The sequence below is a fragment of the Haliotis cracherodii genome, unplaced genomic scaffold, assembly GCF_022045235.1.
Source record: "Haliotis cracherodii isolate W230 unplaced genomic scaffold, xgHalCrac1.p SCAF_1, whole genome shotgun sequence".
Taxonomy (NCBI): Eukaryota; Metazoa; Mollusca; class Gastropoda; order Lepetellida; family Haliotidae; genus Haliotis; species Haliotis cracherodii.
In genome coordinates this window covers 20,636,560-20,702,514 of record NW_027266264.1, presented here as the reverse complement: position 1 = coordinate 20,702,514, position 65,955 = coordinate 20,636,560, and the positions used below count along the sequence as shown (strand labels likewise).

The 65,955-nt window shown below is 39.4% G+C and overlaps 1 protein-coding gene across 8 annotated transcripts; it reads right to left on the bottom strand.

The window, feature by feature from the left end:
* Positions 1 to 20,383: 20,383 nt before the first annotated feature.
* On the bottom strand, positions 20,384 to 65,177 carry LOC139474318 (transcription factor GATA-4-like). 8 transcript variants are annotated; one of them, XM_071257295.1, is made up of 6 exons: positions 64,820 to 65,177; positions 36,996 to 38,056; positions 25,256 to 25,461; positions 23,705 to 23,830; positions 23,256 to 23,358; positions 20,384 to 22,039 (listed from the first exon to the last, which is right to left on the bottom strand). In XM_071257295.1, exons 2-6 carry the CDS (start codon positions 37,780 to 37,782, stop codon positions 21,699 to 21,701), a joined length of 1,563 nt encoding a protein of 520 aa, XP_071113396.1. In that variant the 5' UTR covers positions 37,783 to 38,056; positions 64,820 to 65,177; the 3' UTR covers positions 20,384 to 21,698. The 8 variants fall into 8 exon arrangements, with proteins under 8 accessions (XP_071113396.1, XP_071113403.1, XP_071113388.1 ...); XM_071257302.1 differs by lacking the exon at positions 64,820 to 65,177 and adding an exon at positions 64,327 to 64,379; XM_071257287.1 differs by lacking the exon at positions 64,820 to 65,177 and adding an exon at positions 38,953 to 39,203.
* Between the last annotated feature and the right edge of the window lie 778 nt (positions 65,178 to 65,955).

The window sequence follows — 65,955 nt, the reverse complement described above, 5'->3', positions numbered from 1 at the left end:
ACTCATAGAAGAATCTTTAATCATGAGCTCTCGGGACATTATCGACTGTATATATACACGACCAGGAATAAGTTAGACGGAGTATTCTTGAAACTGTTTGTAGTCTGTAGACTAACATCTAGTCTCTGAAATAAACATAATATCGTACAGAAAAAACAGTTGTTTAGTTATCTTAATAGAAATATAATAAAAGGGAGCCCAGTGACTCTCTTCATTTTCAGATACTGCGGTTATCTAGACTTGCCAAACATTATAGACCTGCATGGGCTGTATTTGATATATATTTGTATCAGGGTCTGTAGGACAGACTAGTGGTAACTAATGTCCTGATGTGATGTTTGTGATTGGGGTTATACAAGATCAAAGTCGTTGAGAGAAATTTTGATGCAAAAAACTACGTGAGGAAGTTTTGATTTGAATGCATTTTGAAAATCCTGCTTTTTTTTATTAAGAAGAACATAGTTTCGTTTCTTGCTTTTATTAATTCACGAATTTATAAAGTAAACTAGTTTAGTAGCACATGTTGTCTGGTTGGCTTTGCAGGAAATAAAGCGACAAACGCTTTCCATATTCATAATATCTGCGAAAAACAGAGTCCATTGTACGATTCCGACTACATCTTGAGCATGTGTTTATGAATCACTATCAAACAGTGATGATACCAATAAAGTCATGTATGTACATGTGGAGAATTTGGTTCAAATCGAAAACAATTTCTACATGCAATGAACATAATCTCAGAAATACGATTAGGATCCGAATGAAAGAGTCCATGGTTAAGTCAGTGGGTGATGTTGTCACTGGTATATTGCCCCAACTGAAAAAAGGATATAGAATTGGAATTCGCATTCTGTCCCATCCACCTGTTACCCATGGTTTGGCTGCCCCACATGAAAGGTGTGTAGTTGTTCCTACTGAGAAGACCTAAACAACAACCATTATATGTAATCATTACTAGACATTAATGCAAAAATGATCAAGGACATATCCACAGACTTTAAGCACATCTGGGCACGAATGGCCAAATCGCCTAAGGTGGTGCAGTTCGCTTTATCATACCTCCATGTCAGAATGATGAGATCTGATTGGTGAACTGATCTTGATAAAATCCTGTGTTTCGCGCTTGGAGGGTAATAAATTTCTCAGCAGGGGAATAAATCTCTTATACCCCGCCACGAACAATACAGGCTGCACGTGGATTCTGAGATGCAGAATAAGTCCCTTATACCCAGCTTCGAAGCAAACAGCCGCACGCATTATTCAAGTCAATGGAATTAATGTGAAATAGCACAAGTTAACCTCATCTCAATCGCTGTTTTCTGTCAATTTTGAATTTGTGTTAATTCTTTTTTAATGTCACATTTAAACATGTCGGTAAGATACATTCGTTGTAGCAGGATCACTCGGGGTACATGGGGTCTTATGCGTCCCTCGTTAAATTTTATACCACTGGTCTCCTTACGTGTGCCAGAAACTCATGTTCGTTTCAGTTGTAAACGTCTAATACTTGCATCAAGTCGGGTTTTCCTCAAGCTGACACGCCGTGGTTAAGCACTAACTCACTCACCCTATTATTATTATTATTATTATTATTATTATTATTATTATTATTATTATTATTATTATTATTATTATCATTATTATTATTATTATAGAAATGACATTAAACATGTTATTTTCACCGTAACCATTGACAACTTTACTTAACATACATACAGGACAAGGATTGTACATGTGATACAAATATATAGAAACAAAGCAAACCATTATGTACATCGCTTAACGCTATTTTAATGAAGACATAGAATTAAAACATTCCAGAAATATTTCGTGAGTTAAGTCTTATTTCCTGACATAATTACTGCCTCTCTCAATGTTAGCGAATGTTTATAACTACAAACTGCCTTTATAGTTCCTGTAGCTTCATTTGAAACTGTTGCTGGCTCGCCAAGATAACATATTTGTAAGAGAATTGTCCTCTCCTTGATAATAAGCCTTTGACGAACATGTGTGATTGAGTTTGCGATATGCCTCGCTGTGTAAACTTTGAGAACGAGGCAGTGTTGATCACAGCGATTCCGTAGCCACGAGGTCTTGCTGGCATGTATTTATTACTTACATTGAATTTTAGACACGTTTAAGCAATTTAAAACCATATCGGAAAAAGCCATTCCCGGCGTTTTTCCCAAGCACAAGGATTCTATGTGTGGGACAGACTTGATTGGGGTGATACGGCAAGGTTGTGGGCTATTCCTAGGCTGCAACGGGTCTTGCAGTATACACCATGACATGCTCTTAGCATTTAATACTGACTTTTTACATGTAGGTCTAAACAAAAGAGTAAGATATGGGAGCGAAGTCAAAACACTTGCTATTTATTTCTATAAGCAAATGCATGAATGACATTGATAGCGACAATCTTGGGTGTTTTTTTGTGCGGTTCTATAAACTGTGTACTACTAAGCAATATAAAAAAAGATCGTTAAAGCATTATATATTACATAATTAAAACAAACATGACTCGTTTTATGTCAGCCTACTGTCGATACTGAATGAATAAATAAACACATTTATACTGTTATCTGTGGTAAAATAGTTGTGAGGTAAGGCAGAAAAAAACGATGTCAAAGTGTCATTTGTTTTTCACAACATCCTGTGTTGAGAGTGACGATGCCATGTTTCATGCTTGAGTGGGTAGGTGTGACAGGAATAAAGTTCCGAAGTTCCAGTGATTGGAACGATGGAATGTTTGCTGCGCATCTTGGTGAGTGTGACTGGAATAATGACGTGTCCTTTAGCTTCAGGCACTGTGAAGAAGCCAGACTTGATGCCAGACTGGGTGACTGTGACTAAAATATTGACGGGTTCCTTAGTTTCGGAAACTATGAAAAAGCAATGCTTGATGCCAGACTGGGTGAGCGTGACTGGAATATTGACGAGTTTCTTAGTTTCAGACACTGTGAAGAAGCCATGCTTGATGCCAGACTGGGTGAGCGTGACTAAAATATTGACGTGTCCCTTACTTTCAGACACTGTGAAGAAGCCAGACTTGATGCCAGACTGGGTGACTGTGACTAAAATATTGACGGGTTCCTTAGTTTCGGAAACTATGAAAAAGCAATGCTTGATGCCAGACTGGGTGAGCGTGACTGGAATATTGACGAGTTTCTTGGTTTCAGACACTGTGAAGAAGCCAGACTTGATGCCAGACTGGATGAGCGTGACTGGAATATTGACGAGTTTCTTAGTTTCAGATACTGTGAAGAAGCCATGCTTGATGCCAGACTTGATGACTGTGACTAAAATATTGAGGTGTCCCTTAGTTTCAGACACTGTGGGGACGCCATGTTTGATGCCAGACTTGGTAACTGTGACTAAACAACATGACGTGTTCCAGTGTTTCAGGCATGATCAATGAGCCATGTTTGATGCTTGACGGGGTGAGTGTGACTAAAATAATGACATGCTTCAGATACTGTTGGGTGCCACTGACATGCGTGACTGGGTGAGCCTGACGCATCACAATAAGAAACAACAACCATACTCTACACAAACGATATGTCGCTAGAGATCATTACGGAAGAAAAGTGTTCACATTTTGGATATTTTGGACAACAAAATATAAAATCAGGCACACTTCCACTGAGTTTTCGTATGAGTTGTATCGGTACTGTTCAGTCTGAGCTGATCCTGCTGCCGTGTAAGTTCAATCATTAACAACCAATTTCGGATATAGTGCCACAAAATATATTTTTCTTCGAAAAAGACACTGATGGCACAGCCGCAGCATCCAGCGTTGTAAGTCTGTATATCGGTCCAAATGGCTCAAAGTGACTGAATCTTTTGAATTAACTGAATGTTGAAAGTGACCGGTAGCATCACTCTTTGACCAAACATCTCGAGCCTCAGCGAGGTCATGAGTATCCAACCAAAATGAGTGACACCAGCTTAACCTTGTACGACGCCAGTGTCACGTATGGATGTAATATCTCACAACCTGTCTCTTCACACCATGGAGAAAATGGAGAAAACAAAAGTTTGCATCCAACGATTTGGACCATACACAGTGCTTACAGTTTTTTTTGTGTTACAGTGCACCATTACTGTTTCTGAATGCAGATAGGCGTGTATAATTCATCTTCTTTTCTGAAGAGGTGATGATACCCATCACAAATACAACGTGCACAACACCAGTCAGCATCAATTCCGTCTTTACCATAATGGAGCGCCACACAGTGAGAAGCATCCACCACACACATTGCTCTCCTTATCAAACCAAAATCAGATCTACAAAGTGAAATATGTGCAGGTAACAGACTGAATCCTCTATGATGTGTTCAGTGATGACGGTAGAGCACCCACTGCAAACGTGGTCTGTGAAATGAACGCATCAACGATGAACTGGATTGACTTTTTCAACCGACACAGCTTGGAGATATTTTCGGCTACGCAGTGAGTGAGTTAGTTGTGTTTAAAGCCGCTTTGATCAGTATGTCAGTTAAATCACGGCGTATCAGTTTGATGTGGGAGGAAAGTCCAAATTGACACGGACGCTGGACATTTACTGAAAAAAAAGAAAAAATAATCACAATAAATATAAGATTCAAACCCATGATCATATAACATTCTGAATAATTCAAAATATCTAGATTAGAAGATGTGGTAGTTTCTCTGCGATGTGGAAAAGGGAAAAGGCCAATAGAAATATTACAATAGGACAGCATCAACACTATTGGCCTCCAAATATAAACATGTCAGTTAACTTCAGTACGTCAGTACTTCTCTACAATTTGTCACTCCTTGTATTTATCAAAGCGAAATGAAAACGAACCATATTCAGAAAATCCTTCATATAATGTGACTACGCTGTATGGTTATTATTGAATTTATCATGAAGTTGGGAACTACTATTTTCTGATTGGTCAATCAAATCACATTAACCACCTCTGGTCGAAACAGTCAACTTGACGGTCGCATCAGAGTGTATTTCACAGAGAATTGAAATAAGGCGCTTTTCTGGAGCCGACTGAGATGTCATATGTTCGGTGTGACGTAATGATAGTGACGTGAAATGTAGAACTAAACCTTGAGGCTGGCTAAAATTTCTTCACGAATGCCCACTTCACGATGGCTTAATAAATGGCTTAAATAAATACGTTTCCCATGTCGTCGTGCACATGATTAAGTTTAGATTATGAACATGTTTGGATTTTAAACACAATGCTAAACATGTTTAGGCCTCTAAACGCGAAGCTACTGTAGATGTGGGTATGCATGGGATCTTAGCCTCTTTCGTGTGACAAGTGTTAGACAAAACACCCAAAACTTCCGTTCAGTGCTAAACATGTCCCGAATTTAATTAATACTGAAACACTTTTTCTAGTGTTTCTGAAGATAAACCATCGACCCGTCAGAGATGACATGACATGCTTGAAGAGATTATTGTTGTGATGGACCTCTTTGGTTGCAAGCAGCCTAAAAGAAACATACACAGTTTGCATTGTGTTTCCACATGAAATGACACATATTGTGTTTGACATACTATCTGCCCAGAATAACGTTATTCTCAATGTACTTATGTTTCTGTGAAAGCGTATATTTACATATTTTTTTTTTATAAATATAAATAATTGGTATGCATATATTTAGTGCTAGATTTTGTATCTGGCCACGTGCGATTGTTTTTAGCAAACCCGTAATCCTAAACGTCTTTAAGCGAGAGGGACCAAAGGTGCAGTGGGCCACGCTCGCGAAGCAACAATCTTGTAAAACATCTCCAACACAGACCTCCTACATACATACACACTGGTGTTGGTCAAAGCCATATACATGTCTGTGATAGTGAATGCACTAATTGGCATTAATCTGTAAGCTGGTTAACCTTCGATACTTTTACAAGAATCTCGACTCCACTCTCGTTATATTTTAGTGTTGGGTCTTATAGACGGGTTGGGAGTTTACTGTTATGCGTGACACCCTGACCAATCAGACACCATTGCTGTGACCTCTGACCTCTGGGGGACCAGATGACTTGTAGAACGACTCACACAATGGAATCACAAAGTAACAATGGCATTCTCGGCCGCGATTAATTACCCAGGTTGTGAGGGACTCTTAAAGGGCTAGAAAGGTTGGAGGTGCTGGCATGAGTTATGTCCCTTTGTAGACCCTCGCTCGCCACGCGTTGTCTGTTATGATACTATTAACGTTAGGAATTAAATATCACTAAAAAAGGGAAAAGTGTTGTCACATGAATATCACATAATTTACCCAACACACAAAGTCAGTATTAAAGGGGAAATGTATTTTCATCCGAGGATAAGGTAAACTTGAGATTAATTCATCATCTATCTCCGCACCCTAACCTGAGAAATCATCCCCGTGTCCTGTTCTAGCCTGTCCCGACACTTCCTCTCATCCTTCGTGAGTCAGATAAAGTAAACAATTAGCTGTGGCTATAGACAATAATCCCCAAATCCTTGTTGCAATTATAGAGAGATCTGGAAAAACATTCCTTGTCCTGGGCTCGATCTCTTAAGAAAAAAATCTCTCGAGCTTATCAGCTTCATGTCGGTGGAAGGTCAAAATACACATCCATCTCAGTTGTCCCCCTTTTTCTCTCGTGTATAATGGTTTGATTTCGTATAAGATGAAGCAACGCATCAACCATCTTGTTATATTCGTGTCAAGGTGGCGGGTTAAGGTGTACATAGGGGACACTGTGCCGGGTATCTGTATCCAGCTGGGTGGTTGGGCTGCACATATGACCGCTAGGGGGCGCGATAAGATACGTCATGTAAAACTGATGACACTGACACTAAGCAAAGGGTCAAAGGTTCTTTCCAGAAATTATAAAACTTAACGGTTATTCAGGTTACTATTTCACTGTTTTCGCACTTCGATCACATTTAATCAAATCTTCTCACATTTGATCAAATCGTGTCACTTTTAATCAGTATTTCACATTTGGTCACAAATCTTCTCACATTTGATCAAATCGTCTCCCTTTTAGGCATTTCACATTTGGACTCAAACACATTTGATCAAATCTTCCCACATTTGATCTCGGTTTACCATCTCACATTTGATCAAAACAACTAATTTGATCACGATGAGTGACATTACGCAGCAAAGACGTTCCGCAAAAAAAGGTCAGTGAAACAATCTCGCAAGAGCCTGTTGTACAAGTCGGCCAATGTGCATTGATCCTTAGTAAATCAAGTACTAAAAAAAAACAGCAAAAGAATCTTTGTATTCGTAACCAGTCTGATACTACAGCCTCAACCGCTCCCCCCCCCCCCCCCCCCGCTCATTTTCAGCCTAGTTTCTCATACTACCCCTCCCTCCGTTCCCTCCGTCACCCGTGGTGGAGCGCTGGTGACCCCTCAAGCCAGGGTGATTAACGTGTCCGTACAATACAGCGTGTCTGCTTCACCCAGCAACCCCCCTCTACACACCAATGTGTTATCAACAACTACCTGCGCCGGTCACTCGGGACTGACCACCTCGCCCCGGGGGAGCGGGATCAATCACATGCCCCAGTCCCCAAGCACTCACCTCCCAGGATGGGGCGGGGTTCACACGGGTCGCCGTAGTTACAGACAGAACAATCACATCCTCCTCCTTCTTTACAATTACCATCCCGGTTTTAATAACTAAAATATACTTGGAATTTAATAGATATAAAACTATATCATTTTGTAAGATTGGCTGTTGCAGAGGATTTCACAATTTACATCAGGTAGACAGTATCATTCATTAAAAAAACCATTTTGGATAAATCAAATAAATCAATACGAACTATTAAATCTGTTGAAGATATATTAAATTAAACTATGTGAAAAAAATTTATTTGTATTGAATTTCAAAACCCACATTAGCCCCCCCCCCCCCCCCCCCCCCCCCCCCACACACACACACAATTGAAAATATCGTAAGTTAGCAATAGTATGTCCAAAATATTAACTGTAAAGGCGCTTAGATAGCACTTAAAGAATACTTCTCTATGGATTCATTTTTAAAAATATAATTTGATTTAAAAGTTTTAAAATTAAAAATGAATTCTGATAAAATAAAACTGATGATGGGTATCTTAGACATTTCTTCTTTGAAAATCGATTAACTTGCCTTTTTTTTCGGCATAAATTTACATTCAAACATGGCCGGGGTCATGTGGTTATCCCACTCTTCAATTTTGAACCAATTTATTTTTACACAAAATTACCTAGCCACAAATGATTTTTTTCAAATTTAATAACAATTCTTTCAATTTTCTATTACATAAAAATCAACTCAGTATACTTTCGTTTGCCCCTTTTCGTTTTATTACATAAAAATCAACTCAGTATACTTTCGTTTGCCCCTTTTCGTTTTATTACATAAAAATCAACTCAGTATACTTTCGTTTGCCCCTGATAACCGAATGACTATTATCAAAAAAATAAACGCCTTTCACACCTAGCAGGGGTCATGTGGTTATCCCACTCTTCAATTTTGAACCAATTTATTTTTACAGAAAATTATCCAGCCACAAATGATTTTTGTCAAATTTAATAACAATTCTTTCAATTTCCTATTACATAAAAATCAACTCAGCATACTTTCGTTTGCCCCTGATAACCGAATGACTATTATCAAAAAAATAGACGTAACGTACAGTTGGTAAGGTAGCACAGACTAGTATGAAATGTTCGTTCAAACCGTAGGTGGTAACGAACGCGTTTGGTTCAGCATTTGCTTCCATATTTATATTATATAGGTTAAACAAAGCAAAAGTATAAATAAAACCTGGACCCAAACGGGCCACAGTTTAACGCAAATAAAGTCTATATTCAGAAATTGAAATAAGGAAAGTTGGTTCTAAAACTGCGAGCACTGTTTCATTACAAAAGTCATGTGTGTGTCGTAGATTATAAACAAACGCTAATTCCAACATTGTGCATGTCAAATACCCAAGATACCAGCTTCAGTACTGTGACACGGTCTCGTTTAGATAACATGAATTACAAATTTAAATCAAATGAATAAATGTCATATTCATTAACACCAAACTTCAGAGGGCAAGTGAAACATTACGAGGTGGAAATTTCAGGTAGTTTTATAAGCCGTCAACATGCATGACACTTTTATGGAAAAAATACATGCATTGTAACAGCGAGTTTAGATATGGCCTGTTGTGCAGGGGAGATAATCAACATTTTAATACCCTATATCCCTTTTCTCTGATACCCTTTCCTGCCCTAAGAGATTGAAGGGGGACTCCTATCTCCACCGTCACTCGTCTCAGGTCGAGGGAGATCGGTAATGCTGCCACGGTAATTGAGGAAACAGGGGGATCCCTCCAATAAAGAAATGATTTTGATATAAAGCCACCGTTTTAAAGATAACTGCATGTCTAAGCTCATTATTTCTATGAAATGTCACGAGAACGAACGGGAATACAGTAAGGTGGAATTAACCGATACAAATTTTAAAGGGCGTCACCGTAAGTGATATCTTCACAGATCACATCAAATTTGCAAGGTTTAATATTAATTAGACATTTAATAACTGCTTCACGAACTGAAACGATAAATATAAAAAAAAACATACCTACATGAACTTCGAAAATAGAAAACAAATTCTCACCATGTACAACCCCATGTGGTCCTATTTTATGTCCTAGGTGATTGGAATATTAATAATGTATTGCTTGTCTCTGCAGTGTTTTCACAGACAGTTTTAAAGACAAGTGGAATTAATAACGAAGGGAACACTTCATTCATTTTCCCATGGAGCATAGGTTACAAAAGGTAGATATAGTTACATCTCTATCTCCATAGGTTCGGGAATATTTGTCTAAAAAGTTAAAGCTGAAATTGTAATGAGAAAATAATTTGTTAAATGCTGGACTTCCTCGTAGATAATTTATATATGAAATATGGTGACAGGACATTCAGGCGAGAAATAGGCATCCCCATGGACACCAGTTGTGCTTCCCTTCTTGCTGATTTGTTCTCTATATTATGAATTGGATGTTCTGCTCGGATTTTCTGCTCGAAAGTAAGGACATTTGGCCAAGAGGTTTAATTTATGCTTCAAGTATTTGGATGATCTGATATCGTTTAGTTATGGTTAGATAGCCACTTCCTCACCTGAACTAGAAATAAAATGAGCCCAGGGAAACCGCTTCATCTGTTTCATATCTAGATTTATGCACACAGATTCCAAGTGACAAAACACTTTCCAAAAAGACTGAATGACTAGAGAGATGACTTCAACTTTCCTTCGGTCAACTTTTCCATTATGTCGAGCAATATTTCAGCAGGTCCACATCTTGGTGTCTTTATTTTACAACTTGCGTCTACATTTTACAAAATATTTCCACAAATATTTCACAGAGCGCCATACGTCTCTTGCTCCAAAGCTGTTTGATCATCATCCATGAACTAAGTAAGACTTTCAAAAAGTGCAGGCCATTTCCAAATTTGATGCATCAGTAACCAAAATTATGTGTGTCCCGTGTCTTTTTCATGTGAAAAATTGACTTGCCTTCGCATGTGTTTATGATGGGTGTCACCGGTGGAGCAGGATACACTCACCTTTTCGCGAACACCTGGTATCATCATTAATTGGTAGTGATTTGTGAACACACGATCTACGAAACCCTTTCCATATTCATAAGCTATCTCCGCTAAAAGTCGATTGTACGATTCCGACTATATCATGAGCACATACTTATGATAAACGCATGTTTAGCATAAACACGGAATCGTGCAATGGGCTCTGCGTTTAGCAGAGATTACACACGATCATGGTCACACGATTGTCGGTTTTATTTAACGTTAATACCTACGAGGCTGCACTTGTAACCACTGATCGTCGGACCAGGGTGTCAAATGCAATGATGGAAGTTTTGAAACGCCAACCTCACGTCAATCACACCAAATACATATATACTTTTGTTGGACATTTCTATCGGTTTTTCGTAAGTTGTAAATGCTTTATTGTGTGCATTATAGCAATCCCTGATCACCCATGTATGCAATGAAGTCTCTCTGGCGCCCACATGGACACGGGTTCAAATACAGAATATGAACAGGACACACATGAATTCGATATGTAGCACATAAGTGTCTCAAGTTACGGTCAGAAGATAGGATATGTTACTATGAGATTGTGTCACATGTGTGATATGAGATAAGATGATATGTTAACGGGGCATAATATCATATGTTAATGTGAGATATGACGTTAAGATGAGATATTATGATGAGTTAATGTGAGATACGATGTGTAATGATGAGATAGTATAATTTGTTAATATAACATAGGGCGATATAATGAACGAATTAGTACCATTTATGTTAAGAGCATCACTAGCGTGTAAAAACATTTGGGAGACGATTAGTGTGCCATACATCAACCGACTATTTTGATTTTATTTAGTCTTCGCAGTGAAACTAATCAACAGCTGAAGGATGATGTCAAGCGACGACTTCCCCAAAAGAGAACTTGCTGTTATTATCTTAACAAGACATTCATGAAGGAGAATGATATGTTTAAGATGAGGTAGATTGATAGGTCAAAATGAAGAGGAATGAAATGTCAAAATGAGATAGAATGATATGTTAAAAGAGATAGTATGATAGTTTAGAATTAAGTAGGATGCTTTGTTGAAGAGAAAGGAACTGAAACAAGACGATTATAAACACATTAACACAACATCAACATGTTCGGAGAACAAATATTTTTTATCATGTTTTTATTCAAAAAGTTAAAGTGACAGAGGGAGGAAGGACAATAAATGTATCATGGTCGTCAACAACACAATTGGTCCCTTTATATACTATTGATATACCAACTATGCATAAATGCTAATTATAGGCTTGATATCAATACACTTTTACTTGACAATGGAGGGTTTTATCATTCATTAACCCACGTTGATCATCATGGAACACCGTTTTTCATGACCAATGACGAGCTACACTTGCACGAAGTTGCAGGTGCGCGCTGTCAGTTTGATATGTTCTTGTTCGGTATTAAGATGTTGATAGTTTTTTATGATAACTATTGATTCGCTGATTATGCAAATGGTTGTATTGTTAAATATTTAGTTGGGTTTGAAAAACCTCAAGGTCCAGCGTTGAAAGCATGCTCCCATATTGTCAGACTTATGAAGCTAAAAATGAATTGTACCCTGCCAGTCAACATTTTGCTCGCTTACTGTATTGTTATAGCAACCATGCTCTTTCTTTGTTATAACAGTGAACATAAAGACCGAACTCTCCAGGCACTGAGTTTTGTAATCGTTTTTCATATTTTAGGGATTTTAATTATTTCTTAGTGAATTAACATTTTTTTCAGAGGCTGTCTCTTTATCCTGCTATTCCAGTGAGAAAAAACTTATTCAAATAATGGCTTGAAAACGTTGCCTGCCCAAACACTGATATTTATTTCTTAGATACAGAATATCTAGGAAGGTATTTTTTTAGAACGCGTTTCCATCCTTAAATATACCCAACATAATAGTGCGTTCAGTGATGCGATCATGGTTAAATATAACATTAGTATTTTTCTTCTTCTATTTTTACGGTCGCATTATTTGCAGCGCAGATACAACATAAGTTACTTTATAATCACCAACAAGCAGAGTGAGTGGGTTGACGTGGAATTAACCGAGAGACATGGTGTTATTGTTCAAGTATTTTCAATGCTTTTAATGAACATATTGGAGTTAACTGGTGAGAGAATGCGTCCTTGTCTTATCCCAAACCGGAAAACTAAATGCTTTTGATCGTTCTGATGATGTGTTTACCTTGTGTGAATTAAGGGAGAACAAAAATGGAATTATATCTTATCTTTACCAAGATCCCTGGGAATGGTAATTTAGATCAAATTAATTTCCTATCCACAGTACCCATCGAACTTTTCTTATCCACAAAACATATAATGACATAGTTGTAATTCAGTGTTAGCAAAGAGTAGATGTATGTTCTACATGATATACAAGTTTGTCTAATAAAGCAGAGACGTGTATCGAAACAGACCAGATGCTATAACATGATTACAGACGTGACAATTTCCAGTTCAATGTACTCAATGGAAGGTATAGTCATATATATTTATATATTGTAGACCTCAACTTGACCTTGCGTCTAAACATTCCCAGAAAAGTGAACCGAAGGCCTTTGAAGGTGACCGGCACCCGTCCATCTAGACGTGTCCGAGAATGTCGCCAAACGTGGGATCCCCACATCGCCTTGTCGCGAGCTGCAGTAAATATTTTGACTTTCTGGCAGATGAAGGATTCCAAAAGGAGGGTAAGGGCAAAAGAGCACGTGCTTTTCACGACCTATGACCTTTGACATTTTTATGAGTCTCGGTGTGAGTTTTCTCCCCCTTGTTAATTAGCCCAGGGTATTGCTGTCCACTTTTATGACCATCGCCGTTTTTATTGGAAGGAGTTATTCTCTAATTGGCATATGCTTCTTGTCACCCGCCAGAAATCAGGGATGCAGACGTATTCCCACTGGCGTTACGTCAAATCACTGAAATAGTGCTGCGTTTTAAAATGTTTGTCTTTTTTCTTATCAGTTTCACGTCGACATTAACATCGACACGTCTTTTGAAGTGTTCCTCCTCTTCCTAAAAGTGACCGAAGTGTGTTAAAAGTAACCATACAAGAGAGAGAGTATAAAGCAAACGAGATGTGTCAGCACCATACCTGTGGTCAACGTTAAAGACCTGCATCACTTCGGGCTTTCCTCCAACACCAAGCTGTCACGCCGATATATCTGAAATACTGTTGAGATCGGCGTTAAATCCAAGCCACTCACTTCCTTTGGATTAACTGGAAATATAATACAACAACTCCTGCCTAGGGTGCAGACTCTCTGTCAATACCGCATCTACAGTTAGTACCTGGCTTTTGATACAATGATCAAAGAAATCTCGTATTGTAACCCTTTTTGATCAGGTGCATCTGACTGAAGCCGAATGATATCTGATCGTTGTCTGGACGTCTGCATAGGAAAACAGACCCTGCTCTGATTTCCGATCCCATAACAAAGGTATTTCTCTCACAGCGGACCGCGATCCTGAAATGTACAAAAACAGGAATCATGAGATGTTGAATACGGATTTATTAGGTTTGGGCATATAAAACAATATCACCCGTCGATTGCACATACAATCAAAGAAACGTTTGTCAAAGATCTGTGGCAGACTTTGGAATAAACAAATAATCACTGGCTTTTATCTTCCTTTTTACCCCCATAGGTTTGGCGCTGGGCTCAGCGTGGAAAAGTCTCTCTTTTGTATTAACCGTTATCTGCCATCCGGGTTTCTAAATAAACACAGTTTGACATATTTGACATGAAAGTGTGAAAACTAATGCTTGTGCCCACGGTGGGACTATTTTCCGCGGCGTCAGGTAACAAAACGGCACTGTGTGATATCATAAACAGAAAGTAGTACCAGAATAAGCCCGGATTTGTTTTCCTACACGCAAGATCATGTCATGTGTCAAACGGCACGATAATATTTTGATTTGCGGTCCACGGTCGCAGACAATGGTCTAACCCTTGAAGGAATTCTAGTGGAACAGGGACTTCATTCATCCTATGTGGTGTATACAGGGGCCCTTGACTGGATATCAGTTGGAGAATATACACGATAGAGCGCTCTAATGCCCATCATGCGTGGAAACGTGATAATCTCATTATTTTGTTAATTTTAGGGATAAAGACAGATCAGGCGACAAAATACACCCCTTCTTGGGTGTGGTTTACTATAGTTGTCACTTATATTCCGTTTAGAAAAACATTTTTAGAACGAAAATAAATCCTTGTGTAATTGGTTTGTAAAATAATCCCGCAACATTTTATACACATGTTTGTGGGCGCTGGTTGTGTGTGACGTCAAGGCATGTTTAGATGAATGCACATGAAGTTGATATTGACTTAATCATCTTTCGAACAAATTACCTATATTTCGCACAAATAAGACATACATTAAAATATGCATTCCGAAGTGTCAAAATGGAACATAAACTCGTTATGTGTGTATGTGTGTTTGTGTGCGTATACGTGCGTGCGTGCGTGCGTGCGTGCGTGCGTGTGTGTGTGTGTGTGTGTGTGTGTGTGTGTGTGTGTGTGTGTGTGCGTTCCAAAATCGAAAAATGTTTTTATTATGCTGTTAAACCTCTTACCCTGTGGACTGCAGCAAAGAGTGAATAAAGTTCAGTTCAGTGTACATTAGCGCAAAAGTCTTAAAAGTCGTTAATAACCGCCTTCACAACCACAACCCCAACAGCGCAAACCAGAAGAAACAAAAGCGTATAAACTAAACGAAACAAATAAAGATACAAGGTACGTATATGATGAATACAAATTGATCCATTTAAAATAAATGAATAAATTAATACGATTTAGTACAAACGGGCGCATAATCTTGCTCGTTTGGCTCGACTGCAAGACGTTGGTAACTTGCCACCACGTGAGACATTCGTTTGGTTGTTGTACAGGAGAGTTGTTGTTAACATGGCGCACTTGTATATCAGATGAATTGTCAGCCCATATAGTCTTTGATCACGCGCATGCGTGCTAAATATCACGCACGTGCAGATCGACCTCATCCAGTAACCATTCACATCACATCACAACCTTCCTTCAGGGTAGAGGTTGATCGTAAATTTGGGAGTGTAGCTTCTAAACGAAACGAAATATTGGCATTAAACACGGCCATGTGAGCCAAAATGGAACGAAAACGAGGGTAGATAATGAGATAAAATTTGATAGCGGTTGTGTACAAGGGTTCCAACATGGCGGAGGATCAGACGACATCCAAATCTTGATAAGACTACGATCTCGAGCTGTAAATAACGGTGGTCTTGATCGGAATAACCTAGCAAGTACCGTTAACTCACGTTTAATGCCACGAGAAGTCCCAGGCTGATATATTCATGTCCAGCGCGGCTGCATCATTAGGTGTAACTCGCCGGCATTGAAGGCTTTTTACGACTTCAAACGAAAAGAAGTAAGACGATCTCGTGCATGCAAGATGATCTCGCGAGATTTGACTCACCACGCTGCTTACGTGTGAGTTTTTGTTCTACAAATTACAATAAAGCAAACAGCACCCACTGTGAGGCATGTTGACGGGAGAGAAATATCCGCGGTGGATTTTAAACTTTGAAAATTGAAACAAAAAAAAGCATGTCTAAAATTTGTTTTCATTTCCGGTAAATGAAGTGCATACTAGATCCTATCAAATCTGTACAAACACATTGCTGTAGAAAGGAAAACATGTTTTTTCTACAACCACATAGTTTTATAATGGACTACATTGCCAAATAACGGTAAACACTGTTTGTGCACCGTCTAGACCATAAGTACAGTAATGAGCATTAAGAGTAAGGATTAACAGGGAAGGTGTTGTCTCCCCTTTCTTGCAGGGTCCATGGGAAATGTTTGGTAAACACGTCCCTGGTATCATCAAATACCAAATTCGTTCACGAACACTTTATTAGCAGTAGACGTGATCATGTAGGTAGAGTTAAATTTGAGAGACGACCATGCCGCGAAGTAGTAAGCCTTCAAATGAGAGGCCCGTTACATAAATTCGTTTATGCTTAAGACAAATGACAATGATACCTGCATTTTTTTAAATAAATTTTTTAATATCTTATTCTTGTGCATTGTGTTTGCAGACAGTGTATAGTAATTGAATGGTCAACATTTTCTGACATTGTGTAAATAGACTTCAAACAAAGACATAACTTTGTTTGAAATCTATTTACACAATGTCAGAAAATGTTATTTACATTAATTTATCATTGTGTCCCCTCGTGGGGATCCAGAGTGACAATAAGTTCCCAGCAATCTGTGCTTGTCGTAACAGGCGACGAAGTGATCAGGTGGACACGCTGGATGACTAGTCTGATCTTGTATCATCGTACCCCGACAACGTGTGGCCCAGCTCAATATATCAGTCACTGGTTTGACCGGTCCATTGGTTATTTACCAAAAGCCATTACAACTGGAATCTTAGTGGGCAATAAACAAAATTAAAACAAACCAACAAATGCTAGTGTGTTTTTTGTCGGTTGGTACACAGTCTATTAAAGCTCTTATCCTGAGCTATATTCCAGTGGTTAGCAACTGTTTTATCACCAGTCCGTGAGTCTGTTTTCCAGACCAGTCACCAACTGCAACATACCATACTAAGCTGAAGACAATGTATGTAGAGACACAACGTACACAACCACTTCAAACACAAAGCAACACACTATTCTATCTTTCACCCACGTACATGAGGTTCACCAAAGTAGAGAGACTCTGCAGTTTAAGTTTGAAACAGTTTACTAAAATATTCATCTGCTTAATCGTACCGCATTTTGCTGTGCAGAGTTGTGGCCCTTAGTTGTGCCAGAAAGCTATGATTGTGAATTCATCTCATGTGTTTCGCCATGATTATGTTTCTGGTATCATACACGAGCTCCTGGGTTTTCCCAAAGTTGTACATGTCTAATGTCCTCCAAGGCAGAAATGACTTCACCATCATTTGCATAATGCCTGCAAGACATATCTTTCTTCAGGTGTGGAAAGAGGTGGAAATCTGGCGGATGTCCAATGAGTTCTAAGTCACAGTTATACTTTGCAGCCAAGGCCTGTGCACAGGTGCATTGTCCTGTGAGAACAACACACCTTATGTCTGTTGTCCACGTCATATAGTCTAGATATTCTTACGCGGTTGCCTAAGCCGATTTGCATAATGTTGGACACTAGTGGTCTGCCTTTCTGGAGGTAGTCCACCAGTAGGATTGCCCGAAAACCGAAGCCATCGCTTTGCCAGCAGATGGAACACGATTTGGACCTTCTTCTTCTTCTTATTCGGAGAATGTAGATGTTTCCATTTCATTGACTGGTGTTTAGTCTCTGGCTGATAGTGGTCAACCAGGCCTCATCCATTGTTACAAGTCGATCAACAAAATCAGTTGGATCTGCTTCAAAGCGACGAGAGATGGTGACCCTAGAGCGTTTCTGATCAGGAACCCAGCAAGCTGAAATTTTCGTTATGGCAAGATCTTTCGGCAATGCGGGAGAATGAGGAAGTGCCCGTGGGGCTGAATGAGGAAGTACGATCTATAGGTCTATCCGTAATGAGGATGGATGAGGAAAAATACGCGGGTGGATGACAGACGACATAATTGGTCTATCCGTAATGCGGGTAGATGAGGAAGTACTACACATAATGTATATCCCTAGCACGGGTGGATGAGGGAGTACCACACGTTAGGTCTATCCCTAACACGGGTGGATGAGGGAGTACTACACATCAGGTCTATAATTTACACGGGTGGATGAGGGAGAACTACACATGAGGTCTATCCCTAACACGGGTGGATGAGGAAGTACTATACATTAGGTCTATCCCTAACACTGGTGGATGAGGGAGTACCACGAATTTGGAGCTATCCCCAACATGGGTAGATGAGGAAGTACTACACATTAGGTCTATCCCTAACACGGGCTGATGAGGAAGTACTATACATTAGGTCTTTCCCTAACACGGGTGGATGAGGAAGTACTATACATTAGGTCTATCCCTAACACGGTTGGATGAGGAAGTACTACACATTAGGTCTATCCCTAACACGGGTGGATGAGGTGGTGCTACACATTAGGTCTATCCCTAACACGGGTGGATGAGGAATTACTACACATTAGGTCTATCCCTAACACGGGTGGATGAGGAAGTACTACACATTAGGTCTATCCCTAACACGGGTGGATGAGGAAGTACTACACATTAGGTCTATCCCTAACACGGGTGGATGAGGTAGTACTACACATTAGGTCTATACCTAACACGGATGGATGAGGAAGTAAATTAGGTCTATCAATAACACAGTTGGATGAGGAAGTACTACACGTTAGGTCTATCCCTAACACGGGTGGATGAGGGAGTACTTCACATAAGTTCTATCCCTAACACGGGTGGATGAGGGAGTACTACACATTAGGTCTATCCCTAACACTGGTAGATGAGGAAGTACTACACGTTAGGTCTTTCCCTAACACGGGTGGATGAGGAAGTACTATACATTAGGTCTATCCCTAACACGGTTGGATGAGGAAGTACTACACATTAGGTCTATCCCTAACACGGGTGGATGAGGTGGTGCTACACATTAGGTCTATCCTTAACATGGGTGGATGAGGGAGTACTACACATTAGGTATATCCCTAACACGGGTGGATGAGGAATTACTACACATTAGGTCTATCCCTAACACGGGTGGATGAGGAAGTACTACACATTAGGTCTATCCCTAACACGGGTGGATGAGGTAGTACTACACATTAGGTCTATACCTAACACGGATGGATGAGGAAGTAAATTAGGTCTATCAATAACACAGTTGGATGAGGAAGTACTACACGTTAGGTCTATCCCTAACACGGGTGGATGAGGGAGTACTTCACATAAGTTCTATCCCTAACACGGGTGGATGAGGGAGTACTACACATTAGGTCTATCCCTAACACTGGTAGATGAGGAAGTACTACACGTTAGGTCTATCCCTAACACGGGTGGATGAGGGAGTACTACACATAAGTTCTATCCCTAACACGGGTGTATGGGGGAGTACTACATCTTTACATAGCACGGATGAATAAAGAAGGTATGGGTGAACGAGTGAGGAAGTATTTTACATCAAGTCTATCCGTGAAGCATGGCTGGCTGAGGAAGTGCCACACATAAGGCATAACCGTTACCGTTAAGTATCGCCTGTGGATACATGTATGTAGGCAGTCTCGTAACACGGGTGGGGTGAGGATGTTCTTTACACGTAAATGTACCTGTAACATGGCTGTGAATCCTCTTAACTATGTGTTATGTTAACTTTATATTTAACACATTTAATACACTAATAATTGTTTATTATCTCGTTACATGCTGCTTATTCAGATTATATAGCATCAGCAGTTCAAAATATTTTTCAGTCCACGATTAAACCTTTTTCTCATCTGTAACAACTGTAACATGTTTCTCTTCACGAAGATTTCATTATATGTTCATGAATTGGCATTTTGCGAATATGTCGATTATTTGGAGTGATCAATCTGGAGTTACCTGATTTTAAGTGTTTGCACAGTTACATTCATTGAAATGTGTTTCCCTTCCCACATTTATTGAAGAGGAAGATGGGCGAACCATTACTTGGGAGGTTTTCACCCCCCACTGGGAGCACCCTGGCTAGCACCCTGAGTAGAGTTAAAAGGAAGGTAGGGTATTCCCCTATGTGGGCTGTGAAATATGGGAAGGAACACCTACATAACTCCAGGATTGTGGTATGGGTACCCGTGACTGCGCAAGATAAAACAAACAAAGATTTAGGAAACCACAACGGTTTATTTTATGGGTGAAATGTACATATATAGCAGATGTGTTACTCGTGAACTCAATAAATATATGATGACGATCGCAAAATATACATGATCGTTTGTCTGCTGTAACAACGGCCACCAGATGGAGGGACATGGTAGTAATACTGTCTCGCTTGTACTAGTTCCCGCTGTCTGATGCTCTAAAGCATGTGCAACGCACGGTTGCAGTTTGAGAGTATTCGCAAAAACGGTCGGGAACCAGTTTATCGACGCCATCATTGTAGCGTTATGTGATGGGTCAACATACACCCACATGTACGGTAAATATGGCAAGTCATAGCTAAAATGCTTTTAATGATTAACTTTAAGATATATTTACCCTTTTGAAAACAAAACGGTGTGATGGCGGACAAATTAAAGAGCGTTTTGTGGTATGAAAGCCCGTTTTGAATAATACAATGAAACAGGCATAAGTGGTTGACATCTGAGAACATTGGTTGGCATATCTTAATATTTGGTTGACATTCTGCTTTCGTCACAACCAGGGTTTACATCGTAAACAACATGTGGTATGGTAAGGCACTGACCTAGGGCATAATTACATTGGAAGATTGGCACATATTTTCGTATGATTGCAAACAAACAAATATCAAAAAAAGAGCACTAATAAATCAACTAACGATTAAAAGATAAAAGTCAGTGACAAAATAACTTTGATTGGCACAAACGACTTATTGGGTGTGGCTCGGAACAATCTATACAAATCACAGATGTACATATTTGGCCGTCGAGACCAGCAACACGATTCTATTTGCGACTAGAGGATTGACTAGACTAGATCCAATAACAAACAAAAGCACTAGCTACAAAATATGGCATAATATTTAACAATATTCTAAACTTATATTACAATATAGTGATCAGGCATCGCCATCTTCCTCTATAGCGGCGGTTTGAGGTAGTACAAGAAACACAAAATGCTTTCTTCTCATTGCTGGTAATGTCTTTGTGGTCGTCATGGCAATCGTTTTAGTTGCCATGGTAACCAAGCATCAATACTGATAACATAATTCAAACCTTCGTTGAAAACGTTCTCGTATTATCAGCTGCAATAGCGGTAATACTGTATTCCATAGTTTGTGTTAATGTCAGAATTCTTTAACCAAGGCCGGTGAAACATTTGTCCTATGCGAATGAAAGAACGTCGATCGTCTATCGCAACACATCAAGGAGACTCTTCGGTGAGACAGTCTCAGGCCCGGCCTTCCGTCCTTCATACGGACGTTACTGGATTAAGGCAAAAACAGATCACCATAGTTTTTAGTTGGCACCAACGGACACAGTATTTAGAGACGCGTCGGACCCGTGTAAATTGAGGGTACTGCCGCCGTGAGGGTGACTTGATTCGTTGTCGAGGGAGACAGGGACTGCTTTAGGGGGTGACGGCGCCACCGTGCCGTAATGACCCGGTGACGTCAGCGAGACGGGGCTGCTGAGCGATGTGTTCGATTCTGACTGACTTGGACTAAGTGATGTCAGAGTACCGTTTGGTACAAGGAGATTTGACATTGATCCATTCATTCCGTTAGGTGGCGTTGGTGAGTGGGTGTTCTGGTTGCCATGCATAGACTGAGCAGAAGGTGAGCTGGCAGGTTTAACATCTGGAACAAAATCAATAGAATTAGATATGGCAATGAAAAACAGCATACAATATTCAAGTGAAACGGTCGGATCAAGAAAAGTCATTAACCCCAAGTGATAAAACAATATTAACTTATATTACTATATCATTTGCACATGACCTGCTTCTTAAACTATTACACGCGGAGAAAATTGGTACACGCATCCTTGGTGGTTTAAAAGACGGAGCCGAGTCAGTTGATGATGAATACAGTTGAAGGGTAGACATGAGAATATCGGACTCTCCATGGGGTTGAGCTAATGCCGCTGCTTTGTCTTGAACCCGAGTGTACATATCGCTACGGGATCTCCAAATATTTACACCTAACCTTTCAGGGCTGTTGCCTCATAACGCCTGGCAACGATGGCCATCAGAAAATGCCACTCAGAAAATCAAATCGCAACGGTATGGTATCCATGTTGTGTAGCGTTCAAGAGAAACTGTGCAGCTAATTTGGAACATCTACTGTTTGAATATGTTTTTTATCTATTGTTTTCAGAATGATAGTTTTTTTTTAAGTACCTAGAGTCTGAAACAATCGGAAGACACATGTGTTACTTCGTCATCAATGTAACGAATAACATCTATTCGCGTGTCTATATAAGTTCATATGGGGCTTTTTCATGAATTCATTTATGACACCTTAAACATATATTAAAACGTTTCAATCGTGCGTGTTGTAGAATAAGTAATAAATCATCCTAAACGAACACGTGCCAAGTCGATTAAATTAGTGATTAAGTAGACGAGTCTGAGCAAAGAAAGTAAATAAACAGAAACAAGAAAAAAATGTCCTTCAAATGAAAATAAATATCACATTCCGGTTCATAAAAAGGTCTGTCTTTTCGATTCCGTTTCAGCCAGACGCTTTAGAAAAAAGACTGAAAATAGACGCCTCCCAGCGGCAGACTACAGGTCTCCTTCTCAGCAGGGTTAATGGGGTCAATTTACATAGAATAACCCACACACAGAGGGTTAAATCCTGGTTTGCTGGGACAATTGGCTATCTTGAGTCACAGGGGCAAGTCGCGCTGGTGTTTCCATTAGATGGGAGAGAGGCGACACCAGGATATAAAGGGAGTGCTCATATTGAGCAATAGCATGTCACAATAACTTCATTCCTTAGAACATGTAGAGGGTTGTACGATAAACAGGCCCGAAATAACGGATGTATCATTTATAGGAAGAGCGTTTACCTGATGGTTCGGACTTTATGGGTGTCTTCGTCTTGGCAAGGTTCTTGGGTTTCCTTTTCCGGGTTTGAATCCCGTCTTTCTTCATAGCTAGTGGTCTGTTTACCTGGGGACATTAGATACATTATATTCAATATGGTGGCTATCTACTGAGTCAGCTTAATGCATCAGGGCCCACATACACAAAGCGATCTTAGCACTACGACTATCGTAAGTCAATCTTAGAATATGCCAGTAATAATCGTTGTCGCGCTTGGATTGTCCTGTGCAAATGGACATGTTCATAAGGTCAATACAAAGGTTAGTTACCGATTGTGAGAATAATTTCTATTTTTTATATCCGAGTATTTGCAACGTTTCAAGTCCAGATGAAAGGTAAATTGTCGTCAGTTTCCGTGTTAGTAACAAGACAATAATTGAGTGTGAAAAAGTAGACTAGGTCAACTACTCACCCCGTGTAGTTTATAGTAGAGACCACAGGCGTTGCAGACGGGCTCTCCTTCGTTGTTCCGCCTCCACAGTGTCGTTGTAGTGGTGTGACAGTTGGCACAGGAGAGGCCGACTCGTCTAGATGCCGACTGAAAGAAGAAGTAGAGTTCTAGAACATGTAAAAGTCTTTATGCCGAGATTTCTATTGGATATGGAAAGGGTTTAGTCGCTTTACTTCATACGGAGATTTAACACCGTATGTTTCATTTTAGAGTATTGGAACTGTTCACTTGACAACACCTTCTCACAGTCAACTTAGGCCTTGGAATGGCATGCCATATTTCATTTAATGTTATTGTTTTAGGTTTATTTCACATCAACATTACAAAGGTTAGGGTTCATGGCTGTGTGGTTCTGTAACACTAATTGCCACACCCTCAGTCCCCTTTCCCCTACGACTGAATGAGGAACGCGAACCTCACAGGCATGGAACGAAATACTCCCCGCATGCGCTACACGCTGTGAGCACATGAGGCGCCACACCAGGGGTCGGTCTGACCTCTGCGAGTGATCTCCCTTTATCATGCCATCTGGTTTATCTCAAAAGACGGATTCTTCTTCATTTAACAGTAATGTCTTCTTTTCGCCGATAGACCCGCGTCGTGTTTTGACAATAACCGCTTTGGGATCGGTGTTTTAGGGTCGGGCCAAGTGATATAGAACATACGGAGAGTTGGAAGGGGAGGCTTGTTAGCAAAATATTGAGGATTCCATAGTGGAATTACGGCTAAATATTTGTAAATGGACAGTTTGAGACGCGAGGCCTATAACGATTGCTTATAAAACCTAAACAAAACGCTGAATTATACCTTGCCGTCTCAAAGTGCAAGTTAGCAAAAATAAACGTTGCGAAAAGAGTTCTTTATCGGTGTGCGCGTGAATGAATTTATTGCCTTATTCCGCGGAATAAACGCCCAGTGTTTGGAGAGTCCCTCAGGTCCTAAGATGAATGAGCTTGCCAAATTGTGATTTAAATCTCAAGGGTAAAAATAGCCATTATAGTTTCGTCTCGTGCTGAGTTTACGAAATCGGATCCGAATATTGAAAGGAAAAAAAATCAAGATGGCAATAAATAAATACAACCGCTTCATTTAGTGCACCTGTAAAACGGATTAATTTCTACATCATTAACTTTAGTTATGTCAAAAAGGACATTTTCATCTGTTGGTTCCCATATACATCACATGTCTGTACAATGATGATGTTAATTCATCACTGAGCCATTGTTTCATTTTCACTGTTATAGTGATATCATCCTCAGATAACGAAAGAATAGGATAAATTTACTGGAAACTTGCTTATAAATATCTTTGGTAAATGATACCAGTAGGAATGCACTTTTACTGAAAGTAACTAACAGTGCTATATAAACTCTGCTGAAATGAATAAAATCACTATAGTGTGTTTTCATGATTTTAAAAAAAACTTTGGTTTTTTATCTTTATGTGAATCAGTTATGAACATATCAGGAAAGAATAAGAACAGCATGAAAAAACGGTATTTGTCCAACTCACTTCTAATTTACCTACCAGACGGCGCTGGGGTTTAATCAGGGGGCGGTTGATGCCATTCATCTTATGGTACAGTCCGCATGCATTGCACAGGTAATGGCCTGTTCCATCCCGCCGCCAAAGGGGTGTTGAGATCGCTCCACAGTTGACACATTCTCGGCCCTCCAGATCAGCAAAATAGTCCTGGCCATCTGCAAATGGAAATTCACCTATTTGAGAGGAAGGGGGTCCCCTCCTGTCACGAACATCGTTGCATATTACAATATTTTTAGACATCATTAAGTACAAAGTAATATATTTTGTTACTACAATTTCAGGTAAGAGTTGAATGCGGTGACGGGATAGCTGTATATTTGCATATTACGTCAATAATACTGTATAATTTCTATTGACAATCAAGAAAAGACGGATAAAGATGTTTTTGAAATGATGATCCGAGCGAGTTACGTTTGACCTAAATGACCAAAGTGCTCTCCCTTTGAAGGAGAGTGACCTCCCTTTAAGCTGACCACATCCTGTTTATGGACTCCGCTGCTGAATCAACGAACGTTTGCTTTCATGTTTATCACGTGATGACTGCCGGTCGGAGGTATCGCTTGTGACCTATTTCATCCACATCCTACACTCCTCTGTCAACATTCACTTCGGCCATACGGACAGTGTCCAAAGTAGGTCAGTGCCTTATCTAGGATATCACAATAACACATTTATAATTGTCACTATCTCTGCCCTGGCATTTGTAGAGGGAGGTGTGTGGACATATCCGATATATTATGGTGAAAAACTGGTTATGCCTGACGTTGAATACACAAGTGAGTGGGTGGTTGAGTAATAAAGGGTCTTGGTCAACTATCAACTATGGGTAAGTAAGTGAGTAGGCTTTACACCAAGTTTAGCAAATCTCAACGGCAATGTCACCAGCAATGTGCGTCCCACATTGCTCCCATATTGGACATTGAACCGTGTCTGCGGCGTGACGAACAAACGATTTCACCACAAGTCTTCCCCAAACCATAGATTCTACTTCATTTAGCTAATACAAATGTAGTTAAAATTAAAAAAAACCACCGTAGATATAGCAGACAATAACACCGGGGAACATTTGCAATCTTTAGCAAACTAATGTAAATTAGTTTAATTGCTTTATGTTTTTTTCGATCTGTGTGGTTTTCCAAATGCAAATGTTCTAAAACAGTAAATGGGAAGTCAGTGCAATAAATATTATCTAATATTGGCAAATAAAACAGATGCCATGCCACTTCAATAGAACCTATCTAATTCTCTTTAACTTTATTGGCAATGACCCGACCACTAACATATTTATGAACAATACAGTATCTTAAAATCATATGAATAAGACGCATAGCATATTTATGAGAATACATCCTGTACCACTGAACAAAGCACACAGCATCTTTCCAGGACTTTGAGCTGCAGAAGGAACCTAGTAGATGAGAGGGATACCAGACAGTGTTGCGGCTCGTCACAAACTGTATACACCAGTATATTCACGCCCTCTCATAAAACAAGTAACAAAATTTAACGAACGGGCCGCTTACAGACTTGTCGACAGATATGAAACATGCACATGAAACTCCCCCGTAAAGTAAAAAAGAACCGGAAGTGAACGACAAGAAGCAGACGACACTTTGCTCGACTGTGGACGTACTGAGTCGTCTGGTTGAGACGAAAGTCCTAAGATCAAAGTATATTCCAAAATGGTGTTTTGACAGAAACCTGCTTTCAACGTCATGCTATAGGATTCAAAGTTTGCTGAAAAATGGTAACACTGAGAATTTGTTGACACTGGTTTGTATAAACTGCCAGACACTATTCCAGCTGACGCGCGTTAACAAACCTGAACGATGTCTGAAGTCTACTTTCATCCTCAAGGAGACAAGGGAACACACGACATAACACATATTAACATGAACATACGATTACACACTGGTCTCATAATCATTTGAGATAAATGGGTTGTGAATATTTTGTTAGAGTAGATGAATTACTTGTCATCACAACGATGTTTTGTCTAGTTGATGCTTTCGGTAAGAATGTTAAATAACGTGTTTGCAATGAAAATTTATTCGGTACCTTAGTCAAGATAATATGGCCATTCTTGAAAGAACGAATTTTTTACGCCTTTGGGGGCTCTTGAACTGTTGCCAAGGGGATTGTTCTGGTTTATTTAGTCGCAGTATTAAAACCCGCAGTGGCTAATTGTAGACGTGTACAGCAAATGATGCAACCAAAATCGCTCGCCATAATTTTAACCTATGACCCAAACTCTCTCGTGAACGTCCATCATTATACTCCCAATTAGCGCGTGATAAGCTTGAACTCTCGCGATCTCTCGTGCGCGAGACGGCGCCAGAAAACGACATAGGGACACACAGGATTGCCCTTACCACGACAGTTTATGTTTGAAATAATAATTCTCGAGCTATAGTCTCATTCACCAGGCATGTCCTTACATGATGCGGAGGGAGGTATCAGCACTAATGGCGCAAATTACACGTTTATGGCAGGCCAACCGGGACACAATTCACTCAAACTGGCAAAACCCTTAAACTGGAAAGTGTCTGGTCGGGGGATATAATAAATAAGGTTTTGTCAGAGTTTGAAGTATGAACGTAGACGGAGGGCAACTGGCACCCCAACAGGAGGTGAGACCTGTACCCAGTTAATGTGCCAACATAGCAGGAATAATGTGTGAAATTTATAGGAAGTCTCGCGGCATCTCGTGAGAAACAAGAACACAGTGGGATGTGTCAGGTATTATTTATCGTCTGCTTGATGACGTCACACCAGGGTGCATTCTGGGAGGCGTAGTTTAATGTGCCGGGAGACGTAAACGTTTTAATACTGGTGTTTATACAACTGTGTAAATCCATCTCTCATAAGCTGATGTTTACATAATATAACCGTCATAGTTTCTTGAAGTAATGCAATTATTTACATAGTTTGATGTCATAATATTGTGGATTTATTTCTTGCTCTGACACATCTGCGATTGATGACCGTTCATGAGAAAATGTTTGACTTCGAAAAAACGTTAAACTGTAATCAAACTTCATTTAAAAGCGAAATAAAAAATATAACAAGTTCTACAAATATCTAAAGAAAACCACGATGCAACTTAACGTTCAAGTTCACTAGCTTACACAAATAGTGACGAAAGACCCCTCAGTTTACCACTGAATCAAGCAGTGCAACTGTCAAACAGACATCTCAACCTGTCGCTCTATTTATGTCACGATTCCTGCTCAATATGTTTCATAATAGGTACGAAAACAATTTCGTTAAAAGTGTTCACACATGCTAGGCTTTAATACACCTTTAGCAATATTCCAGCGATATCACGGCGGGGAAACATGAAATGCAATACGGCCCTTGGGAATCGAACCACATTTTGTGTGTGTAAGCGACGCTTTAAACACTGGACTACCCAACATGGTTTTGAATACTGAATAGGACATGGCACATTATCTAAGTTAACTTTGAAGTAACGGTGGAACTCATCATATTCATAATACGCGTGTTGGGTGGGGTAGTGTTGAGGGTGGGGGTGGTGTTATGTCTGTCATCACAGAGGGCAACGATGTGTTTGGTCCATGCTCGCGCGTGCATGTTCTGCGTGTGATTAAAACAAAGATACAGTTATAGCCTCCCTATTTGAATCAATCATATCACTCAGGTGAATACATGCTTTATGTATGAATTACAAGCATGCAACTGAAATAGCCCCGTGCCATGACTCTGTCAGCACTCGTGGACCTGGATAAGAGATTTATTGTGAGTTTATTTATCTTCTAAGTTTGTTTTAAATCCTGTGTAAACTCACACTTTACGTAATCTGTCGAGGATATCGATATTCGATCCGCTGAGACTACGGCGCGTGACGGGAAGGGTGGAGCACTCACACACAACACTGTCGACAACGACCGGGGATTTGGAGTTTGCTCTTGCTCTTTCAAGATATCTCCTTTTAAACATTAACCCACCACATGCATTTTCTTATGCATATATCATATTATATTATATTATATTATATTATATTATATTATATTATATTATATTATATTATATTATATTATATTATATTATATTATATTATATTATATTATATTATATTATATTATATTATATTATTCCAACCCATATATCCACGACCACCCTACCCTGCCTTCTATGCAAGACCACATACCCTCATATATACTATCACCAATCCTCATATGTACAAGACCAGCCCATCCGTAAACACACGACCACCCACCCATGTATACACAGCCATCATACCAAAAGACGTTAAAAGATGGTACTTGTTGTACCCTGCCTGACGGTTGGTATTAAGGGGCCAAAACCAGGACCGGTATACTGTGTCTGAATGCACTTTGCTATATAGGTGCAATAATATCGGACGCGACATTAAACCCCAATTCACCTCATCTTGATATACCCGTCCACCCCGACATTATATACTAGTATACAATAAGTCAATCTATATATACACCAGGCAACCCTTATATACACGATCAGACCATTTTCATATCACTCCAATATATGCAATATAGTGTACATCTACAACAGAGTCTTATCAGAGTACTTACAAGTCACGTCAGTCTACAGACACCTTCTGGGTCTGGTGATGAAGTTCTTCATCACCTAACGTGCAGTGTCTGGTGTTTCAACAACCCAGTTGACCAGTTGTTTCAATAGTGTGTATGATATAAACTTTAACCACAGGAAATTACTTTAATCCCTATTAGTTACACAGGAGCTTCATAAGATTCAAATAGCCACAATTTTCCAGGGTAACACAATTCGTGTAAGACATCGACCCGGTTCTGTGAAGACGATCTGCCAGAGGGACCCCCACGCGGCGATCACGCTCAGACTACGCCTAATTAACCCCAATCAACACATGGTTCCCTGCAAAATTTGGAATCAAAATCATCCGTGAAATGAAACCGCAACAGACACCTTAACTTCTTAAATTGGCGCGGTATTTGATCCTGAACGCAACCCAAGTCATCTGTTGAAGCCGCCCCTGTTGTAGAGGTGGAGATGGTGTGGCGCCCGAGACGTGAGCTGGAGCACTGTCAAGTATTTCAAACTCTCACTCTCATACCAGCCTACCGACAGACAGAAACACGTGGAAAAACTGCAGTGGGGGCATTTTTTAGCTGTGAGTGAGTAAGAAGTGAAAACTGCTTCATCTTCCGTGTCACATCTTCTCTTGGCGAATGTGTGACATGTCAGAAAGACAGGTGTCGAGAATAAGAAGAGAAGTGTATTTCATACTTCAGGGCTAATTAAAAAATGTGATGACATGATGCAAGAACCAAGGAATGAAACTATTTATCTCATTCTATCGTCTTAGCAGGCGCTACTAGTAAATACAGGCATGTTTGCAGCGTTGCGTATGTTTCTGAGCATATTCATATGCAAATGAATGTGCGTCTGAACTGTCGCACTCGTATTCGTACGTGTGCATGCAATATTGAATGGTAGCATAGTGCATGGCTCTCAATGTATACCTGTATGTGTGTATATGTATATAAATGTATAGTAATGCCTGTAAGTAATTGGGTAATCATGACTTATATGTTATATGTAATCTGGAACATGTTCCACAAAGCGATCTTAGTGCTAAGTTGGTCGTAACTCCCATACTTTATCATAGGATTACGATCAACGTAGCACTAAGATCGCTTTGTGGAATAGGACCCTGGTGTGTATGTCTGACTGATCTTGTTTCACATAAATGCGTGAATGGAATATACATCTGTAATGCGGTTTAATTATGTTTTAATGTTTTGTTTTAATTTAGTTTTAACTTTGTGTTATGTCAAATTAAGTGCTAGTTTACAATATTTTACTGTAGTATTTTAATGAGAATTGACGTCTCATAGGCTGTTCACCCATTGCACTGAAACCCGAAGCAATTGTTTTTGAAAGCACTTGACATCTCGATAAATTAATGTTCTTCTTCATCAAAATTCTCGGAGACAATTCACCAAATATGCGTATATTGAAAGAATAGGTTTATATGTTCCATGTTCAAAATTTCCAGTAGGTTTTGGGACGTTTCTGTGTTAGATAAATGCGTATTTCAAAATTGTTTCAAAAATCATTGTTGTCACTGAATCGTTTGAGATGGTACTAGAGTTAGATATACTGAGCGATACATTTGTTGTCGCCGCCTAAGGATCAGCCTTATTTGACATCATTTCTCATTAGGACAATATTTATCAGCTTGAGAAAACAATAAAACCCCAGCGTGATGTACGAGAGCCGTGAATCACGTCGATTCCGAAATAAGGGATAGGTCGAGACCAGTAATAGCCATTTTCATGTATGCAATGTAACTCTACAAATCCACAACAATAAATCCAGCCCCTGGAACAATAAATAAGCCCGGTGAATAGGACTATGTTGACCACAACCGCACCACGACGTTGTGAGGATATCAATCCGCGATCTATCAGGGAGAAGTTATTGTATGAAAATGTAAACGCCTGATGGCGGAGACAATAGCTCCTACCCGAACGCTATTGTAAATGACGCGAGCGAACACACCGGAAAGATATATGTAACGGAATGAGCATGGGTATTTACATACTGGACAGCAGCAATATAAGGAGGACATAATTTACAACAATTATTTCTTGGGGTATCGGGGGACGTACGGCCACTTCAGCTTGCGTAGCAACCCTCAAGTCGCGTTAGCTTGGCCCTTGTCCCTCTCAAAATGGAAGTCGAGCGCGGGGGCTCTACAAAATATTGACTTATCGTCCTGAACACACAAAGGCAGTAAAAAGTAACGCGGGTAGCTAGTAACTGAGGTATTCTACTCTCATCTGGAGTCTTAATCGGGTAGAAAATGTGGCCAAGCGATGTAAGCGGCCGGAGCGAGATCTCGCGAGGTTTGAGAGCTAACGTCCGTTCCTTATCCTACTACGTCGCTAGCGTTTTAAATCTTGAAATATTATCCTAGCTAAGATTGAGTTTGTATAACTAATACAGGAGTCGCCGTTATCAGAAAATTGCCGATGACACGAAGATACGCAACACCTCGGAATGATAGAGGCTTGATGATTGAATGGCGAATTTGAAACATGGGAGTCTCATCCGACCTGTGGGATAAAGGGATTAACAGTGGTGACCCATACAGAGCTACAGACATACTCCAGATAGGGAAAGTTGTCTTAAGGAATTGCCCCCCATACGTAATAGTGGTTGTTATCGGCATAAACAAGTCTAGTTGACCTAACAAATGCATGACGCCTGCTTCTCAACAGGGGTGCTTCTCTCTGACTATAAACACGATTATAGAATATCACACTACAAAACCATTCATGTTGAATATCGCCGAGAACATTAAATATTGCTGATAGATGCATGATGTTGCTCCACAACTGGTGTCGCCGAAGTTATTCGTTTTGTGCTGTAATCTTGAAACATAATTTTAAAAAATATTGACAAATATCCGAAGTTGCTGAGTTGGGAAGATGAAATGTGAATTATATAATGATGCTTGAAGGCAACCTACACAATTCACTGCAGATTACTGCTATCGTAGGCGTCGGTCCAGGTAATTTAGATTGAATAAGTTTAATAATTTCCTCGGTTGTTTTGTTAAATTTGCATTTGATTATCAATTTTCTTTAACATTAGTTCCTGAATGACTTAAAAAAAATTACAGTTCAAGTAAGGATTAAGTCCATATGAAAAGTATATACAAGATTTTTGATTTAATCCTATTTGTTTGTAGTTGTCAACGTCGTTGGATTACAGGAATTCTTGTGAAGAGGAAAGGAGTATTACCAACATCATGTTAATGCTATCAGCTGAAATTAACATTAATCCCCGAGTTTACAGTTAGAAATTATCGAAGAAATTCAGTATTCTTAACAACTAATTAAATCTCAAACCTCGGCAGATGATTGAGGAATTGGCCGAAACGTTGACCCGATGTTTGACGGACTTTACTGAGGCATGGGCGGGGATGACCGGAGAACGCCGAGACGTGATTGTTTATTCTGCTAAGTGACGGCGTAATTGGCCCCGGTAATTGACGTGTCACCACAAAGCATCGCCGTGTCAATTAGTAACGAAGTGTTAATTACTGTAAACATGCTAAATGAAGACACGCTCGTTCGACATGGTGCTTTGTGGGTTTATCAAATTTATGATCTTTTTACAGTGCTAAACAAACAGTTTTATCTTAATTTGTTGTTAAATATGCTAATGACGGATTTGACACTTTCAAAATGGACGTTACGGAATGGCTTACGAACATTATTTCCAAGAATTAACAGAACTTGACGCATTACAGTTTGAGAAATGATGAGTTTCAGCACATGTTGCCGGGGGTCATGTTCCTACAATCGAATCCGTTGTTTCGAACTCCTGGAGACCCGAGAAATAGTTCGACTTATCCTTTAAATAATGTCTTTCACAAACCTCTGCTAAATTGTTAACGACATTAAATAATAAAACGGAGATTCGTTCAAGGATGAATATTATTCAATAAATTCTGTAAATTTCGGAAATTATTTTCATGTCGATGCTTTAAATTTAATATAAGCGGCGTGATACCATCTTACATAATTGCACCGAAAACGACCGAATATTGACAACGTTTAACGACAAATTTTAAGAGGGTACCGCTCCCATAAATAGAGTTATGAAGTTTTCCAGCTCTGTTTGTTCCAATCATCACTGCCGGTTTGAAACTTTGACCCTATATCCAATACAATAAAGTTGTTAATAAACAACAGACGCTCGTCTGGACAGAAGTACTGTATTTGAGGATCAGAGTTTGAAAGCTACTTGCCCTCCTGTCACTTCATGTCAATGGTTATTGCATAAGAAGAGAGGGAATACTTCTCAATATCACACGGCCATGACGATATCACTTATATATACGACCTAGCTCCTTCATAATGCAATAAAGTTTATGTTTCTGAGTATCGACCAACGTTTCAAATAATCACATGTTTAAAGGTTTTTAGAATTTTTTTTGGAAATGTCTTATTTGGATGAAGCTTGATGTAGATTCAGATTATATGTCATATTGTGATATATTAAATATACAAGCTAACATGATCATGAAAGCACCTGGGTGATGGATGGGATAAAAAAAAGGACAAAACTCATGGTTTATCCCATTACAACGGGTGCCAATTAAAGTACAATTTGTGTTCATCGTCAAGGCAAGGTGGTCAAAATGCTATGACACATTGACAAAAACTAAAAATGTGACTCTCATGTAACTTTATACATAAAATCAAGTTTGAGTTGTGAATAATATATTTTAAAATAATAAACCATGATAAAAGCGTCAAAATAATATCATATCTGGAACTGACTCAATGATTTCGTCCCTTTATATTTAAATGGAGCTCTTCGAATGAAAAGAAACTTGCAGACGAAAATATTCTTAAACACAGTGACAAATTAATCCTCTTTTGCGTTATGGTTTCAAGACAAGAATGTTTAAAAAATAGACAGGTATAAATTAATTCCTTCAACACAATTTTCAATATAGTACACATCCGTATTTATTCAACATGTCCTTCGAGATTAAGCGATTAATTCTACACGACACCATAAACAATCCTTCTTATTTGAAACATAACTGAGTATAAGCGTTTGTGACTTCATTGGTGTTATTAATACGCTACAAAATGACCCTTATACTTAGTCAGGGGAAACCAAAGAGCACACATATTGTTTTAATTTTCCGAGCACAATTATTCTTTGTAACGGCGAGCCGGTGTAGGGTTACATGTGAGTATGGGGCAAGACATTTGAGAGTAACGACTCTGATTCTCACCAAGATGGACAAATTTCTCTGAAATTTACACTGGTTTAATTAACACCAGAGCGGGGGATGTATGGGAGAGGGAAAGAGAGTCCCGGGGATAAGTTACACAGCGTGTTGGTTCTCTGAGGGATTGCGTTTCACGTCAATTATAAACTAAATTGTGCAAGTCTCTAATAACCTGTAAAACTGACCTTTGGATAGCAAGACTATTTACCCCAACACTAATTAAGTTTGAAATGGAATAGGCGTTACAAAAGCCTCATTCACCAAGTTGTGTGTGTGTGTAATATCTATTTGTAAATAACATTTCCCAGTTTGAAACGTAACGAAAACATTATCACGCTTATTTTAATTTCCAAAGCAACATCGCAGATATAGGGAAAATATATGCTGACTGTAAACATTATAACTCCTTTTAACACATTTATTCGTTAAATATATCAATGGTCAAGATTTGGAAATTATCATTTTGCCTTGTTTTTATGGTTAGTGCTGAAAAGCAATAATTATCATACTCATCATCACCATGAAAGATTTATCAAGAAAGGAGGACTTGGTGTATTTATATCCGCTTCTCTATTTTTTCAGGTTAATTTTAAAACTTGTGACTTTCAAATAGATATAATATTTTGGTTTTTATATGTTCAAGGAACACCCCATAAGGAGATATCCGCGCTGGCCCGTGCTAACGAGCGCGTCGAATGACAAGTAAAATATATACATGCCTTGCAGATAAAACTGGTGTCATATTTCAATCCAGCTGCTCGTTTTATCTTTCATTTATAATAATTTACTCAAATTGTGAGTACAGGAGCCTCGCGTTTATAATTTATCATATTTATTGATGTTTAGATAAGATTACTGGTTTCAATACCGGAATACAATGTTAGCTGTGCTATTGTATCAAACACAATGTACAAACCTGTGGTGTTATACATCCTATGGAAAAGGATGTAATGAAATGTAAATCATCAACATTCTTGAAGAATTATACATTGTATTAAACCTATGGAACCATTGGCGATGACAATATCCTTTTAACTTTTCATAAATCTTATTTTTTTGGCAAAAAATCGTTTCGACATGTGCAATAAATTCAACTCTTTCTTTTTGTAATGTTTTGCTTTCTCTCTCCGGTGCAGTGAATATTTCACAAATATTCTGTAATCACAAACCAAGGCTGGCTTGATATTCGCGACATTTCGCCCCCCGGGATATTTACTTCGTTTCAAAATCACCCATGGGGCCACTAGATCCTGCTTTGATTGGAAATGCAGCTGACTTTGAGAAACAAACGAGATTGGCTTTCAATTGAGGTTAAAGGGTCTTGAAAACTTTGCCTAAAGACGTTCAACGAAGTCCAAACTTTTTGCGTTGCTATGAAGACATTATTGTTGAACGTTTTCGTAACGGAAGACATTGTAACAAGCCTTAAATAGAATTTGAAAAGCCCAACTGACAGCTGCAATCTTTAGACTTAGTTATGAAAAAAGTAAGGATTTGGACAAATGTTGAGAACAGCAATGATGACTAACGCGGCGAAATTCACTAATTGAACGAACCGTCTTACGAATGTATTCTCAAAATCGACACTATTAATTGATATATTTTACTTCACCCGTATATAACTCCTTTTCATTGTCCATAATCCTTTTGAAATCTTATAAACAAATCCATTAAAATGCTATTCAAAGCATGAATATGAAATTCAAGTTATAAATAATCGATAGAGGGTCGCATCAACCAGTGATTTCAGAGATATACACTGACACAGGTAGGTGTGGTTGCTACTACAAGGTCCATGGTTATGATAAATGGTATTTGGGAAAACTATTTCATAGCCTCTACCAATTAAGGCTTTTTAAAGACATTGTATACATTGACAAAGGATAAATAAAATGGACTAACCGTAGAACTCACCGGGTCCCACTCGTCTAAATCCTTGCTGCAGTGCCATGTTGTTGAATGTATTCCACGGAGACAGCTCGGGACTCATGTAGGTAGGGTAGGGATTCAGGCCGCTGGGTCGGGAAAGGGGGTTGCCGAAACTACTGTCTGTCCTCCCCGTGGGGGTAGAGATGGGTGAATTGGCTGATGGACTGAAGGCAAATCTTGGCGACACCTGGGGGTGTGTATTGGCAGTGCTATATGCCATACCGTCCGCTTGCATGCCCCACATGGCAGGTGAGTTGGGGGAGGTTGCTACTTGTCCCGTCCCGTTACTGTACCCCATGGGGGGTAGGACTGCTCGGGTGGTGGGGACATACACGGGGCTGGTGCTGGACTGGAGGTAGGAGTTGGGTGGGTTTTCGTGGGGGTACGGCGGGGCCGACGTTTGCATGGCCATCGAGTGCATGGAGTTCTGGAACATGGCGGCTTGTTGGCGACTGACGACGTTGGGGTCGTGGGATGTGACGCTGGTCGTGCCAGGGGCAGGACGGTCGAGGTAGTTGAAGAATACTTCTACGTCTTCACTAGGGAGAAGTGGCCCGCCGGATCCTTGGTAACTGCCGAGGGTGAGGCCAGGCTGCATACCCCGGACACCGAGGGTTCCGTGAGCCGGGCTGTGGGGGGTCGGGGGAGAGATGCCGGAGGGGTGACGAGCGTCGGTACTATCTACAGGTGAATGTTCTTGAGGTTCCTGCTTGACCGTGGGGTAGGAGGGGGGTACCCAGGGAGACTCAATCTGTGCCATGTAACTCCATGCGCGTGTCCCGGGGGCAGGGGTGGAATTCGAGGAAGACAGTTCGTCACACCAGCTCCACAGTGCAGTCAACAAATGTGAACCTCGATGATCTCACGACAAATATGGCGCTCAAATCCAAACAGTCATAAACAACTTGAGTGTACCTGATAAACCTAGCGCGAACCGTGCAGAAGACAACTGATTCCTCGAGTCACCAGTCCCTCAGTATATACCCAGGTAGATGAGGTGAGTAGATGTAAAGGCACTGTCTTCGCAGGGTTACCTGTAATTAAAAGAAAAGCGGTGAACATCAAAGAAAAACAAAGAGGTGAACACCATGTTTTCATAACTTCCGTCTTAGGACGAATGAAGACAGTCAGGTAAACAATAATCGCAATAAATACTAAGCCAAAGGGGCTTTACCTACTGCTCAGCCGATGTGTATCCTACCATTGACAACATCAAAGAGTAATGACGGGCAATGATTGGTACTTGATCGTACTTGACCATTGAAACACTGCATTAATTACTGAACACACACTGATTAAGACGCATCAACCGTAAAACACACTGGCGGTGAATCCAGAGAGGTGTCCGTTTTAATCCGCCTCTACCGAAATGATCCGGACATCCTATAAATCACGAAAACATCCCCCGCCATTCATATGGGTGTGTCGAGGGGGTTTGACATCGTTCCAGCCTTGTTTCTGCATATCCCCAATGTACAGCAACACAGACGCTCCACGTGTATGTACGTCCAAACACAAGATCGCGCACACGAGAGAAGAGTTCCATCAGAACTTCTTCCGAAATATTTTGAAATGTTATCCACAAGCCAAATAAATTACGGAGTAACAATAACATATTGAGAGAGCGCGCCTCGACTGGCGCAACACCGTAAAGCCAGCATTTTCATACCCACCTCCTATTATCTGTAGCAAAACACTGGAACTTATTGCGATAATATAACGATATGATAAGCTCGATGTAAAATGAAATCCCGACTAGCGGCTTGGCTGAGGACTGGTTCCCGTATCTCGGGTGGAGATACCGACGTTAAACAACACGCTGGTAATTAACTAGTCTCTGATAATGAAACACCCTCTCCTTGACGAGACCTGCCCCTTTCGCAGACCAACTTTGTAACTAGATTTCAATAACAGATTTTTCTCTCCTCACCAATTTTTTTATCGTCTTCCTTCGTCAAGGTTCGTTTGCATCCTCCGCAAGTTTTGTTAACAATCGCATCACAACCTCCTTCAACGTTCGTCTCTATTCCTCTTCGTCATTAAACCTTCAAAATATTTGCCATAAGAACGGACTGTCCCATTTCCTGAACAGGGGCGATGAATATAGATGTATAACGTGATTATTCCAAATACAACTTCAAGTTAGCATATCTGTACCAGATAGAAGTATTTGAAAGTAACAGATGCAAACACGAATTGATAAGTGAACTTTGTCCAAGGATTGATATATAAATGTCGACCACACTCCCGCCCATCCCCCTTATCGAGAAAGTAGGCCGGCCCATATGGAATGCGGCCTCTGATTTGGTGCGCGTATTATCAGATAGCCCAACCCCTAACGCCAGTCAAACGTCACGGTCGGGCCTGGTGTGTAGGCGACTGCGCAAGCACAATACACACTCTACTGTGATACCAGAATGTTTGATATAAAAAGATTGATGACTGTTTTTCTGTTCGTAAATTTCAAGAATCAAAGATATCAGTAATCCAACGTGATACACCGCTGATGATGTTAAGCTTCTTCGAAAATAGAAGCAAATATAAGAAACATTCTCACTGACTATTCCTCATTTGTCTACAAATCGTCTTCTGACCGACACGCACACCAAGTATCAATACTTATTAATCTTCATCTTTATAAACATACAATATTCTAGATTGGCGTGAACCTATTGGAAAGCACCATGACGATGCAATCTACCCGTAAGCTGAAAATGACGTTTTTGTGGTATATTTTCGCCGTATTCCCGGAGATCCCCTGGATGTCTATCAACATGTCCTACCCCTACAACACACCAGCGTAATCCATGGAGCTTGTTTATGATGTTACAACCTCATTGGGTCATAAATATCCTCCATATTAGATAATCAAGTTCCTGATTACATTTATGGTATTGGGCAAACGAAGATTAGGGGCTATCCCGCCTTTCCATGTGGAGCACAACCCACAAAGGTTTATTGAATATGTCACAAAGACACAAAAATGATACCAATTTAACACGGACAAGTCTTTTTGTACCGATTAATGCTGCAGCAAAAACTTCAAGAAACATTTGAAGCACTAGAATCTACGCAGAAACGCCGCTTCAATTGTAAATAAAAGCGACAAAAACCCTTCATATGGTCATAAGAAATCTCTGCTGAAAGCAGATTCCATTGTACTATTCCGACTGTGTCATTAGTATTTGTGATATGATCATCCATACGTACTATCCATGATCCTCCCTATCTTGTCGGCAGCAACATTTTGATTATCTTTAAAATATAATTATATTTACTGCGTTCAACTGCGAGTGGGTTATGGTGAAATAAAGAACTTGAACTTGATTTTATCAGAATTCAGAAGTACACAGACGCTTTGGTTTCGTGTTTGCGCAATGTCTTGAAGATAGTCACTTCGATTTCAGTTTGATGAAACACCGTTGGTACAGATTCGCTTTATAATTCCCTGTCGTGATGTTTGGAGGCTGTGACATTCATTCTGCGCATGTTGTACATTTTCCACAGGTGTTGTACATCATTTACATGTAGAAGGAAATGCTAGAAATGTTTTTTTTTCATTAATTCATTTAGAAACAAATTCAAGAAAAAGCCATCAGCTGTGTCATACACAATTAGCTTTATCAACAGATGTTCTTAAACTCATACTTTTACATATAATTTGATAAACGTCTCGAGACTAAAGAATAACATTGAGCGCAGATTAACTATGTTATTGTTTCACAATCATCTAGGCAAATGGTTAGAGAAAAACCCATATAAAAAAAATGAGATGTTCATAAAATGTTTTTCTTTAACTTTCTTGCATTGCCTGTTTTGTGGATCTTGACTTTCGTCAAAATATACAAAGTTTGAAAATGAGATAAAAAATCAATTTGTGCACGTGCATATTACAAGCGCGTGGGTCGGAGATAAACGGCGTCAGCACGACGTTTACAAATATTATGATGTGTGTGCTACAACATTGATGCAATATTTGTGACGTTGTCAGATGCAGGGTCTGATGCAGCATGAAGCAGGAAGCGGGTCTCATTAACATCCCCGATAACGCAGATACGAACCGCGGAATACAGATCCAAAGAGATTCCTGGACATAATATTCACAACTGCCTTCACACACGTAAATATTTGAACCTGCTTGTCGACTAATGCCGGTAACATTAATTGCGAATGGAAACTAAAGCTGCGCGCGCATGATGACATTGCCATTCGTGTGTTTGTGAGATATCTTTCTGTTGTAGGTGATAGCAAAATAAACTATCAACTCCTTCCTCCATTAAGCGATATACATTTTCTAGTTTGTTGAAGATTATAACTGCAGATAAATTTATCAGATAATTCTGTTAAAATTTCCTTATAAACATCCGGACTGGTGTTTTTTGTGTTCTTATTTTACAGATTTTAATTTTAAAAGTTGGTGTAGCTCAAAAGGGGGAGGGGTGTAGCGTTACTATTCAGCGCTATGTTTATTATGTATATATCATATTATGGCGATGTGTTGTGTAGCTCTATAGCCCATATTCACAAACGTAATACATATATCATGAAGTGTTGCTGTATCTCAATACTGGATATGTACATTTATGTAAGAAATATTATGTTTTGGATAAAACTTTCTCAGTAAAATACAAATTCTAGTACTTCCGTGTCTGAGTGGGTTAAATCGCTGACTTTATGTGCAGACGATTAGTGTGGGTTCGAATCCCTATGGAACTCAGCCCCAAAAGGTATAGAATTTGTATTTTACAAAAGATATCATTTGTTAAATTTGACCACTTTCTAAAAGGCATTATGTATTCCTATAAAACATTAAGGGTTTTCTCTATCTAAATACTGAATATATATCATGAAAAGTATTGCTGTCGTTATCTACACTAGATCTTATATATCAATGGGATGAACCTGTTTTGTCTGAAAAGAAGTATCAACCTGTTCCTTTTGTATCTCTGTGTTTATCATGAGGCACCAACACATGAAGGTACCAATTGAACCACTGCAACTGACACACCCAGACACCAATAATAACCAATGTTCGTACATTAAATTGGACAGGAATGCTGAAATATAGCAAGACGCTTCTAAATGGCTTTTGATTGCAGGGGGGCTCTCGTGGCATAACGGAAAGTCCGACTTTCTCCTGCTTCTCCGACCAGCAATCAACACCTTTGAATTCCTGGTCGTTAGTAGATCAGAGATAACTGATGCAGCGATAAATAATCTCCTAGCACTAAGTCTCTTTGGTTAGAGTTTCTTTCGACCACAATAAACTGGTTCGAATTTTTTTTAGAGAAACGTAAATAATACGTCGCCACTTTGCCATAAACCAGATTAATCAGACATATGCATGTCAAAACAAGGTTCGTCGGTTATAGAAATATGTTATGCGTCGAAACATAAAACCAAAAAAAGGTTTGCGGACGTGGTGTTGCGAGTGTCAGGCAGGAGAGGTATACGAAATGACCCTTACTGCCCATCCCCGGGTATCGGGGCAAGTCGGCATCTATGATGCCTGTAGACGCCACCCAGGGCTTCAGTCTGATGGCGGTCTCTGGGTGATAGGAGAAAGGCCCTGGTCCCTGGAGACTATCACGGCACAGAGATATGACGGCGTTTCCATTCTCTGACTATCAAATATTGTGATCAGGATTGAAATAAGTCATGTCGCGAGTGGTCAAATCGCCCCACTTGACCCAAGCCTGGGAACAATGGCCGCGAGGGGAGTAGATTTATAGCGCTGACCACCAACTAAGAAAGCAAACCACCATAGTCCAGCCCACGCCACGGGTTGTAAATCAGTTGTCTCCTTCAGATTCGCGGTGCTGGTGGAAATGGTGGCTCTGACGACAGATCTGATGGTGAACCATGGTCCGGGCCGTGCTGTCATATACCTCTGCCCTAAACGTGAATGTTTTGGCGTTAAGAGATCGTGCAGGGGTGTCGAATAAATAAACAGAATAAAGTCTGGATTCGCGAACTAAGAGTGAGAACATCAAATGTTAATATTTCTGAAACCCTTCCTGGACTAAGAGAGTCATCAAAGCAGCAACGCAATCGATCACAAATATTTCACAACACCAATCCATCTAGGTGTAAGTAAGGACTTACATAGAGTCCTTATCACACACAATTCCACCCATCTACGCATATTGCTAAAAGAAATATATGATCCCAAACCCCTGAAACATATTTTCCATATGTGGCCTCGACATCATAAACATAAAACTTGGAGGACCATTAATCATGATGAGGACACAATGCGGTTATAGAATACACCAAGTTGATATGTTTCTTTCTGTGGGTTTCACGTTTTTATTTATTACCAAAATGTCTGCAAACTGCTTTGTGGGAATTCCTTCCATTACTGTGGCGGCATTTATGACTGCGAGCATACCAGGGGTACATGACTCTCATTCCACAAACGGTGGTCCGCCATCAATTACAGACGCCAGACTCAAAGAGACAGTCATTGTCGCACAGCCAATGACAGACAGGCTCTGAACATTTTTCAGCCAATCAGATTCACAGTTAAAAGTCACCATTCCGAATCCAAAGATAACTTTATTTTACATGGAGAGAAAAGAAAACAGTCATGTAAAATAAGGAATGCACATACATATTCTATTTCTGAACTTAATGCCTCAAAATAGAACTAATTATTTATAAACCATCATGTATAAGGTTTGATTAGTATTAATCTGATCTTGAGCAACGACTCATATGCACTTCTTCTTCCGCCACGTTCGTAAACGTAAGACTATATTTGCTTGCACTGTCTCCAAAGATCATAAACTATGTGAACGAATTAAGGGAGTTCTTTCATGAAATCATTCTCAAACGCTCAGAAGAAATATGTTTGTTCCCACAAGTTTCTCCACAGAAATAGTTCTATCGGGTATTGTAATAATTATATCATTAGTTACATTTCTACCCTACCCACATTCCTGTAAGAACAGCACTGTGCGTGTGACCAGTCATGAAAGGTTGTAGAGTAGGGAATTCCCCAGTAGTCATCTACGTGTTGTTATGTATATTACTGCTTTTAAGCAGATCTCTAAACATCAGGCTATTCCGAAAACCTAGCAACGGGGTTTTATCTAAAAAGCCCAGTTTTAGGTGGAGGAGAAGCATTATTCTGAAAGTCTGTCAGATAAGACCTTCATTTTCCTAATGTCTAACAGTCAATGCTGACCCCCCTTGTCTTTGGAACTAATGGAGGGCGAGACATCAGGGTGTGAATCAGGGGTGTGTGTGTCGTCAATGTAGATGTGGGCGATGAGGGTGGTAGGGGAGGGGAACGAGTGACGATAGCTCAGAGTCAAAGTGTTTAAAGACAGAAGGTAATATGTTTCGTCAAATATATTTCAAAGTCTTTATTCTCGGCTTTTAGCATTTCATTCACATTGACTAAAGATGCTTTCTTTCAATATTGCTGAGTTGATGTTTGGTAATGGTTTATTTAGTGCCTTCACAATGCGTTTGCACATGTTCTTGTTTACTGAATATATATTACAAACACTATGAATACTATATACATATAGCTCAGAGAAGTTTAACGACAGTGAATATTGAGAGAAACCAGAAATTTCACCGTGTTTCAGTGCGTAACGCTAACGTCAATGCACCCAACACAGTCGAAAGGACATATATGAATCTGTGCTTATCAGGTCCACCATCAATTTTATTCCACAGGTAATAAATTTATTGTTTGAATACCTGATGTAGAAGACCAATTAACCTCTTTATTGTATATTGTCACCGGAGCTGATTGTTTTAGGGTTGGTGGTGTTTATTTAGCTCTTGAAATGTGTTAAAGTGTCACTGAATGATGCTTTGTTCTACAATAGGCACCTGTTTATTGCCGTGTGGTCATGTAGTCGCGAATCCCATACTAAAATGTATAGTTGGGAAAAAATACCACAGAAATAGGAAGATAAAGAAGTAGTATAATGATAGATTACTTTTATCAGATTAATTGTACCTTATATACTAGTTTATGTCATGAAAATTAGTATTTATCTGAAAGCAAACAAATCGCTTTTTCTGAATAACGGAGTGGCAATAATTTACAATATATCGTGTTAACCGAAGTGACATTTGGTTATATATTTGTATTATGTATATTAAAAATGTATTTTTTATAATAATTTTTATTTAATATTGTCCATGCATGTTCACTATAGTGTCTCGTCTTCTTCTTCGTTGTATGTACCAAACAATTAATTAAGAAAAAAAAGGAAATGTGATGGTAAGCGTGGTGTACCACTGCGTGCCTAGTGCTGATGCTTGTACACGGTTGTAGTTCCTATTTCAGCACAATGTCACCATCACGTATAAACCAACACATTACTGACACATACATATCTTATCAGGGATGAATCTATATCATCGTTACTAGGTGAACATTACAGCCTTACTTACCTGTATATCTATACATATATATGACTCCTATCTCAACACTATATTGATAACAATACTCTTACACTTCGACACAGTATACACTGTTACGCTTACATTTGATGATAATAATAATTAATAATAGACCTACTTCTTACTCTTAAACCGATGATCATATTTCCACATTCTAAAATATTCAACGTTAATATTGTAGCACATGCACATGCTGGTATCTTTATCAACTTCAAAGGAACAAGTGTCCTTGATTCTAATGGGCGTTTTTCGTATCAACACGTCATTACATCTGCATTGTAAACTGTGTGATCATTGTTGCAGTACAATATCGAAATAATTGGAACCTGTTTGAATACTTTTGGCAATTAACCAAAACCACGGATTCGAAAAATGCGCTAAATTAAGTCTTTTCCTCTTTGGTGATTTCAACGGAATGGAATAACTCCTTCCCCATCTGTTTTTGTGGCCCAGTGTGGTTCTAAACGCTCCCCGGACCGCTGTCTGCCCCATGGTGCACCACACGTGCCCAAGCACTACCACACACAGCGCACGTGCTACCCCGACCCACGTTCTGCCTCGTTACTGCCTCCCCCACCCAGTGCCGCTCTATGTGGAGGCCTACACCCCTAAATGTGCCGCTATGGTCAAACGACGAAGACGGTTTTTTCTAAGCCTCATCTGCAAGTCTGCCACAGAAATGCACATTCCTCCACATACGGGGGCACCGACAAAGGGGGAATTTGAGGGTCTGGAAAATTTCACGTATGGTCTCCACTTTTGACTGAAAACTTTCACGATATATAACATATCTCTCGATATATAATATACTTGGGTGACAAATAATGCAGCTTAGTTCTGCTATTATTCGGCTCCGTTCTGCAAATGGCAAGTGGTAAAATATCCTAGAATATGAAGCAGAATAGTCATCATCATCATCATCATCATCATCATCATCGTTATCTTCCTCCTCCTCATCATCATTCAATATGGTAACCCACAGCGATACATGGTCCAGTGTAGTTGATAAATGCATATTAATACAATCATGGAAGCTGTTCACGTTTGTAATTCCACAAAATGACATATTTACATACTTTATCACCACTGATGACTATTAGGAGGCAGGTGTGGTCACCAGGCGTTACTACCTCTGTGTCGAACGGTAAAATAACTCTGACTGTATTTAGCCATAGATGACGATTGTGATTATTCTGACAATAACTGTTCAACTGAACAAAATACCACGCCATAAACATACTTTTTGGTGTTTGAGAGACATCCAAGACACACTGTTTCCTGAGAACAAATGAAATCTAACAATGACGTAAGTGTGATACCAGTACAATAAACCAAACACGAGCTGAACTTCCTGAGAAATTACCTGAAGATATTCATTATTCACCAATTTGTACACACAACTCTTCCACTATTTGTATAAAACAAAAATAACTATTATTGGAATAGTCCGGTATTTCTTCCGTTGCGTCAGATTAGATAGCAACATGACAAAAACACCATTGTCAACGATTTCTGTTTCCCATTTCATTTGTCCTGAAGTTTTTATTGCGACTCTAAAACCACTTGAAGTAAACCCTCTTATCTTGAAAGTAACTGTGAGTTTGATCGCATAATACATTATGTCAATTCACCAAATAGCCGCGTAACGTATAGATCAAACTATTGGCGACCTTTGCTTGAAAATACACGCATGTAGATTGCGGAGTAATATATCAAATGCGAACTTTTTCACTTGGCGGAAGAATACAAATCAAGGTTGGTCGGATCAGTCAAATCTGACAGAAACTGGGAGAGATAAGATAAGAAAATAAACAAAGTTATCGTGGACGGAAAACAATGGACGATGCAAACAACGACTTTCTCAGAAGGTGTTTGATATTCAGACCCAGAGGTTTGAGAGCAATCACACGGCGATATACAAGGTTTAGCAGCTGAATGCCATTACGCAACACTTTATGGGTAAAACAACTAAATGGTGTTTGCAGTGCAGCGTTTATCAAGATTAAGGAGTAGAGATTAAAGATTAATTACTGCTCAAACAATCATACATATTTGCAAGGGCGCAGGGTTAAAAAGTCATTATGATGAATACTCCACAAGACAGAGATAAAAATTATAATGACGGCGGTTACGGTGATGATGATGGTGGTTATGATGCTGATGCTGATGCTGCTAATGATAATATTCAATGTCATTACCATTTGGCCTTTTTATTTAACACGTTGATTTCATATTGCGGTTCGTCATGATATGGCTGCAATACTGCCGATAAGACGTTAAATCTTAACTCATTCACTCATATTGCGTTATTCAAACTTGTACACGTGTTAACTATCATAGGTTTCTTCTCTCGGCGAAATACCAATGTCGTTATTATTTAAATAACCATCGATTACTAATACCGCAATAACTAAGAATATTTATGACTGTGTGGGCTGTGGGTTTCATTGATATTATACTAAATATCAATATCGACTAAGCGCTCTGTGGCGAGACACTGTGCTGCTAGATGCGAAAGAAGACACTTTGATATAGGAACATGCACTAAATCCCACATTATTACCATAATTTATCGCATGGAATCCGGTTAGCTGGTTTACACAGGAAATAAGGAGGTGTTATCAAGAAACTGATAATACCCGTGTTTCACATCCCACCTGGATGGACGGATAGCTCGCCATATATAACTCCTCTCAAATTGTACCTCGTTCCTAATTCATTCAAACTATCCAACCTCCTGTCATCGTTCTAATCATTATGAACGGAATTACGCAATTTCGTATCAGTTCCCCGATCCAGAAATTGTTGTTCACCTAGTAGCAACTTTTGTTCCACCTGACAACCAAGTGTTTCAGTATTCGCACATTCTGTGTAACCAAACATACGTTATCGCGGTGTTAAAGTCAAGGGATCAGTTATATAATTCCAAGATAATGTCTCAAACACGACGTACCCAGAACGGAAACACATACTGGATCTACTGGACTAAATCTTGACACGAAGGAATTCGGGAAATATGATGTTATCTTGAGCATAGATCCTACATATATACGGCATTATATGGATTATTTAATAAATCATATGTTCGTGCGATGGAAAACATTTACTTGGCTTTCACACCGAACAAAAGAAACTGCCCTCTTTTTTTCTAGCATTCCCAGTAAATGATAAATGATGAAGTCGGTCCCAATAAGCATGCTGACACGGCACATACGGACCCATATTCATTTTGTCCCTCTTAAATTTTCCCGGTAAATTTATAGTGCAAAACACTTTACGATCATAAGATAATGAGTGTTATTAAAAATGCATTTTCCTGCTCACCGCGTACGTAAACATATTAGCTTTGTTTTTATATCTATTCTATTTACTCAGAGATTATTATAAAGAAATATTAAACATTTTTAGCTAAGCATTGTTTTCTCATATGTAACTTAGTTCATGCAATATCATTCAACTACCTTGTTCTGTATTTTGAAATAAATGTAATTAATATACAGATTAGATGCGTGGTTTAATAGCTTTGGATAAATTTAAAATGTCTTGAATTCATGGTAGCGATAGAAAGAAATTAATACATGCACATGTTTCTAACTGTTACATCTACAGAAATCGAAGTTATTTTCTAACATAAAAAACACAGTTCTATTTCAAAATACATTCACACACAACAAAAACCTTTAAGTCGCATAGCGTTGAGAGTATTGGTGTCGGCGAAGCTCTGCTTGTATGTACCTTGACGGGCAGATACTCTCACTCTATCTAAACTAGCCCTACTCCATTGAGTGAAATTGTTCCATATCAGTGAGAGCCGGACTGAAGGGTCTAATACACACGATTTATCATATCAATTAGATAGGAAATCATTGATATAATATTAATTCAAGATTACGTCCACGAACCTCCCGCTACCCCGTAAAAGGAATGTTTACATCGATGAAGGAAATATACTGTTGCCTTTTGACTTCTGTTGATAATTTATCTACTGAAAATATTTTGTAATCACGGTAGCAAAAACAGCGGCTCATACGAAAAGCCAGTGCGGAGATGTTCTTACGTGACAGTCAATGATGTTCCCGAGGAACTTATCCTTGTTTATATGTAAGCTTGTCTACACAATCACGTGTTGCCCAGTTGTTGATCACCTAACGGTAGATTGAAGATTCTGAACATTGCGAGACAATATGTAACTGTGTCGCATTGCATGGAAGAAGAAGTTGATATCCATGTCAAAGACGTCCTCTTGGAACCGTCCTCTTTGTCTGATGTCAGAAGAGCTATGAGCCGTACCTTCTCATACCTCTCAGATCTTGCATAGAATGAACCTGAATTGTTTGGTAGGTATTACGTTGAATATGACGGATGACAAAGTAGACACAATTTATGGATAACACCTTCTTTTATTACTGTATAATACTGTAAAGTACAGTAATTAAATAATATCCATAAATTGTGTCTACTTTGTCAAAGAAGGAACCCTTTAAACAATTGTGCTGATAGAAAGGTCGTTGAGCTGCACCTATAACACATTTTTACTTGCGTTAACACACAGTACATAAATGTAGGTCTATGACTGAGTAAAACATGTACGTGGTATTTACACAAAATATAAGTGCAGGTTGGCAATCTTTTACATGTACATACAGCTTGCGTTGATGCAGATAAATTAATTATCAGCTTCCTTCAATAATGGATGGAATGAGGTACTAGTATTCTACCAAAGGACATGAGCGTTTTTACTATATTATAAGTAATTTTGAAGTCGACACTGTGTGCAGAGAAATGAGTAAATACACAAAAAGGAAAATACTAAAAAGTATAAGTATATGCATTAAAATAAATTGAGGATGAACTATGTCAACAAATTACTAAAGGATGCTAGATAATATTATCACGTATTTCATTCAGGAACTAAATAATTTATCTTTAAGGCCGAAACCACGTATCATGATTGAGAAACTCATCGCATTGTTTTTGCTTCCAGCTTCCGCCTGAAGCTGGACGTCCTCTGAATCAAGAACACCCCTTACTGTACGTGCGTTCAGACCACAGGACTGGTTGTTGTCGATAAGCCTACAGCGTGTTACAGACCAGGATGAATGTCGGTGTCGCGCTGTCCTTCCAAGTGTCACCCCAGCTAGGAACGGCGGTGTTATCAACGTGGTGAGATAACCTCACGTCAACCTAATCCCTGTTATCACGGTGTTATCTACCCCGAGTGTCCTCCAGCTCGGAGACAGACTGATACAGGTATGTTCAGGTACCTGGACGGAGAGAAGGAGGAACATAGATGCCCTTTGATGTGCCGACTGTCAATCAAAGACGTGATGTCATCAACTATATCAGGAACACAATATTAAAGGGACATAGGAGTCAAAGGAGTTATCAAGAATGCATACACTGTGACATACAGACCTAGAAGATAAAGCGAGAGTTAAAGATGCTTGCGTGTGCCTCTTCTTTCCCAAGCAAGCGAATAGCTTTATATGCCAACGATAACTGAGTTATGAACGAAAGTACATAGACTTATATAGAGATATAGGTTGTGTGATAAACACAATTTAGATACACTATGGTCGACTATTGCGATGGGCGTTACATACGTGTTTACGCGGTTACATTGTCAACCAGATTAGCCAACTGGCAATCGTTTCAAGAAAGAAAAGTAAAGGCTTTTAATAAACGCAATATGTTTCAACAGAGGGAGTCATGTTTTTTTTATAGAAGGTGCGACATGAGAATAGTTTTCAAACATAAGGTTGTTTTATGTATCAGTTGTGGCAACTAATTAATGCCTCGATAAAAGATTTGTCCAAATTCGTCAGATTTATCAAAACAGTTTTTAATCTCTCGTTGTTTCTAAGACGCGAAATGCTTTGATTTTTAACACGAACCAATTTTAAAGTAAAAAATAAACAAGAATCTTGAAGCTCTGACCACGCATCTCTTTTATCATTCGGCGACTGGATTAAACTCGGGTGACAGATGGACCCGATAGAAAGACGGCCACCCAAATCAGACAACATCTTTAAACTTTCTCCTGGTATAGTGACATGTACAATGTCAAGATTAATGCAGAACAACCGTTAGTAGCAGGCAGTCACTGCATCAGAATCTATTTGTTATCACTGGATGATAACGCAGGAGGAAGGCGCACTTCAGACCTCTATCGTACACAGATAAAGTCGGGGGTTGGGACAGAGAGGGGGATGAGGAGGAAGAAAAAGCCGTTGACATCAGTTTAATTTTGATTTTGGTTTCAAAGGTTATAGTAGCCCGAAATGGGCTTAAAATTTGAGATAACAAATGATAGTTAACGGGAGGAAGCCCAACTCAAAGTAAAGAGTGGGAATGAGGTTGAATATGTTTTGGGCGAGGACGAAGGGGTCGGTGCTACAGCGTGAGAGGGTTGTCAATAGGGTTCGGGGGTCGGGGCTTTAAAATGGAGGAGGGAGGGGTTCGGGTGGATGACGATAGGGATCGGGGCTTCAGTGTGAAGGATGGTTGATTCAGTGTGAGGGGTGTCGATGGGAATGGGGTTTCAGTGTACAGGGTGTCGATGGGTTTGGGGCTTCAGTGGGAGGGGGTGTCGATGGGATGATGGATTTAGTGTGAGGGTAGTGGCAATGGGTATGGGGCCTAGGTGCAAGGGTGTGCCAGTATAGCCGTGTCGTCAGTGTGAGGGTGGGTGGGTGGTGGCAATGGCAAAGGACACGTGGCTTCATTGTGATGCAGTGTCGGTGGAGTCGGGGCTACACTGTGGGGGGCGTTTTGCCTGACAAAATACCAAGAGGGGTCATGACGTGTTCTTGCTGAACAAGCAGCGACAGTTTGAGCGAGTGTTTTATAGGCTCGTATCGACAGGTGCTGCGGGGTTTAATTAGGTCTGGAGGAGCACAGAGTGGAAATATTTGATGACACCATTGATTTATAAAATTTATTGAGTCATTAAACGAAAGGATTGGGAAGAATGCCACTCGGGAGATGAACGCAGCTGATATACGAAGAGTGATGGAAGTTGTAGACGTGCGTCATAGAGCATGGAACACGTGTATGCACTTTTTAGTGCAACGATATCGTAATGTACACGCAGTAACACCTCACAGGTTTCGTGAATGACCGGACCTGAAGGACAAGTTGAGGTGGATAACTTCCTCTGACCAAAGCTTGTCTCTTCTGGAAATCTTCTTAAATTTAAAATCAGTTTAACATTTTGTTTTAACATCAATTCAAAATATTTTAGAACGTTCACACAAAGATAAAAATATGTAATGGACATGGCCTTTAAGTGAGTGAGTGAGTTGGGTTTAACGCCGCTTTGAACAGTATTCCAGTTATATCACGTCGTGTCAGCTTAATGTGAGAGGAAAGCCCGAATCGATGCAGGTCTGAGACATGAAACCAACGAGTTTGGTGCTAACAAACCTTGAGGGCGAAACGTGGTTCGAATCAACGATCCTGGCTTTTAAGGTAAGGACAGACAGGACAGACACATCTAGATAAGGGTGTATGAAGAAGGTACATGCATGGCATGTGTCCTGCTAAATGAAGAATAGACACTTTAGTTCCATAGTAGAATGTCCGTGAACATATTAACCTAAGAACATCAGCATACATGCAACATTAGAAGGAATAGTTAGCGTGGCTTCACCGTGAGTCAGTGAAATGTTCTATTGAACCATGGGTTTCACTTTAGATTCCTTTATTTACGATGTAAGGTAAACAGATATGTACAGTGCAAGCCCCGTGGTTCTGGCAGCAAGAGAAGAACCCCAGCCCAGCATGAAGGCACACAGGGAGCGGTTATTGTTACATTTAGTACCACGCTTCAGGGGAGAGGTTATTACATTTTCCGGTCACTTGAAGTCGTGCTATGCTGGGCTTGAAGTCGAGTGGACTCGGAGGGGGGTGATTTATGCTGGTTAGACTGTAGGTCTGGGCCAAGGATCGTTGTGAAAATAATATCTTAGACATTATAGGTATAAAAATAATATTTGTTCCCTTTTTTGTGATGGATAGGAAAATCACAAAACATATCTTAAAAGCCCAAACAGATTCAAGGAAGTGTGCCCATAAATGACAATTACACATATTTTCTTGATGGATGGGACATATTTAACGGGTACTTATTAATGAACACCCTGAAAGTATAACCTTTTGATATACACAATACTTGCTGTGGTAATGGTTGTGTCTTACATCCGCCTTAAGGAGTTACCTTATACCACAAAATAGTAACGGAAGTATTACCATCTTCACATGTGCGGACACGAAGGTTCCATTCTTATAATATTGGTGTAAATGTATAAGGACATCCTCTGTACAATTTGACAGTCCCTCGTGAGAATGAGAATAACGTGGATTTGGATCGTTCTTTGGGGATTGTACTTCAGCCGTAATTTCAAAGCATTATACAATTCTTAGCATTCACAAGCAGACTTACTTCCTCAATAATAAAAGCGTAAAGCTTAGGTGATTGGAAATAATAATGTCATTGGGGATTCATTGGTACGTTTCTATAAGTTTCAAATAATGATTGGTATGTTTACTTGTGTCTGCCACTGTCTGCAGTTACAAAGGAAACACACGGCGGTAAAAGCGATCCTTGCAGTCTCCCATATTCTACAACACACTCCAGTAACGAGCGGATGGCAAACGTTAAGGTAAATGCCAAGTTCTGGACAGCTATTGTGAGCAGGACAGTAACACTGAACAGAACCGTCGATGACGTCACATCAGCGTGATTTTCTTCATCTGTCGTCAGTTCCCAGCGAGCGGTCAGTTGTTTCTCATGCCTGAGTTGCACGTTTTGTGACGTCATGACGTAATGATGGTATCCTGGCCAGCACGAGCGACATGATATCCCCCTGCGCTCGGCCAAACGGCGGCAATTTAAGGCTGAGTGAACCCGTGCAAGACCCCTCTCATCTTATCGTACTCATTTCTCTTAATTAACCAACATCAGATAATTAAACTGACGTCGACTGTCGACTGTTTACATAATAGGTCCACGGCAGGTGCGATGAAGCGAGATCCTATGAGAGTTTTGTCGCCCAATTACGGTGTGAGTGATAGTAATAGCGTTATCAGAGTCTTCGATCCCCTGGGGTGCTGGTGCCTGCCCGAGGGTGCGGACAAAGGGCAAGGGAGTTCTTCAAAAGTTGGAACTCAGAACATTAAAAGAAGCTAATTCTGCATGGGTATGTTGCATGAATGCATGGGCAGATATAAAAGTGAATCAAATCCCTTGCCAATAGTTTGATGAAAGTTCAGATTGGCGGTTCCCATGGAACATCAAACTCGCTGCTTTGATTAAGGTTTTGAGAAAGACAAATTGATATTTAATAGTCTTCAAAATAACCCCTAACACCTCTTAGACATTTAGCCGGGACAATTATTGACAAACATGGTGAATAATATAATCTTGATACAACATTTCCAGAAATATGATCGGTGTGGTAACTATCACCTGTAGTCTTTACATTACAATTGGTTAACATCTGGCATTGGCAGAGGAATACTGAGTTAACGGATAATGGTCTAATGTTTCCGTCACCAACCACATTGTCTTTAAGTCGTTTGGCCTCTGAGGTGAAATGAGACACAAATAAAACAATAAATGCATACATACACAACACATAAAAGGATACTGTTAGTATGCCGTACAAACAGTATTATTCATGGTAATATAAATAGTAAATATAATGTTTATGAATTGTTTTCGTTTATACTGCTGCTGATAATTGTTTTTCTGACTAAATATAAGTTTGTTTAACTCAGTCAGATATGTAAAGGTGGGATTTAATAACATACAATATTTATAAAAAAAACCCTGCTTGTCTTCAATCTTCATTGAAAGGACATGATATTAAAAAATGTAATTCATCTGCAATAATTCTGTTATTAAACTGTTTAAAACATTGTGGGCAAATTCTATCAAGAAGATGGGTTGGTCGTTATTAAAACGTCCAGTTTCTTTGTCAAGGGTTAAAGATCCACATCAAATCAAAGCTAAAATTCGACTGTGGTCCCTATATTTTATATTAAAAAGATACGATTTAACAACATTCCAAGGTTTAAGCATATTACCATTATTTCGGTCATTCCACAATTCTCTGCTCCATCTTTCATTATCACCTTCAGTGAGAATATCTCTGATATTTTCAACATTTTATATTTCTTTTTTGGGGCGGAGTTAAAATGTGCTTAAGGTTATTATTTGAGGCAATGTTTTATAATTCTATTTCTCCACGTATTTTTTATAATTTTTAAACATATTAACTATTTTCTTGTTTAAACCGTAACGGTATTTCAGTATCATCACTAAGCTTTCTGTAGAGTCTAGAAATGTGTATGTGTTGTTCAACATCTGGGCCCACTTGCACAAAGCGATCTTAGCGCTACGACTATTGTAAGCCTATGTTAAAGTATGGGAGTTACGATCATCTTAGCGCTAAGATCGCTTTGTGCAAGTGGGCCCTGGTGACATGAAACCCATATCTCCGTTCGAAGACACATTAGAAGAACGCTGAGTGATGCCAAGGAAATATTTGCAAGATTTGTTTTGTAAAAGATTTACTTCTTTATAAGTATTTATATTCCAAATCCCCGATCCATAAAACAAAACTGGTTAACAAGGTTTTCATACAGTTTCTTAAAAACAGGATATGACAAACTTCCAGCTTCATTAAATTTTGTAATTAAAGATGATAATACAATTCTCTAACGGTCTTCTTCATGTCTAGGTTCTCATTCAACCATAGTCTAAGGTATCTATAAGATTCAACATAATGAACTACGAATCGATAAAGAATGAAGGGTTTTCGTTTAGAGTAATGTCTCGATGCACCGGTTCATCGTTACCAACCAGACCCATGACACCCTATGCAAACATTCAGGGGTTAACCATTTGAACGATTACACGAATATCGAGGAGATGGTACCAGTCCAAACTGAGCCGACACGCTATAACCACGACTTATCTGGTATCTCCACAATATAAATGCGTCAACACTAACCCCCTCAAATCCACGGGCTATGCGAGCTATCCTGGATGATCCTCCCACTGAAAGGGCACATGATTATGAAGGGGGAAATTGTTATAGAAAACCCTCAAATTATTCCGGCAAGTTGGAATTGAGGAGAGGTAATATAGACAGTATACCAGAAATGAGGGTAACTTTACTCTGCTAATATGACCCTCCCTACCAACGAAATTATCTTAATCTAGGCATTGAGAAGGCGTGAAAGGTTCCCAATGGCGAAATCCCACCAAGAATGACCCCCAACGAACCTGGTTAGAAACTGGGAAAAGCGCATGATGCTAGGATGGCAAAATTTCAAGCCTGATCCGCAGTGGAGTGTCAAATAGCTTAATAAGCTAATCGCTGCAAGCCAATTTCCGTGCCAAATTTTTGTAGTTAACCTGTACGAAACTAAACAAGGCGACAATGTTAATCATCATTCTGTACCGTAGTTTCGTACGCAGTGACCAACTGTTCCTCCAAGCTCGCCGCGAGGGGTAGCGGCATACATGCTCGTCATTAAAATTTACAGGATGGTGTGTGGAAACATAATGTTACTCTACCATATCTATGTGTAAATTGCGCAACGACTTGTGTTCTTGTTCACATCTTCTGCGAAACTCAAAATTGGTTACAGATTATATTTAAGGACCTCGGTATCACCGTTGAACTCATGATATCGATATGTGACGATATATTGGTTATCAACACTCGTACAGTTTGTTTTAAAAGGAGGAATGCATTTTGTGATCACAATAGAGTTGAAGTCGTGGAACAACGGTACAATGGTGCCAATGGCAGTGGTGCTTTTTGTTGTTGAAACACTATCCTGAAATGAGATGGTTATAGTTTTGTAATACGCTTACGGGTAGTATATACGATCACTTATAACATTTTCAAATGTTTAAATGTTTATGCCACAAGAAAGGGACCCGCGAATGATGGTTGAAGGGGAAACATACATTTCTCTGCATAAATAAAGGCTTTGAATCTTGGAATCAGTGCGATAATGACTCGAGATATATTCATCAGCTTCGGTTTTCGGTCCTCGAGGATATGCAGCTTCGAAGAGTCAATTCAAAGGACCTTCTTAGTTACAAAAGGAGTAGTTCTTAACACGATAAATTAACCAAATTAGTATGAAGTGTGAATGTACACAGTTCCCACGTTTTAGCGCCTGTAAATACTGACATTATACAAAGGTGGTATACAATATACATGTTCCCACGAAACTAAAGAGTTAGTAATTCCCTCAACTTCTTGAAACCTCTGGGAGGGGGTCACCTCCCGCCGTGAGTGCAGGAGAACGCTGGTCCCCCCTCCAACCTGTCTTGTGTCAGATAGTTAATTTACACATTCGGTCTACTCTGACACTTCGCAAACAAGTGCACAGAATGTTCAAAATTGTCTCTCTCCTAAACACACTCGCAGACACCTCTTCAGCCTCGGAGGAACGAAATGGTTCAGACTCTCCAACGTCGGGAGGTACAAATGTCTCTTTGTAGAATGATGGGAAGGTCTAAGTGCGTCGGTCTCTCTGTGAGAGGGTAGACAGTTTGGTCTGTGTGGGAACTACCTCCACCACAGCGCGGCGTTATACTGCTGCAACAGCGCACTGACATCCACCTGATAAATTTAGAATTTACCAACTTAACAATCACCGAAGGGAAACAGTTTTAATTTGGTTTGCTTAAGTTGTGTAAATATTGCACAGTGATACAACGGCGGATTATATTTCGTTAATTAGTATTTTGACGAAGCCATTTTGCTGACGTCAATGTGCAAGAAAACAGATTAAAACTTTGGCTGCAATTGTGATGGCTGCATCTAAACGAGCGAAGCGTGTTCACATGAAATAGCTCCATGGTTTTACTCGACAGTAAAAACCTTACAGCATGAATATAATACAACAATAAAAACAACAACACATTATCAGTTTTGAGATATCACAAATAAATAAGACAATCACTGGATTTTTATCAAGCACCCAACTATAAACTTTTATAAATTATACACTAGATCGCGTTTATCCAGGTAACGACATGAAATAAGGGTGAGTTCACATTTGACCAAACCAAGGGACATAACTATGACACGACAATCAACAATCCTTCATCCTTCCATTCCCTGAACCAGTTTAAAGAAACTGTATGTACCACAATTAATTCTTGTTTAATATTGAATTGTATTCTCCAGCGTCAAGGGTACAAAGCTAATTCTCACTTAAAAACAAGGTTCAAATAAACGTACAGCACAATGATTGCCTAGACTAACATCTAGTCTATGAAATGAACATATCGTACAGAAAAAAACAGTTGTTCAGTTATCTTACTAAAAATATAATAAAAAGGAGCCCAGTGACTCTCTTCATTTTCAGATACTGCAGTGATCTAGTCTTGCCAAACATTTTAGACTTGCATGGGCTGTATTTGATATATATTTGTATCAAAGACTGTAAGACAAACTAAATGATTGCCGAACATTTCGTATTCTACGTCTCTGAGCAAGTCTAGATCGGTTGCTATCAACGTGGAATTTATCTTAAGGACAAGAATGTAACACAATATAACATGTTCCAAAGACTTCATGGCTAATAAAAGATTTCATGGATCAAATTTTAATCTAATACAAGTCACCTCCCATGCGAGTCAGCGCCGTAAGGATCAAGACATCGGGTGGTCAAGGAAAGGGTGGACTTTCTCCAGGACAAAACTCCGGACACCAATTTACCCTAATGGAATGGTGACACCATATGTTTATAAACATTATACAATTGTATATTTATGTTACAATAACCGTGTTAATCCCAAGTATGACTCTACAAGAATTGACAAAATAAACGGCGAAACGGTCTCCTGCAAAGAAGCGAGTGGCCAAGACTGTCGCTGTACCTTGCGTGGTCGTCAGACTCTTAGCATGTAATTAGTTACCCAAACTGTCTCCGATACACGTGGTTTCCATTTATTTTCACGCATCCCCCGTCAGTTCGTTATCATGGTTAATTACTGGACCATCGCTGGCCGCTCACAGTGTGTCGGTGAAATAGCAACTGATCATGTCTTGCGTTACTTTACGTCAGCGTTGACGTTATCTGACGGCAACAAAGAGACCCGTGGAACGTTAAAGCGGAGGTATTTAAAACTTTCTGCATCGCTTTGATCGGGATCTGCAATCAGTAACTCAAACCGAATGTTACACCTATCTCATATTTAACACATGCGTCACACGACGGAAGAATTTCCCTCCCATAACGGTTAAAGAGGCATTATTCCTCACACCGTCGTGTGGAACCACTGGCCCGAATGTCCTAAAGTTAGCGATTTGGGCCTTAACTAATATTGCCTTCAGGCGGGGATAGAATAATTAATGACTAACTTTTGAAAAATCAGAATACCTCATACCCGCCTCTAAATAAACCTTTTCTTGTCAGTGCTTTCCCTGTCGACTGCGGCAACTGGTGAATACATCTTCTAACGAAATAAAAGTTAACCATGCACGAGAATGTTAACAATATAACAGTGTTACCTATATTATTTCGTTATTTTCCCATTTTTACTTAACTTTCTTTTCCATAAGCCAATTTTTATTATCATGTTGGAAATGTTAAAATAATTTCATACATTTGTCAAGTGATATCAAAGAAACAATCTACATGTGTTTGTTAATATGTTCCCACACCCAACCAAAACCGGACCGTCAATATGCCTCTGTAGTTCATCAATGTTCTGCACAAACACGAGACGTATATGCGTGCTGGCAGTTAGGTGAGAACACGGAGGAGGTCTGCGATGGGCTGTTGTGGTGATACAGGTGCGCAGTGGGTGTGTTTGGGTGACCCGAACATTTCAGACCCAGTCGTGAGAAAATGTGAAATGTTGCCATTCCCATTGAGAAACTGTGACCAAACAGTTCTTGACCCGACATGCGGATGTATACACCCGTATAACTTACCCACTTTTACCCATGTGGTGTGTGGAGGTAGAAATAGCAGCGTCTCAACCCAGTTACACGTTAGGTGGACTTATAATAATTCAAGTCTCTAAGTCCCCCGATCTTGTGACATAGTTCCGATATTTTGAACTTTGTTAAGCAATAAATGAAAAATGTATACCTTCAAAATCGTTCTTATTCCTGTTGCTGATTGAGTGATTATTCAAATCGTATATTCTGTCTGTTTATATATTTTGAAATGTTTCATCTTTGAAATAAATAATATACATCAGTTAAAATAATTTAATCATCTATTCTGTCCAAATAAATATCAGTCATTATATTTAGATTGACGAGATTAAAATTTAACTAGGCTGTCATGTCTGTCTAGAAATGTTAACACTAAGCTTTGAGGGCAAGTGTGAATATTTCCATATATCTTTAACTATTTTAGTCACTCTCTCTTGTAATATGGTTAACTTGGAACATTAAAATTGTGTGTTTTTAAACACTGTACTTATAGAAGGGTGAAAGTGGAATGGGGCGAATGTCATATAAAATATATGCTTTGTGCTCTGTAAGAGAGACTAAGGGTTTATATGAAGGAAAAGTTAATAAATGTGATCATATAATACATCGTCCTTACAATTAATAATTTCGTAGCTGTCAATGGTCGACGGTATTGAGATATCGTACGTGAAATAAAATCAGCATATCAAAGTAGGAGTGGATGGGTATACTGATACACTATGTCATAATGTATGATGCATATATGTAGATCATAGGACATTTTTCTTCGCAAAGTTTTGTTCATTATCGTCACAGATGAGGGGATTTAATTGTAACATCTTGTGATTTCACCCAACATCTGTCGCCCATCTTTGTTTTGCTTGTATTTTATTCATTATAATATTTTATAAAATGAAAGTCGAAAATATTGTATACTTAAGGCTTTGCGCTATCAGTATCGCAATTGTCGCTGTGAGTAGGTCTATGCCGAGGCATAGGTTTTCGCCCCGAAAACTCCTTGAGCAATGCCGGCAATGTAGCCAATTGTAAAATTGGCGCCGATAAACATGTCTTACTCTATATCTATTTTTCAAATTTTATTAACATATTACTATGAAGGTTGGTGTAGTCATAACATTACGCGCTTACGAACACATGACGCCTAAAAACACAGTGATATGAAGGAGAGGAAATTTGTTTCCATTTCCATTGGCGATAGATCGCTCGTTTCTTTGCTGACAACTTATATGTCTAAAAGGCGGATATATTTTCCCTCGTTGCATATTTGCTCTACTTATGACCTTTTTATGGTGCATAAAAACGAAGAATTAACTACAATTTTGACGGTATGACGTTGTTGCGATACTTGCCTGGTGCTTACGCGTTCTCGTTAACAGAGCTTAACCAACCTGTGATGACATCTTTATGGACACTACTTCTATAAATGTGAGCGTTACTTCGTTCTGCACGTCTTCTTCATTCACTACATCGAACTCATCAAAAAGTCCTGCCTCCATTCGCCTGGCATGCACCTGTCATAGCGATCACGTGACTGTTTTAAGTGTAGCAGACGACAGTTTGAAGCATGAGAGATGCACGAGAGAGATCAAAGAGCCGGCGCTGCATGGAGCCGAAATGTCTTCTGGGAAGGCAAATGTATACCAGCGAAGCTATAAACACTCACGATGTGGCAAAGACGAGGTTACTGTCGAAATTACTTAGGCTGGTTTTGTAAAACATCTCTCCGCTGACACGCTCGCCATGCACCCGGAAGTGTTGAACCAGGAGAACATATTGCCCAATTCTCAAACCAGTCATTCCTGCCAAAACCTCTCACGGGATTTTAACGAGAAGTGTTCACGCGCTGCGCGAGATGTTGAGATGAGCCTGCGGCTAAACAGAAATAAATATTTCTCGTCACAAATTATGACACGTCGTAGGTAAAGTAAATATTGACAATATGTGGCATGATATTACAGCGCGAGTCGGAGGCTGTCCGCCTGCTCATAGAGAGCCTACGGAGAAGTCAGGCTCGAGGTAAGATAATCGCTCTACAAGGCGTACGGACAATGTTTTGACTGATTTAATTCCTTGAAATATGGAGACTTCTCCCCTTTGCCCCTCCTAATCTCGACGGTAATCAGATCCAAGAGAGGGCCGCGGTCAGACATGATAACTCGATATAAGTCGTTCGACGAATATTAGCAACCACAGCAGGTTGTTATAAAGAATTAGCCACACGTATTTACATCCTTGAGACAAAGAAAACGATCCTCTATCATTTTGCAGTAAAGATTCTAATCAAAGATACTTAATCCAAAGAACATGTTGTAGTTTCTTGAGGAATTCGCACATGTTTGCAATTACTAAAGCGGATATGTGGTTCTCTATCATTACAGTACTGGAACAAACATAAATCACTGCCTATTCAAGATGACGTTTCCCAAATTGAATTGTACATCTACTGAATTATAATGGAACACTCTATTAACGTCAAAGAATCCCCGCAAAGAAGAAACGTTTATTCTTCCCATGACCATTGTAATAGAAACAAGAAGCTATCAACAAACTTTGTTCTCTTTCACAACTAAGTATTATAAGTTTTTGAAATCGGTAAAATGTGATTTTTCTCACATTTTCTGTGGTTGGACGAGTGAATATATTACGATTTAACCATATCACGACACGAACTAGGATAAAAGCATATTTAACTAAGTATATGTGCATGTATAATATTCTTAGATGAGGTATAAACATATACGTAGTCTCTACCCGATATACCATGCCACACAACACAAATGTTCAAGTGTACTGGAAATATTCAATAAGTTAAATATATACACAGTAAAACATATCCATAGTTAATTGTATTTAGCTGTTTGGTGTGTTCAGTGGCTTATTACAGACAAAGAGGTTTAAATTGCATTTAACTTTTTTATTTTAAATGTTAAACATTTATAATGGTGGCATACAACATCAAACGTTTTCATTTAACTACCGTAGGATACATTTTGGTTAAAGCGATAAACACCTTGAGATACATATCTAACTGTTGTTTGTTTATGAACATAAACGTTTCCCAGCCTCAACTGGCGACACGTCATTATGGTGTTGTGACTTTGTGCATGACATTAATAACGCGGAGTCGTAACATGAATGTGATCCATTTACAAACTGCCTCGAGGGCGGATGGATGGGGATGGGGGGATCGGGCTAGGAGTGAGGGGTCGGGCATGGGGGTCGGGTGAAGAGCAAAGGGTAAGAGGGATGGGTCGGGCGATTGTGTGTGTGTGTGTGTGTGTGTGTGTGTATTAATAGGGCTGGAAAAAAATGGATGACTCCGACTGCAGCAATTGAGGGGGATCGAGAACTGAAATGGGATAAGGGGTAATGAAGAATTGAAATGGGACGAGGGGGAGAAATGAGTTGGTTAAAGCGAATCAAATCACATCAACCTCATTTGGAACGCTGGATATGTTTTTGTTTAGTTTCGTTCAGTTTATATTTAACTATATCTCTAATGCAAACATGTATTCATTCATACGAGTTGATTACGATAACATATTGCATAAGTATTACAATTCTTATTTTACCTTACTACAAGTACAAACTTATTGATTTATTCAGAAATATGTCTTATACAAGATTCAAGACACTTCTACCTATAATATTTCAAATATTTGAAATATATACTATAAATATAAATTACTTCGTTCATGATCAAAGTTTCATCGACACAACCATCATTACAAAGAAACAGATTTAATATATACGAGAAATATGCGCATATGAGAATATGTTAAGCAATTAACACAAGTACTACATATTCCCCTCAAATGTCTGCGACGGTGAAGCTAAAACCAGCCCAGAGGAAAAACGTCAACATATAATTAATTAATGTAACTCAGACAGACCTGTTACTTCATGTGTTTTTCCATCCTCCACGTGGGCATACGACATCATCAACAACATCCAACCCGCGAGTATCCACAGTGGGTAAAGAAGGTTAAGTCAAACGTAACAACAGCGCACTGCCACTGGTTAGTCCATACAAAACATGTTGAATGGCTTGCGAACAGGTTGTAAATACAGGACGTATCACACCACGTTAGTAAACAGATACTGATTATCATTATCGGATAATGTATCTTTGAGAAAGATAATTACTCATGACAAAACCCATCGGTGTTACGATAAGTACACGAATTTGACGAAAGCGCAACGTTAGAAAAAATAAATAATTTACCGATTTCCCATTTCCGTTAAATACGCTGTGCCGGCGCCCTGGATACTTGTTATAAGAGGAATACTTTTAAATCGGAAATAATTAAACAGACTTACTTACACCAACACTACACATTCAGGAAAGGTTACTTGTGGGAGGGAAAAGAGTTTAAAAAATCTTACCTGAAATGTGTCGTCTGCTTCAGTCGTTCCACGTGTTGTGACCAATTGTCGTCTGGTGTTGTCGTCTGCTTGTAACATCTAACGATAACAAACTTGTAGCACTTCTAGATAAATTCTTAAACACGTTCAAGCTTGACTTTATACATATCTATATATACTGATAGTAATTTCTACTGAGAAGTCAGCCATACGCTTAAGCGCCCACAATATCAGAAAGTTACGATAATCAAATCTAAAACTTTCGATAAAAGTCAATTTCAGATAAATATAATCTTCAACAGTGTCGTCTGCTCGTGCCTAGCAGATGTCGCCTGCTTCCAAGACCGTCTCTCGTGCACTTGTTTGTGTTGCGGAATGACACCCGATTGGAACCTGTTTACATCTATCATACACGTGCGTAAGAGCTCATTAATTTCCGTCGAGTGCCTCGTTTTCGTCCTGGAGCCTATCGGTTGAGTTCCTTAATTTATGCCGATCAAGCGGCATACTGGCGCCAAACTGTCACACAAAAGCGTAGCCCCGCCCTCTACCGGCGAGAAACAGCGCTGAGCGTAGTGAAGAGGGAGGGGCGATCCTTGAAACTCGTGATAGCATCACAGTGTTAAGTTGAAGCTTTTAGTGAAAAAAATAGTGTTCGGATAAAACTAAAATTGGAATGTTGAATATCCCACTGGGCTTCGCTATCGGGAAATTGGTATGGTTGAATTTATCTTAATATAACAGGACAGGTATGGGTGTGTTAAACCCCTCACTTATGGCATTAAACAAGCTAATGCCTAACTGGACGGGACACAATTTTCTCAAATTTTAAGAAACACTTTATCGCCAACGTTTATTTTATTGCAGCAAGTGTATCAATAGGGCCACTTTTATACATCTATAAAATATTGTTTAACATAACGTGGGAAAGGTTCAGTTTGTAATTATTCGTAATTCAAAGATTATCGAGAAATGGGTAAAGTTACTTTAGGGATAATTTAAATGTATGTAAGTGAGTAAGCTTAATTAATAATTAATTATTCATTGAAGGTTTATCATGACTCCAAACTGTGTTAAAGATTATCCACAGTTTGCACTCAAGAAAACATTTTATTTCAGAAATTTGAAATGACCTGTTTTTTGTGTTTTATGTTTGT

Bases quoted from the DNA above. Each gene is read 5' to 3' on its own strand.
- LOC139474318 (XM_071257295.1), bottom strand. From the start codon at position 37,782: ATGGCACAGATTGAGTCTCCCTGGGTACCCCCCTCCTACCCCACGGTC. The intron at 23,831-25,255 runs GTGAGTTGGACA...TTCTTCTTTCAG, and splicing joins GTCTGGTAGGTAAATTAGAA to TCGGCATCTAGACGAGTCGG. The intron at 23,359-23,704 runs GTGAGTAGTTGA...TAATGTCCCCAG, and splicing joins TCTACTATAAACTACACGGG to GTAAACAGACCACTAGCTAT.